Source organism: Drosophila ficusphila, unplaced genomic scaffold (genome assembly GCF_018152265.1).
Source record: "Drosophila ficusphila isolate 14025-0441.05 unplaced genomic scaffold, ASM1815226v1 contig_668, whole genome shotgun sequence".
NCBI classification, from domain to species: domain Eukaryota; kingdom Metazoa; phylum Arthropoda; class Insecta; order Diptera; family Drosophilidae; genus Drosophila; species Drosophila ficusphila.
The window spans coordinates 455666-526323 of record NW_025064601.1 but is presented as its reverse complement, the minus strand read 5'-3'; the positions used below and the strand labels follow the sequence as shown (position 1 = coordinate 526323).

The 70658-nt window shown below is 37.5% G+C and overlaps 2 protein-coding genes across 2 annotated transcripts; both read right to left on the bottom strand.

Moving 5' to 3' along the window:
* Window positions 1-8644: 8644 nt before the first annotated feature.
* On the bottom strand, window positions 8645-9013 carry LOC108101876. The gene has a single exon (XM_017206417.1). It carries the CDS (start codon window positions 9011-9013, stop codon window positions 8645-8647), a length of 369 nt encoding a protein of 122 aa, XP_017061906.1.
* Window positions 9014-39315: 30302 nt separating this feature from the next.
* On the bottom strand, window positions 39316-68146 carry LOC108092257. The gene is given in 10 exon segments (XM_017191770.2): window positions 39316-39685; window positions 49384-49516; window positions 49616-49723; window positions 49783-49873; window positions 62298-62466; window positions 62532-62644; window positions 62707-62865; window positions 62868-64848; window positions 64911-65256; window positions 67546-68146. Coding segments are annotated over 9 exon segments (3090 nt in total). The 5' UTR covers window positions 65223-65256; window positions 67546-68146; the 3' UTR covers window positions 39316-39661.
* Between the last annotated feature and the right edge of the window lie 2512 nt (window positions 68147-70658).

Genomic DNA, 70658 nt, shown 5'->3' with positions numbered 1-70658 from the left:
AAAATCATAGTCGTGTGATGAAAAACAAGAAAGGAAGCTAGCTTCGGCAAGCCGAAACTTATATACCCTTGCAGTCATTAAATATGTCAAACAAAATACATAAAGGCTAACAACATCGAATCTATGACGATTTTTCTATTATTTACCATATTGTTCATATGACAGCTATATGATATAGTCGTCCGATTTTGATAAAATTTAGAATGTAACTCAAGACTCATTAGAAAACTCTATATTCCAAAAATCATGATTGTCTGATGAATCACAACGAGGTTATAATTTTATTTCCGTTATTTCTATATAGATTTTTCGATCTTTCCTATGGCAGCTATATGATATAGTACTCCGATTTTTATGAAATTTTTTTCTCGATTTAAGAGTATTTCAAAAACTTGATGTTCCAAAAATCATGCTCGTGGCATTAAAAACAACGACATTATAATTTTTTTCCATTATTTATATATATATTTTTTGATCTCTCCTATGGCAGCTATATGATAGAGTTATCCGATTTTGATAAAATTTAATGCGAAATTCAAAAGCAGTTAGAAAACGCCACCTGGAAGAAATCAAGTCGATCTGATCAAAAACAACGGAGTGAGATTTTTTTTTTTCAATCTCTCGTATGGGAGCTATCCGATATAGTCGGCCGATCCGGCTCGTTCCGACTTATATACTGCGTGCAATAGCTACACACCTTTTGGGAAAGTTTCTGCAAGATAGCTTTAAAACTGAGAGACTTGTTTACATGGAAACAGACAGACGGACCGACGGACAGACGTACATACATATTTCGATTCTGATGGTGATGCTGATCAAGAATATATATACTTTATGGGGTCCAAGGTGTCTCCTTCATTGCGTTGCAAACTTCTGACTGAAATTATAATACCCTTTTGCTCTGCAAGTGTATAAAAAGCAACAACTATAGCTTTAGAAAAACACGATAACAGGTCTCATGTTGACGTTGTGCAATTTTTCGTTTTCAAGATAAAAAAAATTTAAGACATTTGCACGCGATACAGACAGAAATAGGAGATTTTAGTTCAGTTAATTTTAAAATATTATATACTGGTTGTTCTCAATAAAAATTTTAATATGACTACAAAATATTGTGAAGCTTTTATTTAATTTTAGTCACACATGCATAATTTGTAATTTGTAATTTTTAGACGTAAATAAGATGTATATACATAAATTTTGATGTATTAATAAAGTATTATATTTGTATTTACATTTTTTGTTGACAACATTAATATCAGACTTAAGTGCGAGAATACTGTTTTGAACATCTCTGTTCCAAATTTCCAAGACAGCCTTTATGCAATGATTTTCGCTCTTTGAAATCGCTTAAATTAAATAATATAAAAACAAGGAAGGAAGCTAGCTTCGGTGAACACAAGATTAAATAACCTTGCAGTTAGACCTATAGTCTATTAAGATTTTGTCGTCAGCAATAAAAGGTTTTATATGGGTATTTTTTAACTACGTACAAATTTCCATTCATTTTTTCTATGGTAGCTAAAGGAAATGATCCGATCCCTATCCACGATCGTAACCAATTTTTAAATGTATTGTAGGATATAGGAATGTTTAGCAACATCGAAGTTTTGATCATTTTTCTATCCATTTTACATTTTTATGATTTTTTCGTCGTTCAAGTTATGAAGTTATTGCAAGCAGTAATAAGTCTTCCCGGATCGGGAGGCTATATCGCAAGGCTCTCTTAGGAGAGACCGGGTAACAAATTTCTTTGCAAAGATTGAACTAACAATAGGAATATTCTTACTATGGATTTCAGATAGGTCTAGTCGTTTGCTTCATTTAAGTTTTAACAACAAGGGTATCTAAGCGTCGGCTCGTCTTAGCTTCCTTTCTTGTTTCTTACTTTTTACCTTCATTTGAAAACTAAGACTTTGTTGTCCTCATTGAAGAAGTGCATATATCATTTTGTATATGAACTAAAACAGAAAATTACTATTCAAATTTGTATTTGCCAAAACTATTCCTGTCCCACGGCGGATGTTTTTCATTGGATGGTTAAGCTTCTAGTTTCAAACATATGCATGAGAGGATATAACATGAATTCCGACTTGGGCATGAACACGGATGTGGATGAGGACTTGCAGTTCGCAGCGGGTCGTAAAAAGCGCAGAATGATCTTCGCCTGCTGTTTGCCGTTTGGATGGACCTTAATACAACAACATTTCATATTTTTTATGACACCTACTTTGGGATCCACTAAAGCGACGTCGAGCCGATCGGACGAGCGGGCGGCCCTGAAATGGAGGCGTTAACCAACTTTAATACATTTATTTGGGCCACAAAGCCGCACTGGCCAGGAATGGGGATAGCAATAGGTATACCGACTGAAACCGAGACTGCCACCTCGAACTGAGCATCTCAGGAACTCGGAGATCTCGGGAATTCGGGCGCAGGCGCAGCAGACGCTGCCATATCTGTCTAAAGTAATAATTATGTTTCACGTTGTTATCCTAATTTACGTGCCCCAGAACAAAACCCCAGTATGACGTACACTGCGATAAATAAAAATCACTTGCTTTCTGAAATAAAATGTATTTTTAAGTATCCCTTGGCTCATTACTAGGAAATGTTTCCTTTTGTGGAAGGATTGTTTTCTGGGCATGACTTCAACCGCAAATCCATGCAGAATTTATTAATAACTAACCTTCGGTTTTCAAGAGCAGCGCTAAATTGCTTCTTTTTTTTTTGAGTGTTTGAACCCGAGCCTCAGCCACAACCGTTGCCCGAGGCTCGAATTGAAGCCAAAGCTTAAGCGTTGGCCAAAACTGAGGCTCATCACCGTCGGCTGGTCGGTATTTTTCACTGGAAAAATATTAAACACAAAGCGAGATACTGAAAATTGATTTCTCACCTTCGTGCACGTTATACGGATGAAGGTGGAGGCAGGGGTCCGGAGGTGTTCGTCTTGTTTTTGTGGCTTATAATTAATTAAAACGTAGCTGCGCATGTACAAATACAGGTATTAACATCCGGATCTGGATGCAGCACTTCGTGATTTGCACGCCCGCCGCGATTCTTTTCGTTTCGTTTGACGGGCCGACTGTTCCCCTTCGCTTAACATTTCAATAATCCTAATCTTGGAGGGGCTTGAATGCGGTGTTTCACATTTCCATAGGTTGCTCAAGAAACCAGAAACCACCAGACAGCCTGTCGCAGAGCGAACTTCTCGTTTTCCTCAGAGCGTTTTGCAGCACTCGTAAATTAACATTTATCTGTGAATTTATTGCATCACCGAGAAAAGATTCCAATTCGCTCGAGAAGCAGGGAAGAAATGTCCATACCAAAACCCAGTCCCATCCCGGAACCCAAACTGACGCCCAGGCACCTGTTGGTCGGAAGGGGACTTTTAGAGGCCTTTAAAGTTATGATGGGAAGTTTTCTCGGCGATTTCAGCTCTTGGTTACTGTATTCGATATATATTATTTTGTTATACCCTTGCAGAGAAAAGTGTATTGTAATTTCCGTCAGAAGTTTGCAACGCAGTGAAGGAGACACCTCATACCCCATAAGGTATATATATTCTTTATCAGCATCACGATCAGAATCCAAATACGCCTGTACGTCTGTCCGTCTGTCCGTTTCCGCGCAAACTAGTCCCTCAGTTTTAAAGCTATCTTGCTGAATCGATATCATATAGCCGTCATATGAACAATAGTCGAAAATATGGAAAATTAATAAACAAATCGTCATAGCTTCGATGTTGTTTATATATTTTGTTCGACATATTTTATGTTTGCAAGGGTATATAATCTTCGGCTTGCCGAAGCTAGCTTCCTTTCTTGTTTGATTTCTAGATTTAAAAGGAGTTTGTAATTTGAAACATTTTGCGGTTGATTATTAATATAGCAAAAGTTAATGTAGCAACGAAAGGTATTTGGAATTTGTGCTTAGTTTTCTTGTTTAAGTTTTAAGAGTATCATAAAGTTAAAGAAAAACTTTGGTCCTTTTCTTTTATGAGTATAGGTCTATATGTTATGGGTCCAAGCCCACTTTTAGGCCAGTTTTTGTTTTGTTTCTAAACATGGTTTCATTGTCTTGTGCTTGGGCCTCGCTCACCTCTTTAGCTTCATCCCCTCCGGAAAGTCTTGCTCTCGTCGAACTCGTCTGAAGTGACATTTTACAACGAGTATGGCATAAAACAAATTGTGTGATATGATTTTTATAGACATCAAATCGATTATTTTATGATCATCGCTGCCGCTTTTTATGCGTTCGCTGCGGGGTTTATGTAATAGCCGGGCATCGGAGCTTAACAGGCTGGTGTTAACCCATTCGTGCCCAGATGACTGCGTTTTACGTAATTATGTAATTGGGTGTTAAGGCAAACAGTCAGCGAGAGTCTCATAATATTGATGCTGATTATGGACGACGATAAATGCCACGGGACCGTTTGGTAGGCCTCCCTATCGAACCATTGCGATCCGATCGAATCGCAAGACAAATGGGCCATATGCTGCCTATATGCGATCAATTCGCCGGCAAAGAGTCGCAGGAGTCAAAAACCCAGTCAATATCCGGTCGAGGCCGTAAACAGTGGCCCCGATGACATGTCCTCCGAAACACCATAACACATTTTGAAAAGCGGTTTCTGAGAAGCTCAGTGTTTGAATCAGCTTGTAAATGCACAGTAGATCGGCAGTCAGCTTTTAAATGGGCATTATTTGTAATTCATCTTCAAACATTAAGTTAAATGCCATTTTTTGTGCTAGATCAAAATTGCTTCTTTGTGTGATGTTAAGTATCTTAAGTTGACTTCAGTTGAATGTCTGCGTTTCACTGTCTTGTTTGGATTGCAACTAACGTTATTAAATCGTATTAAAGCTATCTTAGTATTTATGTAAAGGGGAAGTCCTTGTACAATTTTTAATTGTTACCAACTATCTATTTGTATGTGGCTTAGCAAAAGGCCCCCTAAATAATTGAAATCGTTAGAAGTAAATACGTGTTCGGCATAACTTTGGAAAATAAAAATGTATTTAAAAACGACTTAATCATTATCAAGCTTAAATTAAGTGAAAGGCTTGGCATCACACTAAAAAATTTGATTCATAAAACAAATCAGAAATGGCTCAGTATGCCAATTTATCATCAACGTCGGATATGCGTTGACCCAAAGCGATTTTGGCGATCTCATCCTGTCTAGTACACAGCTTGTCCCTGAGGACAGCCGCACCCATACGATGGAAGATGTTATCAATAGATTATTTATATCGTCGGGTCCTTTAAAAACGCCTTTGTCAAGATGATGTTGGGCTGCTTGTAAATTTTAAAATCTACTACGATTCTTTGGGAGGAATAAGAAATAAATGACGGAAAAATTAGAGTTTTGGAATACTTAACTTATCGACAAAGTTCCGCTACCAGAGTTACTTGACCCACTGTGCGATCGACCGAACCAACTTGGCCACCTGTTGTGCTCCATTTTCTATGTGCGCTGCATTTTTAATTTAATTTTTGCACTCTTCTTCACGTATGCAAGCTTAAATTATTTCGTGCGAGTCTCAACTTCGAACCCCATGCTCGTCCTCCTGCTCCTGGACGCCGGTGATTAATAAAGCCAACATCCAGACCCGACCAGGCTAGAAGCAGAAACACAACCGAGGCAGAAAATACAGCAACAGCTGGCTGCAACAGCCTGGCCAATTCCCATTGCCAATTTCATTCGTGAGAAGAGAAGCGGCAGTCAGGCCGAGACAGTGTGCAGTTGACATTTCTTTTGATAAACTAATGACTATTTGAGCCGCCTCGAGAGTTACACCTTTTATTGTCTTTTCGATTTTCTTACACACGTTTTATCAACAATGATCTCTTTTTGTAATCAAAAGCACTTTACAGTCCTAATGGAATTGGCAAATAATTTAATAGTGGAAATACTCGTTTCTCTTACTTGACCAAAAGAGTATAATGTACTAATTGATAGTATGAAACAGGTCATAAAGTATTTCGAATACTTTTGTTTCTTGTACTTTTACCACACCCACTATTAGGCCAGAAAGCTGCAAATATCTATGGCACCCACAGTTTTCGTATTACAACATATGATCCTACTGATGAATAAGTGAAGGAGACACCACAGATCCCAAGAAATATGCATATAAAGTACTCTCAGTATCTCGATTTCAAAGCTACATCGATAAAACTCTACCAAAAGTTGTGTAGTTACTGCGCGCAGTATATATGTAAGTCAAGACGAATCAAACAACACCATCTGGAAGAAATCAAGTCGATATGATCAAAAACAACGGAGTGATACTTTTTTTCAATCTCTCGTGTACCTGTACAAACCGTATAACATAACTATACATATATTACACTGTGCGACAAAATTTAACAAAATCTTTGTTTAAGTTACTTTTTTGATTGTTTTCGGTTAAGGTGCATAAATTATGCACAAAAATATTTATGCCACCTTTTAAGTTTATTTTTTTATGATAAATTTTATGAAATTATTATTATGAAAATAATTAACACAAAATATTATTTTTTTTTACTTCCAATAAACTATTATTTTTTTTGAAAGTGAATTTTTTTCCAGATTTTTTTGGCTTTTTCAGAGGTATCCTCGCGTAACAAATTCCATACGTAGTCGCCCAGAGTATAGAGCTGGGAGAAAAAAACTTTAAAGCATTGTTATAAAAGATAATAATAGATATTGAACTTGCATGAACGCTTATAACGGTGAAAAAATATTTTCCCAATATGTGATTATAAGGCTGTGAAATATGGGAAAACACGCGTTTTTGGGACATTTGAGTGTGCGTAAAAGCTGATTGGCCATTGATATTAACAAATCCACAAACTTATGTTCTTATTTTGATTAGTAGAAGTGAAAAATAAGAAAAAATCAACTTAAACATTTTTTTGTCGCACAGTGTTATAGGCTCAATAGGAGGGGCCGAAAAGCGTAGGGGAGGGTGGTCCCATACCGACCGGTCGTACCATACCGACCCCCCCATGTTTCTCAGAGATGGCGATGCTAGCCGAATTGTCGGTAACTTCAGTGAAAAGCTGTTATAACACAGACATTTTGGAGATAGATAGCCACTTTGACTTATTTTGTTTCACTGCAATTTTTCCGTTTGTTTTGTTTCAACGCCTGTGACATTTTTTTTTAGCTTTACTGAACTTGAGCTTAAATTTTTTTTCTCCGCATAAAAATCGGAGAGTAAATTTTTCTGATCGTTGATAGTCCTAGCTTTCACTCACATAATTAGAATTACATCGCTCTTTGCGTCTTTAGTTAATGCCGAGCAGTTAATCAGAAAAGGTCGTGGTGGTCCGAAACCGACCGCTAGGTGATGGTCCGAAACCGACCCCCATTTATTGGCAGCTTAATATGTCATAGCGTATTTTTGATGGAAAATATGAAAAAGTAAACAAGATTCAGTAAAGAAAAGTAACAGAAACAGCAAAAACATCAGAAGAAAGCGAAGAGACAGTCATCAACGAGCGGCTTTCGAAAAACAACGCGAAAACAACGCGAAAACTTACTATGAGAAAGAGGACAACTCAGACTTCATCAATTGACTACAGTGCCCTTTATTTCATACATTAATTTTTATTTTCTGGAAAGAACCTTCAATATATTTCTTAATAAACGTCAAAATCATTAAATTCTATTTTATGTTATTAAATTTTTCTGTTAAGAAATAGGGGGTCGGTTTCGGACCACTACTTTTGAGTACGACCAAAAAGTAGAGTTTTATATTTTCCTGAATATCTAACGCTTCAAAGCACCTACGCACTTACTAATCATTTAGATGTATAGTAAACTGATCCCTCTACATAGTAAATTTTTGAACTGAACTGAAAAATTGATTTTTCTCACCTTTATCGCTTTTGCCTTTTAGGGGGTCGGTATGGGACCACCCTCCCCTATATAAGTCGGGTGCCATCAGTTACCTATTACTTAGATATGGAACCAGATGTATGGGGCCTGAACTGGCTAAGGTTCCTGCACTGACTTAAGTGCCTGTCTTGGCTTAGGTGAGGGTATTCGCTTTGGTCTGGGTACCGGAAATAGAGAAATAGCGAAATAGAATATTAACGACTGGCGTCGAGTTAAATGTTATGAAAATATCAAAAAGCTATCTTAAGAACAATCGGTGAAATTAAAGAAAATTAATAAACATATCGCCGTAGCTTTAATTGTTAGGCATTCATGAATTTGGCTCAACATTTATTACGATAGTCAATACTAAAAAAACTTTTCTGTAACCTTTCAAAATTCATAATAATTAAAAAAATTAATAGAAAAATCAACCGAACTAGAAAAGTTATGAATAGTATACTTTATTTCTAACGTTGTTAGGATCAAACTAATAATAGGAAACAACCAGAAATAATCTTGTTACCAAAAATTTGTGATGAGTTTAATCGATTGCTGCGTTTAAATTTTAACTGCAACGGTGAACAAGTTTCGGCTCGCCGAAGCTAGCTTTCTTTTCGAAAATAGTTAAATAGTAAATAAAGCACTTTAAATTAGAAACAAATATTAAAGTGATCATTTTTAATTGGTTTTATTTTCTAATACAAAGTGCACATTTTTCAGAGGTGTTGACTCGACTATTCACAAGGACTACTTCTTCATGTTCGGATGTCATTGCTTGAGCAACGCGTTGGCACCCGCACCCTGCTGGAATTTCCTATGTATCCGGTGGTATGAGCAAGCCACCCGACATCCGCTAGTGCAGAACTCCTGGTCTGCGCACATTAGGGTAGCCAGACTCCTTTGGACGACCACGAGGACGTGGCAGTAGTCATGGCACATGTAGCACTCCGGTCGGGATCGGCAGAGGAGCGTGGGTGTGGCCACCGGCAGGGACTCGTGGTAGCAAAGCTCCCGGCACTCGGCGATCCTCTGAAGTTGTCCTTGGTCTCCGGGCTTGGAAACGGGTGCGCCCAGCGCATCGCCAGCGAGGAGGATGCTGAGGCACAGGATGGCCACGGGGATATTTGAAAATGCCATTTCTCTCGGGTGTCCGGCTTTCCTTCTTTCGACTTCCGAACTTATCTCTGCGGTCAAGTGTAGATCGCTTGAGGTTCCTAGGGCTTCTATTCGCCCCGCTTCAGCAGTATTGCGTTATATACGACTGCCGAAAATCGTTTCATTCACAGAAAGAACCGTTGCTACCTAAGTCTGGATTTTGCTGATCGGATCGGGGTTCAGGTAATTGACAACACGTGTTCGCAACAGATCGTTGAGGCATTCTCATGAATGACCGGCTCTGCTGGAAATCCCCTGGAATGTCCCGTCATTCATGGCGATACCTTAAAATGGCTTGAAATCACGGCTTCCTTCTGGCGCCATTCGAGAACAGTTCGTTTATTATTGCGTAATACGTTTCCAACTGATCTACGGATAGACTGACCGCTTCTCCACTTACCGTTATTGAAATAGTTGTTTGTAAGCCCGCACCTTAAGTCCTATTGATAACCGGACAACTATATCGTATACAGTGGCGGATTTAGGGGTTCAAACCCCTACCAAAAAACCAAACCGAACTCGACCAATTTTACCCAAAACTGGACCCAACAGGAAATCGAACCCAGCCAATTCCATGCACATCAATTGATCAAAAAGTAGGCTTACTCTTTCAAAAATAATTCGCATGTTTCATATGAGGTAACCTAACCTCTCAACCATAATAAAAATTTAATTTTTTAATTGAATGCTTTCTAAAGCGTAAATAGAGAAACGGTCATACTAAGAGGTAAATTTAACGGTTAACGTTCGATACACCAGGTTTAGTTTGACCATTCTTTTAAGGTTAGGTTGAACATCCATTTTATTCTTGATGTATTTAATTCTAGTCATACATAACTTCAAAATTACCTATTAGGGAACTCAACTTATGGACAGCAATTATAGAAATGAAATTGAAAATTACCGATTTCCGTTGTTTATTTTGACTAACTTCGACTGGTGAAAAATAACCAAGTAAAGTCCTCTTCATCTTGTCGGGTGAGAAATCCTCAACATCGAGATGATATATCGATTTTACTATCAAATAGATTTTATAATCCAAGGTATTGAATTCTTCACTGCGTGATACAATTTTCAATTTTAATTTCTCGTATCGCACTCTAGAGCAAGAACGAATAGCACAAAACAAGCACAGAGTTGTCAACAACGACCAAAAAAACAATACAAAAAGAAAGAACTAACTTAATTCGAAGAATAGGGACAATGCAGGTCTGCATTTGAAGAGCGGTAAAATTGAATTGAAACTATTCGTTTATAATAAAAAAATTTTGCAATAATTAGAAATCTATCTTATATATGAAGTGATACAAAGTTAATTCCCGAGATTAACATATAAATTCGACAGATTTACACTGAAAAATTTTTTTTAAATCGAAAACCCCTGCCAGATTAAAATCCTAGATCCGCCACTGATCGTATATATACATATAACGGGACAAAACGTTGTTCTTTATCGTGCAGATATGATTTATTGCAGATTTGGCTACGACTCTTGAATTTTTCAATTTCAATTTCATGACAATCAGATGTCAATATCATATAGAAAATATCGAAAAATCTATAAAAAATTGTTATAACAAATATTATAAAGTCGTTGTTTTTTTCCACTTAAGTACGATTTTTTGAAAATAGAGTTATGTAGCGACTCTTAAATTTGGAACCAAATTTCATGAAAAACCTACGACTATATTATAAAGCTGATATAAGAACAATCAGAGAAACTTTAAAAAAATAATCGGCTAGCTGATTTTCCTGTTAACATAAATGACAGGTATGTATTTCTTTTTATTTACAATCTGTCTTTTGACAATAAGTTAATTGTATAATTTATCATAAATTCCAGTGAACCAGGCTATTATATATTACATATGTACAGTTTGTTAGATTTGTCTATCGGGGAGATCGAGAACGTGGAATCATTTCAGCATTCTTTTTGTTAAATTGTTGTCTACTAGACCTAAGGCTAAATTATTTTCGTGGTTATGGAGTCTGTCGATGTATTTCTTACCAATTTTATTTCTTTCTTCTTTCATAATTGGAATATTGAGATCTTTGTGAATATTTGCGTTAGATTCGTGAAAAGGAGCAATGATAATTTGTCGCAAAGTTTTTGATTGGTAACGCTGAAGTATCTCAATATTTGAGTTGCTAGCAGTTCCCCAAAGCTGAATAGCGTAGGTCCAAACGGGCTTCAGTATGGATTTGTAGAGACGAATTTTATTTTCCAAACTGGTTTCTGATTTTCGACTTATTAGCCAGGACATTTTTAGTGTTTTGAGTCTAAGTTGTTGACATTTCGCTTTAATGTGATTTTTCCATGTTAATCTGCGGTCGAGATGCAAGCCGAGATACTTCACGCAGGCACTTTGTGGAATTGCTGAGCCGTTAAGTGTAACATTTGATTAGCTATTTGTTTGTACAGATTTGCGTAACTGCGTTACTAATATATTTAACTTTATAAATGTCTAAGTTCTTATTTTTGGGTTCAATGTCTAAGAAGAACAAATTCGATGGCTCTTTGGTTACACGACTTTTAATATTGCTAATGTTCCTAACAGTATGACCTTTGGACTCTACATCTTGTTTAATCAAGCTAATATCCGTTGAAAAATGCAGGTTCTTAATAACAACTCTGAATGCCCTCCCATGTTTAAGCTGGTATGTGTGAAATTTTAGAAAATTTGAAGTATGAGCCTTTACAAGTTTCCTATTTTCTTCGACAGACTTAACCATAACTCTCACTTGACCATCGCGTTGCACTTTATAGAAGAAAAGCTCTTTTTTAATTTTAGTTTCTAGATAACTTAGCATTCTTATATGTTATCGACCTCAGATAAGAATATCGGGGGCGGCTTATCCAGCGCTTCGTTTTCGGGCGTATTGATTGGAGTTTTTGCTGGGTGCAGGTTCGAGTGCAATTTTTTTCTTCAGTAGCAGAGAGGAGAATTGGTTTTGTCTCTTTATTGCCTTTGGCTTCGGTTTTACTTTCTGCCAGCTTCAAACCGTTGTGTCGTCTTCGTCGTCTCGCATGTTGACAATAACACTTTATTGATGTTTATCGACAACCACTGGATATCGGATTATTTAATAAAAATTGCACAATGAAAAATAAAAAAATTCCTTTTATGTACATAAGGTTATTTTATTTTGTTAAAGCTCGACAGATTTACTATATAAAGATCAATATCAATAACACTTAATAAAATTGATTGTGTTAGAGTCGCTAAGATGGTGACCAGATGGAAAAAATTAAATCGTTTGTTTTTACTTTATTTTTTCACAGTTAGAAAGAAAGTTACACAGTTACAAGAAAGAAAGTTAGAGAAGACGAAAATTATCAATTAAATTACGAAGTTCGAAAAAAATCAGTCGAATATACGCTACAGATTGTGAGAGAGTTTCGATTGCAGATTACCAATTGAAAACTAAACTGGAAGTTTAAGCCCAATTTAAACCTTAATAAAAAAATACCTGCTCTACACAAAGTTGGAATTAGGTCTAAATGAATCTTGCTGAAACTTTACAAAAAGTTGTGTAACGGCCCGGATCGAGCGACTATATCGGATAGCTCCCATACGAGAGAATGAAAAAAAAATTACCACGCAGTTGTTGTTGATCATATCGGCTTGATTTCTTCCAGATGGTGTTTTCTTTCGATTTTCGAAATAATTTTTTTTTGTTAAATATGAGACATGATAAAAAGATTTCAGTTTCCAATTACCAATCTCCAGTCGAAGTTCTTTAACAATCTCTAGGGTTTGGTCCTTGTGTCCAAATAAAAATGGACTTTGCTATCCTGGTTTTTTTACGGTACGAAAATCACATTACTCCGTAAAGAATTACCTCAGAGGAATTTATCAATTTCCTTTTTCGATATTTCCAAAAATTTTTGGGAGGCTTCATACTCTAGTAGGTTGGCGCCCCCTAGGTTGTATTCCTGTGATGACAGTTTCAGCCATCTATGTTAGAGATTGATAAGCGCATGTAAGAAATTTGTTACACGCTGTGCCACGCATGTAGAAAAAAGATTTACGTCCTTATTCATTTACTTATGTATTATTTATTTATCCATATTTCCGTCCAATGAAAGTAAATAAATATTTTTTACCCTCCATTGTAGATATATAACTGTAAACGGATCGGGCGACTATATCGGATAGCACCATAGGAGAGCTCGAAAAAAAAGCGGACAAAATTGTCACGCCAATGTTTTTGATCGACTTCATTTATTTCAGGTGGTGTTTTTAACTACTACTGAATTTCGACTAAAATTTTTATTCAAATCGGATAACTTTATAATAAAGCTACCAAAGAAGGATCGAAAAGTTTACATATATAGAATTAATGGACATGAAATAATAACGTTGTTATGTGCGGCCAAACAAAAATATTTAAAAACGAAATAAAATGTAAACAATGTACATATGTTTACCAACGGCCGCCGATAATAAGTCATCGATTATGCGTGAGTCCAGGCAGGGTTGCAACTTTTTTTTAAGCCTCGGGAACTGGTTCCCAAAGAGTTACTGACTCACAAGTGAACCAAAGGTGAATTTAAAAAACTTTGAGTGCTTTTTCTGGCGAAGAGAGGATTTAAAAAAAAGGGCAAGGAGAAGAAGTGGCAAAAATCAGTGGATTCGAGTTGCAGAAAATTTGATTTAATTAAGATTAATAATTCCTACCTAATATTCCGGAGCGAATATCCGGTCAGGAGAAAGAAAATTCAGGAGGAATAAAAGAAGACCAGCCACCAGGAAGGGACAACTTTTCGCGCCGAAAATTGGCCACCCATCCCTGGGTGGACACAGGTTTTTATTCCCAACTTATTACCGAACTCGCTAAGACTACAACAAAAAAAAAAAAAAAAGAAACTACACGCAAATTCCAAATCCATAACCTAACTTTTATAATTAATTATGTAACCCGCCCGAAGGAAATTGTTAAAATATTTATTTATTTAAAATCATAATTATTTATTTACTAGAAAATTAACTGAAGTCGGATTATGATGTTATTATTTATTTATCCATAATATTAGCCCTATTTATTTCCTATTTATTTATTATTTATTTATTATTTATTTATTTATTGTTTATTATGAATTATATATATATATGTCCTTGTGAAGCGTCCCGCGGTACCGTGGTTAGGTGTTAGGTGTAAAATATGTTAGTATTTAAGTATAAAAAGATATGAATTATAACGAATTAAGGAAAAACATGAGTGAGTAGAGTTTGCTATAGGGGGGTGAGATGAAGTGAGTATTTCCACAAATATAATAATAGGGAGGTGCAATATAAGATGCACCCATGGTTGGGCGGGCCTCAGAAGACTCTATTTATATCTTTTGAGTCCATATGTATCTGTCCCAAAATCCGTTGTTTTTAGTCCATGTCCAGATTGTAGGTTCAAAATTCCGTTTTGTTTATTTTTGTTGTGTCTGCCGTGTAAGTGTTCGCGATGGTTGTTCCCCTCCCTGGGATATCGATGGCTAGTCGGCAAGCTGCACTACACACCCAAAAAAAGGCAGGACATGACAACGTCGTTGTTTTTTATAACACGACCCTGATTTTTATACCCTTTCAGAGCAAAAGGGTATTATAATTTCAGTGAAGGAGACACCTCAGACCCCATAATGTATGTATACAAGGGCGTCGCCAGCCGATGGCGCAGGGCTTTACCTACTACAATTCATACCTTTCTCGTTCGTTAGAAAAGTAGGGTTATATTGTTGAAATTTTACCAAGGATCCCTAATTTTTTTCAAAATGAAATATAGCCTAAAAAACTTGTAAATGAGTTATAACATTTATTAGAAAAATAAAATAGAAAGGAGTTTGAAATCTCTGCCCCCCCCTTGGCGACGCCCTTGTATGTATATATATTATTGATCAGCATCACGACCAGAATCCAAATACGTCTGAACGTCTGTCCTCCTGTCGGTTTCTATGTAAACTAGTCTCTCAGTTTTAAAGTTATCTTGATGGCGTCATAATGAGCCAAACCGGCGCAGGACATGGTGAAATTGGAGGCCTTTTTGACTATAAGCTGCTTATCTCGAACGTTTAACTTTGTTTTTTGGAGCCCTTTATAATTTTTTTAATAGTTTTCATTATCTGCCAATAAATTGTGTACAACATTTCGCGATTTTTTTTATTTTCGTGGCGATTTGGCTCACATTAAGGCCTGAGTCCAAATATGCATCAATTTTCCCCCATAATTTTCCCATCTTTATCCTGGAGTGTCGATCCAAGGGCTATTTTAGTTTCATTTGATCAATAATAGCATCAGATTGAAAAAAAAACGTTTTAAACAAACTGCGCACTGTACACAAGTGATTACTGACAAGTGTCCTATCCAAATGAAACGATTTTCAGCATGCAAAAAACCATGCAGCAGTGCAAAAACTCAAATAAAAAAGTGGGGAAGGCAATACTGAAAAAATGTAACTGCATTTTAGAATCACAATAGAACAGAGATTATAACTTTAAAAAATTTAAGCTTTGAACGATTTTTGTCTTCGCTACGAGCGATTAACCATAAAAGTTGCTAGATGTCCTATCCAAACGAAACGAACTGTAGGTTGCAAGTCTATTTAAAAATGGAAAATATGGTTTGGAGTTGTTTTTTTATGTTTGAAAATTATAAATTAATAAATTGGGTCATTAAAATATGCTTACTCCAAAGTGTTGGATATTTTATGTGTGTAATAAATTGTTGGAATCAAATCTCCGAGTTGGGTAACCGAGTTTTCAAAACCATTTCTACACTGCTCTGTAGCACCTACATATACAGTCAGCACACTATTTATTCGGACGCTCACTATTGTAAAGTTTAACTGCATTTTTCACAGAACTTTCGTAATTTTAAAAACTTGTTTTTTACGTATTATGAAAACAGATATTTTCTGAAGCCATTAGAATAAAAAAATTATTTTTTTACAATGCTCTAACATCTAGTGAAAGAAATGCAAAATAATTGCCTGAAATACGGCCCAAAAATTATTCGTACACTTTTCATTTATTGACTTTTATTTCTGATTGCAACGTAATTCGATGATTTTTTTTATTTATGTATATTAGGAAACAGTTAAGAATAGTCATCAACGTTTTTTGAAGTGAAAACTTCTTTAGCGGCGCTGAGCAGGGTAAAAACATTCAAACTCGCGTCAGGGTCCCGTTATGCTGATCGAAAAAGCGTAAGAGCGTGGGAATGGGAGAGGAACTAGTATCTCCCACTCTTTCTACCGTGCCTGAGTCATGGTACAATTCCATGGTACAATTATACAAGCATGGTATAATAAGTACAAGGTAGTCTCGTCGGCTTTTTTTCCCCCTATCGACACTACAATTAGAGCGAGAGAGAGAGTGTTTTCCTATGGGTTCGGGTCGATAGGGGGAAAAAACCCGAACGATTTTGCAGCCGACGAGACTACCTTGTATAATTCTACCATGTATACAAGGTAGTCTCGTCGGCTGCCTAATCGTTCGGCTTTTTAGTCAGTGCGTTCGTGCTTGTTGAAGGATGAGCACGCGTGCGGACGAATTTTTTTCAGAGTATTAACCCTTGTGCAAAGATGTCGTTCTGCCCTTGGCTGCAAACTTTTTTTGTTTTTTAAACTATTAATAGCTACTAAGAAACATTAATTTAGATATTACAAAAAATTTACTTTAATATTGACATTTATTTTAAAATTAAGAACCTAAACAAAGAAATAACTATCCAAAAATAAAAACAACGTTTAATTTTAAATTCAAAACTATTAAAAATTAATTTATAAAAAACTTCAACTCCTATTACTATAAATGAGCAATTTAAGACCCATGCACCATCTAAGGGCTAAGCAAAAAGCTCTTTTGTCGTTTCACTCGCACTTACTACGCAGACTCCTCTCACTCGCATTTGTGGTGAGTAATGAATAAGAGAGTGCTTTTTGCCGACGAGACCATGATACAATTATACAAGGTAGTCCACTCGGCAAAATCCATAGTCCCCTATTTGAGCTTTGACAAGTAAATGTGAGTGAAACGGCTACATAGTACTTCAGTTTGACAAACAGGGACGCACTGAAAATAAGGGACCAAACCCGAAAGACTTCGGCAAGCCGATTGGACTACCTTGTATACATGGTAGAATTATGCAAGGTAGTCTCGTTCATGGTACAATTATACAAGGCATGGTATAATAAGTACAAGGTAGTCTCGTCGGCTTTTTTTCCCCTATCGACACTACAATTAGAGCGAGAGAGAGAGTGTTTTCATATGGGTTCGGGTCGATAGGGGAAAAAACCCGAACGATTTTGCAGCCAACGAGACTACCTTGTATAATTCTACCATGATACAAGGTAGTCTCGTCGGCTGCAAAATCGTTCGGGTTTTTTCCCCTATCGACCCGAACCCATAGGAAAACACTCTCTCTCGCTCTAATTGTAGTGTCGATAGGGGAAAAAAAGCCGACGAGACTACCTTCTACTTATTATACCATGCTTGTATAATTGTACCATGGTCTCGTCCATGATACAATTATACAAGGTAGTCTCGTCGGCTGCAAAATCGCTCGGGTTTTTTCCCCCTATGGTTCAGTGCGCTCGGGATTTCGAAGTGAGAGGTTGTCCGCGGACGATTTTTTCTCAAAACGTTAACCCTTGTGTGCTTGTAAAAAATACTTGTTGCAATTATTGCAGCAAGCACATACAAGGCGTAACATGTAATATTGCAGAAAAATATTTTGAAATGTGAACAATATGGGAGCGAGTCCTGAAGGGCAGCTTTGGGTAAAAACCAAAAATTTCGGAAAAATGAATACTCATGGTCATATCACAGTCCTTTTTAAACCCCGTGCACAGCATAAGGGTAAAACGACATCATCTTCTTCTGTTTCTTTCGCACTTACGGGAAAACACCCTCTCACTCGCACTCATTGTAGTGACCAATAGGGGGAAAAAAAGCCGACGAGACTACCTTGTACTTACACTTAAATAGGTTCGAATCAAAACTGTTTGTTTCTTACTTCAGTTATCATAAACCAATTGTATCAGTTGTAAAAATTTGCGATGATGATTCTGATAATAACGATGGTGTAAAAGTCGTCCAAATTATGGATGGAAGTTGATTTTTCTGAGATATAAAATTTAATGTAATATATAAATAACGATATAATATTATAAATAACAACATATAAATTGCCATATTTGTGTACGATAGCGCAATAAATAAACATTGTATTCTACCTCTCTCATAAATGATAGTACTTTTATACTTATAATTAAACACAACGTTAATATTGAAGATTTCACTTCTGCCGGCACTCCCGGAGTGCTACCGGTGTTTTTTTTTTTTTTTTTTTTGATTTTGGGGTTATTTTTGCTACGTTTATTAATAATGTTAGACGAAATAGGAGGTAGTCAAGATTTGTCTTTGTAGTTGCGAAAATTTATATTTAAAATGCATTTGGAGAATCGTATCTTTCGGGAAATTGATAGAATCATTGACAAATCACCTTCCACAATACATAGCGTGATAAAAAAAATTGCTGGACACATGAGATTTAGCTGCAGATCTCAGTAAAGCTGGTAGGCCCAAGATACTAACACCTAGTGAGGAGCGGAAAGACGTATCTACAGTCTTGCAAAATACAAAAACAACATCTACTAAAATTGGGAAGAATCTAGAGGAAGCTAAACAAAAAAAATTTTGCAAAAACCAACCGCAACTACCTGTACAAAGCTGGTTTACATGGCAGAGTTGCTCGCCGAAAGACCTTAATTTCAGCCATCTACAAAAAAAACGTTTTTAGTTCAAAAAACTGTATGTCAGCAAGTCGGATTCGTTTTGAAAGAACGTAGTTTTAAGTGACAAATCAAAATACAACAAATTTGGACACGTCGGTCCTTCCTAAGTTTGGAGAAAGGCCAATTAAGCTTTGAAAGAGAAAAACTTAAAACCAACTATTAAGCATGGAGGCGGTTTGTGAGTGTGTAACTTCGTGTGGAGTCGGCAAAATGGTCTTTATAAAAGATAAAATAAACAATACTATGTATAAGGATATTCTTAGCCAAAATTTTATTCCCAAAACTTAAAAAACCATAGAAATTATTATTTTAACAAGTTAACTACCCGAAGCATTCTTCCTATATGGTGCAAAAATGGCTTTTGCATCGCAGCAAACAGCTTAACAGATTTCCCTAATCTCCAAATTTAAACAAAATAGAACACGTATGGGACATACTTGAGAATAAAATAAGGAAGCACAGTATATCCTCAAAGGAATCCTTAAGAACCGCATTACAGGTGGAATGGGATAAAATAGGCGTTATAAAGACAGCCAATTTGGTCAAAAAAATCGGTCGACGTTTAAAAGCAATAATAAATGCTTTGGGAACACCCACCAATTAAAAAAAAAATTCACCTAAAAAATATGTTTTTATCCCGATTCTTTGAAGTGTACGAATAAATTTTGTGCGAGAAAAAAAGACTTTTTAGGTTATTTTGAAATATTACGTAGTATTAAAGCAAAAAATTTATTATATAGTTGTTAAAATTTATGCTTAGAATGTTGTTCTTCAATATGAAATATTAACTTTTGATATTCGTTATATATTAGTTATTGATGAAAAAGATTGGAAATCACGGGTGTCCAAATAAATTGTGTGCTGACTGTATTTCTAACAGCGTGTTTTTAAGCTTAAATTTGGCAGTATTGCACTGTTTTTTTTCGTCACGACGCAATATCCGGTTGAAAATTTTTTTTTTTTTTGCCGCTAAAAGCGAAAACGCACTAAGCGGAGGCCCTTTCATATAAGTATGTATGGGGACCAACCAAACCATCGAGTTTTCGTCGGACAACCCGGACGGACACTATAAGCGGAGTCGGTTTAACAGCATTCTACTGTATTTGTCACCCCAGAGGGTCAGTATGAATTCCTGGCCATGCCATTTGGGCTAAAAAATGCATCTTCTATTTTTCAACGTGCCATAGTGCAGGTTACTTTATGTTCCTTAATTCGCTTACGAAAAAATTCGCTGTGATCCAGGTGGGTACTTACCCACCTTCGACCCCTGGGGGATTTAGTCTATTCCAACGTAGTGGTCTACATAGACGACGTGCTAATTGTTGCAAATATAATACAAAGGAGGAAGCATATGAAAGGTTAGGCACAGTGCTAAGAGTTTTGTCTGAGGCAGTTTTTACATATAAAGAAGTGGGCTTTTCTTGGCACATGAATAGAGTACCTTGGATTCTATATTAAAGATGGTGAAATTAAACCAAATCCAAGTAAGATAGAAGCCCTTTCTGCTTTGCCACCACCATCTACTGCAATTCATATGTTTGGCATCCTACTTTAGACAATTTGTCCCGCGGTTTCCAGAGCAGATGAAGCCGACCTCTAAGTTGACCTCTAAGCTTAAAACGTTTGATTGGAAAGAAGAGCATGAGCAGATTCGACAGAAAATTATCAAAGTACTGACATCCGATCCTGTACTAACAATCTTTGACCCTGAACTCCAAATCGAACTGCATACAGATGCCAGCGCTGATGGTAAACGTAGAGTAGTTGAATATTATTGTATTTATTAAAAATTATAATACAATAAAGTATTATCCAAACCCGCAACAGATAAAATAAGCAGACACTTTTTAATGTTAAACCGCACGCACTCGTTGTCAAAGAAGAAGTAAAGCATCGTGTTCGCGTGTACAAGCAAAATGCTCAAAGTGTAGAAGGAAAGCGCAAGAAGATTCCGTTACTTCTTGCGATCTCCTCCTTCATCGCATTCACACATACAAGCATCAAATGAATGCATGTGCATCAATGTGACTTTTGCTTATATATGAATATTCATATTTTACAACACGCCACCTCAAAAGTTACATTGAGCAAAAAAATAAAAATTTGACATACGAAATTGTGCTTATCTTTTAATTTCTTGTTTCTTTCTTAATTTCTGGGGATTACAATTAGATCCAGCATTCGCTGCAAAGAGTTGGGGAAACCCAGTAAAACCCAACTAGATCTACATATACAAATAGCGAAAAATTAACATAAATTCAAATTCTGAACAAAAGAAAATTGTAAAAATATTAAAGCATTTCACTTAAGGTTATACATAAATATTACTTTGTAAAGTATGATAAAGATTATTTTAAATATAACAAAAACTCCATGAGCTCCATTTCTTTTGGTTCCAAATGAAAAAGGAATTTCTTCTGCGACGTTTCAAATTTTTCGATGTCAATTTAATCGGAAAGGCCCAGTTGGCTTCTCAGAGCGATGAATCTTGCAGATGGTAATGGCTTCGTCAATATGTCGGCTAGTTGGAGATCTGTGGGAATATACTTTACACAAATTAGTATCTTTTCAATTTGTTCCCTCGTAAAATGATATTTAATGTCTATGTGCTTTGTTCTCTTATGGCAAGTAGGATTATTGGCAATGCTGATACAACCTTGGTTGTCTTCAAAAATATCTATAGGACCATTTAATTCTAGATTAATCTCATTTATTAATGACTTGAGCCAAAGGGCTTCTCTAACACCTTCAAACAAGGCCATATATTCTGCTTCGGTAGATGAAGCAGCAACCGATTTTTGCTTCATGGTACTCCATGAAATTAAGCAGCTTTCAAACATTTTAAAAAGGTATCCAGTAGTACTTCTTCTGTCAGTTTCGTTCCCAGCCCAATCTGAATCTACATATCCTATAAGAATGTTATTAAAATTTATATTTTTCTTGAATCTGAGCTTTAGATCGACAGTTCCTTTTAAATATCTAAGAACTCTTTTAAGGCATTGCCATAGTTCCTTATTGTTGTTGTTTGTGTATCGACTTAAAATACTTATTGAAGTACTTAAGTCTGGGCGTGTGCACAACATAATGTACATCAAACAACCAATCAAGTTTCTACATGGTGCATCACATGATTCTTCCGATTGCAGAGCCTCATAGTCTAACTTGCTTTGGAGGGGAGTACTAACTGTATTGCAATCTTCCATATTAAATTTTCTCAATACATTTTGAATATATGCTGACTGACTGAGACATATCTGTCCGTCAGTTCTATCAATTTTTATACCAATAAAATGCCGAATTTCACGTAAATCAGTCATTTGAAATTTATCTTGAAGGTAAGATTTAAAATTGGACATTGTATCAGATTTGCTTGTAGCAATTACTACATCATCCACATATAACAAAATATACAGTCGACTCTCGTTAATTCGAAACTCGAGGGACTCTTGAAATATTTCGAATTATCGAGTGTTTGAAATATCAAATGGTTCGAAATTTCGAAATTTTCGAAAGAACTTTGTTATACTGGCTTGCTTTAAAGCACAATTCTGCTGCTCACACTGCTCAATAACTTTTTTTAAGAGATAAAGTGCCTGAAATACTTTTTCATCACTTTCGTTTTGTAGACATAAGCTTTGTAAGGTATCAAATGAGGATCTTGCTTCCTTAACTGACACCTCTGCCAAAGGTTCTTTATACTTTCTAGGGCTCATAGCTAACATTAACTTTTAATATGCATACCAACGAAAGAGTAACAGTAACTGAATAACTACACAAACCAATTCGTAAGAAGTGTGTCCGTCAAAAACTACATAATCAAAACAAAAACAAAGGCAAGTTTGAACTTGTCGCAAAATTTTTTCTCTGCAACTTTGAATTGTCGAGTGTTAGACGCTGATGAGTTCGAATTAACGCGTGGTTTTGTTAAATATCAATGATTTTTTCGTTCGAATTACCAAGTGTATGAAAATGTATTGATTTAGTTCGAAATATAAAGAGATTTCGTAGGGACCTCGTGATAACTTTGATTTATAGAGAGGTTCGAATTATCGCAGGTTTGAATTAACGAGAGTCGACTGTATATATTTCTTGAAATATCTCCCTTATTTAAAATATAAATACAACGGTCAACTCCTAGATTTTCAAATCCAACTTCTTTCAATACGCTTTCAAACACCTCGAACCAGCATCTAGCAGCTTGCTTAAGGCCATATATAGCTTTATTAAGTTTACACACTTTATTCCCATAGCATTGGGTCAAGCCTTTTGGAACAGTCATGTATATTTCATCGTTTAGAGTTCCATTTAAAAATGCGGTTTTGACATCCATGTGATGAATCATTAAATTATATTGATTTGAAAGTGCCAATAGAAATCTGAAACTTGAAATTCGTGCAACTGGTGCAAATGTCTCGTCATAATCAGTCATATACTCTTGAGTAAAACCCCGCGCTACAAGCCTTGCTTTATACTTTACTAAGTTACCAAACTCATCTTGTTTTATACTAAATACCCACTTGCAATCAACTATGTTTTTGTTATTTGGCCTTTGCACTAAGGACCAAGTATTGTTTTGAAAATGGGAGTTAAGTTCATCCTGTATAGCTTTCTCCCAGAAAGATCTGTCTTCACGAAACTTAATTTCATCAAATGTATTAGGAATATCATTTAAGCATGTTTGAGTATTCATAAGACATTTTTCTAAAAATCGATATGATAATTTTGGTTTACTTTTAATTCTTTCACTGCGTCTGATTTCTTCCTCATTTTTGTTTTTATTTTCATTTGATTTATCACCAGTTTCAACAACTGGATCGGCATTCTCGAGATCTGTGGATTTTTCATTGAGTTGTTCATTTACTTCAGAATCAACAGATTCAATATTTTCCACCGAAGGAAAAAACAACTCTTCTTTCTCTCTATTTAAAGAGTCATTATTTGGTTCAACAGTATTACCTTGAACCACAGAGTCTTCTCCATGTAAAACTCTAAATTTTAACATATTTATTTCATCCACCACAACATCTCTAGCTGTCATAAATTTCCTCGATTCCTCATTCCACAATTTATACCCATTTGGTTCATACCCGACAAGTATAGTTTTAATCGACTTTTCGTCAAACTTTCGCTTTCGAACTTTGTTTAGTGCATATACTGTCGAACCAAATATCTTTAAATATTTTAATACAGGCTTTTTGTTATGCCACATCTCAAATGGTGTTTTATTTATATTTTGCAATGCTCTACTTGGGGATCTGTTAATTAAGTATGTTGCTGTTAAAACAGCTTCACCCCAAAAATATTTATTGATTTTAGCACAATTAATCATAGAGCGAGCCTTTTCGGTGATTGTTCGAATCATCCGTTGTGATACACCATTTAATTGTGGAGTATGAGGAACCGTCAAATGATAGCTGATGCCTTTTTCGACACAGAACTCACGCATTTCATTAGAAAGATATTCCCTTCCATTATCGATATACAGATTTACCATTTTCAAGTTAAAATGAGCCTCACTCTTTGCAACAAAATCTTTGAAAACGAAAAATACATCCGACTTATATGTTACTAAGTATGTCACACAGTAGTGAGTATACTGATCAATAAAAACGACATAATAGTTTTTATTATCAACGGTAGGGGGTGTGATTGGACCACAGACGTCGGAATGGACAACAAATAGCGGTCGTGTTACATTTTCTTTATTTTTAAATTTTTCAAATTTTAATCTAGACTGCTTGCCATTTATACAAGCCTCGCATAATTCATGGGTTAACTCAACATTGTTTAAAAGCTTAATATCTTCAAAAAGGCCATTTCGTTTTATTTCTAGAAATTTTCCTACACTTATGTGTCCTAACCTTTCATGCCATAATCGATACTCAGCACTATTTGAAATCTTTGATGTAAATACTTTACTGTTCAAATTAAATTTTATAATCGGTACATTGTACTCACATATTCCATCAAATGCCAATTTACCATCTTTAGATACTTTAATGCCTCCAGGGTTAAACTCGATGGTCATCCCAGCATCCTGCATCTTCTTTACTGACAGCAAGTTGTGCGGAATGTCCTTACAGTACAGCACGTTTCGTAAGGTGATTTGGTTTTCAGAGCTGTTTAGGTTGACCACTCCTTTGGCTGTAGCGTGTATGTATTCTCCGCGTTTTGCAATCTCAATAGGGACATTTGATTGCAAACGCTCATACTCGGAGAACAGTGCGATGTCGTTTATGAGGTGATCCGACGCCCCTGAGTCTAGGATGAACTCAACCTCACTTGTGCTGGGACTTGTTGTTGCATTTCTCATCATGAAAGCGAAACTACGCTCTGGTCGGGCTGCTGCTGTTGTTGTTGATGCCATCTGAGCCTGCCTTTCCTGTCCACTGTTTTCATTAAAATTCTGGTTTCCCTGCCTTTTTAAGAAAAAACAATCTTTCTTCAGATGACCTAGCTTACCACAATGAAAGCACTTCGGTTTTGGCTTTAATTGGGGCTTGAACGGTTTCTTGCCAAACTTCTGTTGTATCTTATTCTTAAATTTGTTGTCTTTCATCTCCTTTTTACCTATAGCTTGCAGAACTTTAGCACTCGTATCCCTGCCCATGTTTTTAAGCTTGATCTCCTGATCAAGAAGACGTGTTTTAACAAAAGCTAATGTTAAGTTACTTTCGGATAGAGTCTCTATTGCAGTTATAACTCCATCATAACTGGTTGGAAGAGTTAAAAGTAAATGGGAAACTTTATCCATATCGTCTAGCTTTGCTCCTGACGCGATAAGTTCCGTAATGAGATCATCAAAAATATGGAAGTGATTGAGGAGCGAAGTATCACCTTTTAACTTCAAACCTAAAAGTTTCTTTCGCAGTGATAGTTGCGATGCTAAGCTCTTCCTTTCGTATATTCCATCTAAATTTGCAAAAATCTGTTTTGCTGTATTCTCACTGTTAGCAAAAACTAGAAATGAATCACTGAGATATTCGATAATTAAACTTTTTGCATTCCGTTCTGCCTTTTTAATTTCTTCGGTAACTTCTAACTGTGTTTCATCTACTACTTTTAATAAATCATGCTCTTCTAAGAGCGCTCTCACTCGAAACTTCCAGATTGAGTATTTTTCACCGTCAAACGGTTTTATGTTTCTCTTTCCCTTATCCATTGTTTCTTTCTTAGCCTCAACACAGCTTAGCAACACTTTCTTAGCAACACAACACAGCTCAGCAACACTTTCTTAGCAACACAACACAGTCCAGCAACACAGTCCAGCAACACACAGCCCAGCAACTTTTTCTAGGAAGCGTCGAATTTGTCGTGGCGTCTCACTTGCGGCAAATTCGAAGCGTGTTCTAGAAATTTCGCAGCGAATTTGTTGGCGTCCTCCTGGAAATACAGAAAAAGTTTATGCGGCGAATTCGTCGCGGCGTCATTTATTAAGAAATTAAGAAATATAATCTGTGCGATTATACATCAATAATGCATACAATTATACATAAAATGCGGTTTTGACATCCATGTGATGAATCATTAAATTATATTGATTTGAAAGTGCCAATAGAAATCTGAAACTTGAAATTCGTGCAACTGGTGCAAATGTCTCGTCATAATCAGTCATATACTCTTGAGTAAAACCCCGCGCTACAAGCCTTGCTTTATACTTTACTAAGTTACCAAACTCATCTTGTTTTATACTAAATACCCACTTGCAATCAACTATGTTTTTGTTATTTGGCCTTTGCACTAAGGACCAAGTATTGTTTTGAAAATGGGAGTTAAGTTCATCCTGTATAGCTTTCTCCCAGAAAGATCTGTCTTCACGAAACTTAATTTCATCAAATGTATTAGGAATATCATTTAAGCATGTTTGAGTATTCATAAGACATTTTTCTAAAAATCGATATGATAATTTTGGTTTACTTTTAATTCTTTCACTGCGTCTGATTTCTTCCTCATTTTTGTTTTTATTTTCATTTGATTTATCACCAGTTTCAACAACTGGATCGGCATTCTCGAGATCTGTGGATTTTTCATTGAGTTGTTCATTTACTTCAGAATCAACAGATTCAATATTTTCCACCGAAGGAAAAAACAACTCTTCTTTCTCTCTATTTAAAGAGTCATTATTTGGTTCAACAGTATTACCTTGAACCACAGAGTCTTCTCCATGTAAAACTCTAAATTTTAACATATTTATTTCATCCACCACAACATCTCTAGCTGTCATAAATTTCCTCGATTCCTCATTCCACAATTTATACCCATTTGGTTCATACCCGACAAGTATAGTTTTAATCGACTTTTCGTCAAACTTTCGCTTTCGAACTTTGTTTAGTGCATATACTGTCGAACCAAATATCTTTAAATATTTTAATACAGGCTTTTTGTTATGCCACATCTCAAATGGTGTTTTATTTATATTTTGCAATGCTCTACTTGGGGATCTGTTAATTAAGTATGTTGCTGTTAAAACAGCTTCACCCCAAAAATATTTATTGATTTTAGCACAATTAATCATAGAGCGAGCCTTTTCGGTGATTGTTCGAATCATCCGTTGTGATACACCATTTAATTGTGGAGTATGAGGAACCGTCAAATGATAGCTGATGCCTTTTTCGACACAGAACTCACGCATTTCATTAGAAAGATATTCCCTTCCATTATCGATATACAGATTTACCATTTTCAAGTTAAAATGAGCCTCACTCTTTGCAACAAAATCTTTGAAAACGAAAAATACATCCGACTTATATGTTACTAAGTATGTCACACAGTAGTGAGTATACTGATCAATAAAAACGACATAATAGTTTTTATTATCAACGGTAGGGGGTGTGATTGGACCACAGACGTCGGAATGGACAACAAATAGCGGTCGTGTTACATTTTCTTTATTTTTAAATTTTTCAAATTTTAATCTAGACTGCTTGCCATTTATACAAGCCTCGCATAATTCATGGGTTAACTCAACATTGTTTAAAAGCTTAATATCTTCAAAAAGGCCATTTCGTTTTATTTCTAGAAATTTTCCTACACTTATGTGTCCTAACCTTTCATGCCATAATCGATACTCAGCACTATTTGAAATCTTTGATGTAAATACTTTACTGTTCAAATTAAATTTTATAATCGGTACATTGTACTCACATATTCCATCAAATGCCAATTTACCATCTTTAGATACTTTAATGCCTCCAGGGTTAAACTCGATGGTCATCCCAGCATCCTGCATCTTCTTTACTGACAGCAAGTTGTGCGGAATGTCCTTACAGTACAGCACGTTTCGTAAGGTGATTTGGTTTTCAGAGCTGTTTAGGTTGACCACTCCTTTGGCTGTAGCGTGTATGTATTCTCCGCGTTTTGCAATCTCAATAGGGACATTTGATTGCAAACGCTCATACTCGGAGAACAGTGCGATGTCGTTTATGAGGTGATCCGACGCCCCTGAGTCTAGGATGAACTCAACCTCACTTGTGCTGGGACTTGTTGTTGCATTTCTCATCATGAAAGCGAAACTACGCTCTGGTCGGGCTGCTGCTGTTGTTGTTGATGCCATCTGAGCCTGCCTTTCCTGTCCACTGTTTTCATTAAAATTCTGGTTTCCCTGCCTTTTTAAGAAAAAACAATCTTTCTTCAGATGACCTAGCTTACCACAATGAAAGCACTTCGGTTTTGGCTTTAATTGGGGCTTGAACGGTTTCTTGCCAAACTTCTGTTGTATCTTATTCTTAAATTTGTTGTCTTTCATCTCCTTTTTACCTATAGCTTGCAGAACTTTAGCACTCGTATCCCTGCCCATGTTTTTAAGCTTGATCTCCTGATCAAGAAGACGTGTTTTAACAAAAGCTAATGTTAAGTTACTTTCGGATAGAGTCTCTATTGCAGTTATAACTCCATCATAACTGGTTGGAAGAGTTAAAAGTAAATGGGAAACTTTATCCATATCGTCTAGCTTTGCTCCTGACGCGATAAGTTCCGTAATGAGATCATCAAAAATATGGAAGTGATTGAGGAGCGAAGTATCACCTTTTAACTTCAAACCTAAAAGTTTCTTTCGCAGTGATAGTTGCGATGCTAAGCTCTTCCTTTCGTATATTCCATCTAAATTTGCAAAAATCTGTTTTGCTGTATTCTCACTGTTAGCAAAAACTAGAAATGAATCACTGAGATATTCGATAATTAAACTTTTTGCATTCCGTTCTGCCTTTTTAATTTCTTCGGTAACTTCTAACTGTGTTTCATCTACTACTTTTAATAAATCATGCTCTTCTAAGAGCGCTCTCACTCGAAACTTCCAGATTGAGTATTTTTCACCGTCAAACGGTTTTATGTTTCTCTTTCCCTTATCCATTGTTTCTTTCTTAGCCTCAACACAGCTTAGCAACACTTTCTTAGGAACACAACACAGCTCAGCAACACTTTCTTAGCAACACAACACAGTCCAGCAACACAGTCCAGCAACACACAGCCCAGCAACTTTTTCTAGGAAGCGTCGAATTTGTCGTGGCGTCTCTCTTGCGGCAAATTCGAAGCGTGTTCTAGAAATTTCGCAGCGAATTTGTTGGCGTCCTCCTGGAAATACAGAAAAGTTTATGCGGCGAATTCGTCGCGGCGTCATTTATTAAGAAATTAAGAAATATAATCTGTGCGATTATACATCAATAAATTAACACAACTCATTTAATTTATCTTTATTTCATTTGCATATTTGTCCTGAAAACGTGATACACATGTATACCCTGCAGTTCTGGCTGTTCACAAGTGAATTTCGGCAATTGCCAATCATGTGTGTAGGAAAGGGAAAGGGATATTCCTAAGTTTCCCTCTCTTCCTCACTCTTATAATACGATTTCGTTGCTTGCACCCGACGGCGGCCCGACTCCAAATTTGCCTTCTATTCTTTCGTTTTTCTTATTGCACTGTTGTCATTCTCCGTTAGAAACAAAAAATTGGTTACCGATGGAAAATACGGCTGAGGGGCGCTCGACTTATGTATACTCTTTTGATGTTAAAGTTCTTCAAATATTAAACATAATATATATATAAACTTATATATACATATAATATATTATATATATTCAACATTATATAAATTATTGAACCAACATAACCATAACACAACATTGATTGCAAATATAGATATAATATGACTCGCGTGTTATTTATGGTCGGTTATACCCAAAAAAGAAGGGTATACTAAAAGGGTGAAAAATAAAATTCAACTGCTCATTCTTTTGCGTTGTGCGTTGACAATAAGTTGTGAAATTACTTAAATTGCGCAACGGGCAGCGGAATCGTTGAAAAATCATGTAAGTGTCGTTAATATTACAAAAATATTATGTTTTTTACTACAAACTTATTTAAATCTTTTTAGGATTCAGCCTGTATGTACGATAAATTCGTTTGAAAGGTAAGTTTTCTTTAAATTAAAAAAGTAATACATATATAATATGTAATAATAAAAATATTTTTTGTACCATAGATGGACGCAAAACAGCCGTTGTCCTGCAAATATTCCACATAAATGGTAAACAAAAACTTTCTAATTTCATATTATTTATGTACTTATCTCTTATGTTACAAAATAAGATATTTTATAAAATAAAAAAAAAATATATATATATTTATTGTTTTTCATATGAATTTGGGGATGAAATTTTGAACATTGGCATATATGATTTCCCTAAGGGCGACCCTCGAGGAAAACCCCGCTTCCACTTCCGCTACGAATTCCTCTATGCCTTATACGAATTTTTTCCACACAAAATTCGTATAAGGCACCGAGGAATCGTTCGATGAAACGGCCGAAAAGTTCATCGAGAGCTGCACCTATGAAGAAAACTTGAATCCCATACAAAATTCCTCGCGCAATTCCTCGGTGCGGGCATACCTCCGTACCCCGGTTCCTCGGTGCTTCCTCGCGGATTTCATATAGGAAAAAGCTATTTTGGAACTGCAGGGTATATATGTCCACATGCACACACACAAATTTGTCAATCGTTTTTCACTTTTATTCACTTTTTTTAATTTTCACAATCAAAGAACTCTACTATTCATCTGTTGCTATTGTGTCTGGGCCCATAACCTATTGTATTTATTAAAAATTATAATACAATAAAGTATTATCCAAACCCGCAACAGATAAAATAAGCAGACACTTTTTAATGTTAAACCGCACGCACTCGTTGTCAAAGAAGAAGTAAAGCATCGTGTTCGCGTGTACAAGCAAAATGCTCAAAGTGTAGAAGGAAAGCGCAAGAAGATTCCGTTACTTCTTGCGATCTCCTCCTTCATCGCATTCACACATACAAGCATCAAATGAATGCATGTGCATCAATGTGACTTTTGCTTATATATGAATATTCATATTTTACAACAAATATTATAGCAAGTGCACGACAGCATCAGAAACTAAATATCACTGAGCTAGAAACTTTAGCTGTTTATAATGCAGTGAAACATTTCATACATCATTTATGCATCATTATTGAGTATAGAAAGGGTAATCATATGGCACACGTGGATTTTTTATCACGCAATCCAATTCCTGTGGTCTCAACTGTCATCCGTAAAGCAGCAGAGGTCCGTGTAGATCTAGCCGCAATAACGGACGGTTGACAGCCTAACAACAACGAGATGATAGCATAATTAAAATAATGGGCCAATTAAATAGTGAAGATAAAGAACCGGATGTAATGAAAACCTATGAGATTAGAACTGGACTATTATATCGCAAGATACAACGTAATGGCAAGACTCGTTGTCTACCAGTAATTCCTTAGGTGGTCAGTCATAAATCATGTACATGAGGCTATGATGCATTTAGGATGGCAGAAGGCTCTAGATAGATTGAAAACTGTATAACCTGCAAATTGTCCAAATCATCAGGAAAAGTACAAATGGATTGATATACCTTGGCATACTATCTACGTGGATATACATAAGTGTCAAGCTCAGTGGAAAGATTGACCAGAAGGAGTATATTATTGTCCAGATCGATGCAAGTTTGTCCACTTGTATCACACTCTTAGTCTAGACTCGGAAAATTGCATTAAAGCTGTAAAGTCAGGTATATCTTTCTTTGGAGTTCCCAATCGAATCATCGCAGATCAAGGCAGGAGCTTTGCAAGTAATAAATTCCGTGAATTTTGCTTAATGAACAAACTTATCAATCGACTTACACCTAATAGCCACAGGTGCAAGCCGTGCCAACGGACAGGTGGAGCGTGTAATGAGCACGCTAAAAGCTATGCTAACTGCTGTAGGAACTAGTGAGCGTTCTTGACAGGATGCATTGCAAGATATGCAGTTAGCCACGAATTGCTCTACAAATAGAACTACAAAATCTAGTGCTGTAGAGTTGCTAATAGGAAAAGAGGCTAGGCCTTTTGGTATGCTGCAAATAAATGAGAAAGGTAATATAATAGATAGAGAAAAGGTTAGAATAAAAGCTAAAGCAAATATGGAGAGTAATGCACGATACGATAAAGAAAAATTTGACAAAAATAAAGCGAAAGTCATTGCGTATAATGTAGGTGCTCATGTTTTATTGAAAGCTGAAGAGCGCCATCAAACAAAACTTGACCCCAAGTTTAAGGGTCAATTTCAAGTGGTCAAAGTATTAGATGAAGATCGGTATGTATTATAATCATTGGTTAATAAGCGAACGTATAAATATTCCCATGAGTCTCTGAGAGCGCTACCAAACAGACAGTTAATTAGCGAATTGACAGAAGAATTCCAAAGTGATGATGAACCCCAAGATGGGAAAGAGCGTGAAGACGGCACTAGTGAAGGTGCGTCTGTGCCCCAAGAGGGGGACCGCAGTATATGGCGGAGGTCTTGTTGACCTGGTGCATATGGTTGCACGGCGATAAAGATTGAAGTTGAATGGCAAAATTTAAGTTATGTAAACAATGAAATGTTTAAAATTAAAAATAGATCTGTATAAATTTGTGAAATCGAAAAATGAAAAGTTTATGTTAATTGATTAAGTTGGAATTGTCTGTGGAAAGCGACTCACTTAGCTTGTAAGTGCATAAGAGAATCAATGAATAAAATAAAATTAAGAGTTAGAACAAGAAAAATCAATACAGTCGATGTTTTTCTGATTTGTTTGGCAAATCTAGGGAATTCAACACACAGGGGCGTGTGATAGGTCAGGAAGGCCGTGTCGGAAAGAGATTCGAGGAAGTTCAGAGTTCATGCTAAAGTCATAGCAGCAGAGACGGTTGCAGTCTCTGCTGGTAAGTGATGTGCGCCAACGAGTGATGGAAAGAAATTCGGCGTAGTATAAGGATTCATGAGAAAAGCATAGCAGCAGAGACGGTGGCAGTCTCTGTGGCGAGTTGTCAGGTTGAAATTCGGGGAAGTACAAGAATTTATGCGTAAAGAAAATCAGCAGAAACGCTGGCGGTCTCTGCTGACGAGTGAAGTCCGTTGACGGGTTACCAAAAGTCCTGAGATTGAAAGAGATGACAATATACGTAGTCTGACAATATATAAGACGAGGATCGATGAGATCGAATTCAATATAATTTTGAAAACGAAAGTAAGCGGAACTTGCTGTGCTGCCCCATCAGTAATACACATTGTGTGAAAAATGGAAGAAATAACCCTGTTTCCGATATATATACATATATATGTATGTATATTCTTGATCAGCATCACGAGCAGAATCGGAATACATACAGTGGCTCACAGCTTATTTGACCCACCTTGTATATTTAAATTTAAGTGAGAATAACTTTTTAACTAAAGCAGATATTAAAAAAATTGAAACGCAGGTTTTTCGGCGGGTATTGTAGGAACAACAAAGAACTTAAATTGTATTAAAATAACAAAAGGTTTTATAATTATTCAACTAAAAATAAAAATACTGCAGTTTTCTATGTCACAGCTTATTTGACCCATTTCTTAAAATTATAAAAAATTAAAAAAATAACGAAAGATTATACATATTTTAATATTTTGTATGGCCCCTCTTCTGGTCTAAGACCATTTTAAGGCGTTTTTGCATAGACTCCACTAGCTTTTTGGTGGTTTCTGGGGGTATTTTGGCCCACTCCTCCATCAACGCAACTTTGAGATCGTTTTTGTTCGATATCTGCCTTTTGCGGATATTCGTATCTAATATTGACCACAGGTTTTCTATGACGTTTAAGTCTGGTGATTGTGCCGGTGGTTTCATCACGTGGGGGCAATTGTATATTAGCCAAGTTTGAACGATCCCCGAGGTATGCTTCGGATCGTTGTCTTGGTAAAACCGAAATGATTCCTTTATACCCAAATCCTCGGCGCTTTGGATCAAATTATCCTTCAGAATATTGAGGTAAACCATTTTGTCCATTGTTGATTCAATGAACTGTAACCTCCCAACACCTGCAGCCGACATACAGGCCCACACCATTACATGGCCACCGCCATGCTTTACCGTCGCCTTCAGGTGTTTGTCTTCAAGCTCTGTATTGGGCTTTCTCCACACATAGGTTTGTCCATCGGAACCAAAAATGTTAAATTTGGACTCATCAGCAAAAATTACATCGTTCCAGAATCCTATGTCCTTTTTAACGTGTTCCTTTGCGAACTTCAAGCGGGAGTCTCTATTTTTTTTATTTATGAACGGCTTCTTGCGAGCAACTCGGCCATTAAAGTCATGTTCTCTTAAAACACGTCGGACTGTTTCTGTGCTAAATTTTTTGCCGGTTATGTCCTGCATTTCAGTGGCCAATTTTGGCGCCGAAATCCTTGGATCTTTTTTGATTTTCCTAATAATTTGGCGTTCATCTGTTTCGGTGAAAATCTTATTTGGCGCTTTTCTGCCCTTGTCTTCCACGCGGTTTTCAAAAACAAATCTGTGGATGATTGCTTTGACAGTACCATCTGGTATGTTCAGAATTTTAGCGATTTCTCGCCGGGAAACACCGTTTTTATGGTGTTTAAGGACCAATTCACGTTGTTCGATGGTTGTGCGTTTTCCCATGGTTAATAGACGTGCTTTCTTGACAAAATCGAATCAAAAGTGAAAATTCTATTTGCAAATACATTGAGCAAAGAGTAACCAAAAAAAAGAACCGCTAAATTATACTTCTTGGAAGAGAAGCTAAGCATTAAATGCAATGGGTCAAATAAGCTGTGACATAGAAAACTGCAGTATTTTTATTTTTAGTTGAATAATTATAAAACCTTTTGTTATTTTAATAAAATTTAAGTTCTTTGTTGTTCCTACAATACCCGCCGAAAAACCTGCGTTTTAATTTTTTTAATATCTGCTTTAGTTAAAAAGTTATTCTCACTTAAATTTAAATATACAAGGTGGGTCAAATAAGCTGTGAGCCACTGTACGTCTGTACGTCTGTCCGTCTGTCCGTTTCCGCGCAAACTAGTCTCTCAGTTTTAAAGATATCTTGCTGAAACTTTACCAAAAGGTGGTTAGTTATTGCACGCAGTATATAAGTCAGAACGAGCCGGATCGGCCGACTATATCGGATAGCTCCCATACGAAAGAACGAAATAAAAAATTATCAGGCAGCTGTTTTTGATCGGATCGACTTGATTTCTTCCAGATGGCATTTTCTAACTGCTATTGAATTTCGGACTTAATTTTATGAAAACCAGATAACTCTGAGGTGTCTCCTTCACTGCGTTGCAAACTTCTGACTGAAATTATAATACCCTTTGCTCTGCAAGGGTATAAAAACCGCGTCAAGTTCGGTCGAATGTGAAAGTTTTGCTGACAGTTTTCTTCGATTGCAGGGGCGTGGTGCATCATGAGTTCTTCATCAATAAGGAATATTACCTGCAATTTATGCGCAATTTGCGCGAAGCCATCCGCCAGAAACGCCCGGATTTGTGGAAGAACAAAAATTGGCTTTTGCACCACGATAACGCCCCTGCTCACACATCGTTGCTTGAGCGCGACTTTTTGGCCAAAAACAACACACTAATGATGCCGCAGCCACCGTATTCCCAGGATCTGGCCCCCTGTGACTTTTTCTTGTTTCCTAAACTGAAGAGGCCCATGAAAGGACGACGTTACGCTACGCTTGACGAGATAAAGACGGCATCGAAGGAGGAGCTGAACAAGATAAAAACAAATGATTTTTTGAAGTGCTTCGAAGATTGGAAAAATCTTTCGCACAAGTGCATCGCATGGGGGTTACGTTGAAGGGGATAAAATATATATTCATGAATAAATAAATAATTTTTGAAAAAAACACAAAATTCGCGATACTTTTTGAACACACCTCATATATACTTTATGAGGTCTGCGGTGTCTCCTTCACTTCGTTGCAAACTTCTGACTGAAAACTTAATACCCATTGCTCTGCAAGGGTATAAAAAAAAACAATGGGTGATAATCGTAGAGTGAGTGGCAGCAGCTGAAAACAATGCGCTAAACTGTGCGAAAATATAGACCGGCTTATCCCATATCAGCGGAGATTCACCAACTGCTTATATGACAATGGCTGAGTGATGGATTTTCAGTAATAGCTGATTGCCGATACGAGAAGTTACAAAGTTAATCTAAGAAGCCGAATCGAGTAAAGCCCGGCAAGGCTCAAATACGCTCGAACGATTTTTGACGTATAAGTTAACACGCGCAGCCAAAAGTCAGGGAAATTGCAAGGTTGCGCACCGGATAAGGTGCACCACACGCGCAAGGTCGAAAAAGCTGACCACGCATTCCAGGGGCCAACGCCGTCTGCCCAACTCCGACACGCCTGCAGCGAGTGATCGTTACCTGGCAGAGCCTAAGTGCTGACAGGGCTTTTAGCCAACTGCGCTGTCGCTCAAAGTAGGCTTGGAGCTGCAGCCGTGGTAAAGTTTAGATTAGTTACGAATTACGCTCCGATCAACTTGTAACAAAACCAAATCCAAATTATCCCTTACTCCAAAGAGTTCGGGATCAATAAATTATAGTACAACTTAAACCAAACCCACTTTATTAACTTATATTATGAAGGTAGCAAGCAACACGTATTCAGTACAAGATGTGGACAGGGCTCCAGTTGGGTTTTTTGCCAAGGCTACAGAGACGTCCTATGAGCTAATGAAATAGGATTATGCGACCAGGCTGCTCCAGGTAATAGGACTCGATTCCATATGAGTGTAAATGTGTCTAGCAACAGTGCCGACAGTTGTCAGAGTTGCACTGCTGTAAGCTGAGTCCCTTTCGCTGGAAATTTTAGCAAAGGTGCAGCCTCTTTGCTTCTCTGTACGGCTGATGGCGGGTCGATCCTAAAAATTGCTATAATTTGAAAGAGAAAGTTCCTAAAACCCGCATAGTGTGCAGTATGACAATATTAATGATGATGCAAGAAGGGTGCTACGATTGAATTTATAAGCTACTTGTGCCACCTGCTTGCTAGGTGTCTGGTTAACCATAGAAAATTCCAAATTCTCAATTATTCGTCATCTTAGGTCTAAAAATGCAGAAAACTGAGTATGATGGTCCAGCTTTGAAGAGATGAAATGCATCAAAATGTCGTCGGAAATCTACTAAATAAACGCCATAGTAGTAAGGGCGAGCAAGTGCGAATTTGCCTTGTCGCATAGTTGACACAAACTTCTTACAGATCCCTTATCCAACCTGGCCTGAATAATGACCGAACGTGTGCTTGAAATTGTAAAAATGTATTATCAAATCTCAAAATTAATAGTTCCAAGGCCCTCTCATAATTCCTCTCAGTAGGCTCCAGTAAGCGAACGATGTCCAACTCTGAGCCGACAAACACGAACGAAGAAACCTTTTCAAATCCTCTTTTGTTCCCACAACCATGTTAAAAATGTCGTAAAAGTCCGGTCAATCGATGTATGCTTTTTGAGTTTCTCGAAACCGGACATTCATTTTTTATGTGCAAAAACGCTTTGTGAGGAGCTCGGAGATTTTTTGCAATTTTCTGCTCAACTCGGCTAGCCCCAAAACAAATAAGAAGTTTTTACATATTCCGACATGCCAAGGCGCAATCCGCACATTGCTCGGGCGCACTTTGAATGTTTTTCAATTAGGTATCACCCATATGTATGTATGTACATATGTGTGGCTCTAAGCACCGACGAGTGTAAGATTATTAAAACGATATTTAACACACGTTTACCATCACGTTGGGGTCACCAATGTTTTGAGCTGGCATTTATCTATGCCACCTTCTTGCGAATGATTAACAACAAAACACACTGCGGTGTCGGAATGTGAAATGATTACATTTTAGGGAAAAGGAGACAAAAGGATCCAAATAATGGGCTATTTTTTTATTGATGTAAATGCAAAGGATTGAGAGCGAGCGAATAAGCGCCAAGTGCAAGCAGAAATTAGTTTTGATTATGTTATGTTTCTAATGACTGCTCCTGACATTTAGGGTCCAAATATATTTTCCACGTTTCTGTATCATCAAAACTGGGGGTATCACAAAATTTTGCGGTATGTGGTCATAAAAATGTCCGTCGCACACAAACTAAATTAACTTGCGCAGAGATCACGACGGTCTAACGGATGAACAGATAGATAGATCTTCTTTTCAAAATAAATTTATTAAAACTTATCCGTTTTCGTGCTTACTTCGACTTACTTATTTGTTAGTTTGTAAGAATCACCAAAAGTGTACCAAAAACCACCAATGCAGAAAAAATCAGTGTTTAATTTCTATTATTAAAATTGTTCTTTATATTGCCTTTGTTGTTTTGCTCATTTGTTGTGGCCGTTTGTTCTCCCCTTCCCCGCTTTTATAGTCTGCATTGCCTTGTTTTTTATCATCATTCGTTTATATTAATTGATGGTTGTTTGTTTTATATTAAAGGAAGAGCAGAGTCTAAGACGGACTTTAATTTGGCATGGCTTGGATTGGAGAAGGTTCTGTTGCCGTATACTTCATTTAACGAAACAATAATAAATACAAATTAAAAACGAAATATATGAATAAGTGTACAAAAGAGCTGAGCTTAAAGCATTAATAACAAAACCGAAACAAAAATTATTAACAATTTAAATAAACCTAAATATAAGTTTGTTTCCCATTAATCTGTGTGTTTTGCATCGATTGCTATTCTCATTACCATCATTTGAGTACATAACATGTATTAAACTAATTTAAAAAAAAAATTATTATATATTCAATCGCCACCTGTGGGGATCTCTTTATTAAAAACCTTTGGGCACGGGCGTTGTGATGACTGAGTAGCTTTGAAATGGTTTTAGGTCGAATATGCATAACAAAACCTCGACTAATTGTTGAATAGGGTATTTCAAATCTATTAAATATAAAACTGACAATGGTCTTCCAATTAACATTCGACGACTTAATTAAATCACAGCTAAAAGGCAAGCATAAACATAATTGACCGATTACATAAAACATCAACGACCTTGTCTCTTTCTCTGTCTAATTCGTGCCCAAAGGGGAGGGGTTGGAGTGGGAATTGGAAATCTGGCTCTCAAAAATTTGTATGTACAATTCTTTTACTTGACTACGCATAATTCATTTATATAATCGTCATGCTCTGGGTTTTTGCGTTTCTTTAATTAAATAGTTAATATTTATAGTATAGCACCGAGTACAACAAAAATCGAAAAACAGAGTTGTTAATTTTGTTTTCTTGGTTTTCTTGGTTTTCTGATTTTTTTTTTTTTTTTTATAGCAAAACTAACAATTTCTTCGCTTTGCTTACTCATTTAACATTTTTTATTTGTTTGTTCTGGTTATACAGAACGTTAACGGTTGTTTGTTTGCTTTGTTTCTGTTGTTTACTATTTCATTAAATTCTACTATTTATTTAAGGTAATAATTTCTGTTGCTTTCGTTTACGTTTTCTTGTCAGAAGCGAATCGTCTCTCTTTTACTTGTCTTACATCGTTCCATCGCCAGATATCTATAATATATTAAAAAAAATTAAATTAGTAATTAATTTATAAAAAGCTGACTTAAATTTCTCAGCAACGATTGAAAAAATAATGAAACTCCGCTATATAGCCACATGTATGTATACATATATCCACAATACTTCCGGTAAATTTACTGTGATTTAGCTCTAAAATTAAGAAATTAGTTTACGTAGCTACAGACAGACGGACACGTCTAGACCGGCTGACCTAGAATAATATACTTTTTAAGGTCAAAAGTATCTCCTTGACTGCGTTGCAAACTTCAAACTGAAATTAAACCACTCTCTTCAAGAGTTTTCCAATTACTTTATGACATTATATTGACTTATTTTTTAAATGTAGTATTTCTTAACTTTTGTTTTGTTTTTTTTTTCGCGAAAGCATAGCATTATTCTCAATGTTCTGGAAGATATTACGGGAAATACTCATACAGTAGGACTAACATAAATAAGCCTTTTTCTTGACATTAAATCATTTCTACCTGCCGGATTTTTGTTTTACACTGAATTTGTTTGTGTTTAAAACTTTAAAGCGTTTTTCCCACAACTCACGTTTTCAAAGTCGGTACCCCTCATAACTTCAAAACTACTGCACCGGTCCTTTTGAAATTTTAAACACTATTTCTGTACATATTTTACGAGGTAACACTGTCGAGTTTTTTTTTTTTTTCATAATTTTGATTTCGCAATGACAAATTAACCGATTTTTTCCCAAAAAATAGTGTTTTTCACTTCAAAGTCTTCGAAAAAAAATTAAAAAATTTCAATTTTTAAAAAACCTTCACAGCGTTACCTGGGGCGAACTTTTATCTAACGAATGAACTTTCATTTTTTGATTTCATATGATCCAGCACCGAGTTATGAGGGGCACCGCAATTCAACTTTTTTTGGCGACACGTCCGGACAATTGCTACCATTGCCATATTTTTTAATATTTTTTTGTAAAAATTTGATAAATCATTCTTCTAATGTCATACTTTAATATACCGTTGGTTGAATAAATAAATTTTAACTGTGTCGTCAGGAAAAAAATCACAAAAACATGGCTTTTTTCGCATGATTTTGCCTTACCCCCCCTTAACTTACAACAAGAAGGAAAGCTAGCTTCGGCAAGCCGAAGCTTATATACCCTTGCAGTCATTAAATATGTCGAACAAAATGCATAAAGGCTAAACAACATCGAAGCTAAGACGATTTTTCTATTCATTTTCCATATTTTCGACTATAGATCATATGGCAGCTATATGATATAGTTGTCCGATTTTGATCAAATTTAATTCGAAATTCAAGAGTTGTTAGAAAACTTTATATTCCAAAAATTATTCTTATCTGATGAAAAACAACGATTTTATAATTTTATTTCTGTTATTTCTATATAGATTTTTTGATCTTTCCTATGGCAGCTATAAGATATAGTTGTCCGATTTTTATGAAACTTTTTCTCAATTTAAGGGTTGTTAAAAAATTTGATATTCAAAAAATCATGCTTGTGGGATAAAAAAAACAGCGAAGCTATCAACTTATTTCCATTAATTCTATATATATTTTTCGATCTCTCTTATGGTAGCTATACACTGCGTTTCACTTGAATAGCACAAAAATTTTTTTTAGTTACTTGTTCATATCTCAGCAATTGCTTGATCTAATGTAATGATTGTTGCTGTTTTTTTTTTTCGTCTCCTTATCTTCTTTCTTCCAACAAAAATTGGAAATCTGGAAATGTCCCGTTTAAATGTACCGTAATTTTCTTTTTAACTTGCTTTAACAGCTGGCACTTTTTTTGTTTCATTTGAATAGCACATTTTGGACTTAGTGTCATTTCAGCAGCCAAGCAGCTTGTATCATAAACTTTTTTTGATTAATTTGTGAATTTTAAACATAGTTTTATCATTTTGTGCCATTATGGGTCGTGGAACGTCATTAAGTCACAAAGAACAGACCCAAATACAAAGCTATTTTGATTGTAACCTTTCTGTAGCTAATATTGCGAAGAAAATTGGAAGAAGCAGAAAAGTTGTATACAATTTTATCAAAAACAAACAAAACTATGGAAAAAATATGAAAGGTCGCAAATGTAGTGTTCTTAGCGACACAGATAAGCGTGCGATTCTGCGGGAAGCCTCAAATTCTCATGACTCTGTGAGCAAGATAAGGGCCAAAGCAGGTGTTGACGCGAGCAAAACTACTGTTTGGCGAGTTATTTCGAAAGCTAAACATCTTAAACGTTTGAAACTTAAAAAAAAACCACCGCTTAACCCTAAACGAAAGGAAGCACCGTTGACCTTTTGCAGCGTCAATATGTCATGGCGTAACGAGTGGAAACGCGTAGTTTTTTCTGATGAAAAAAAGTTCAATTTGGAGGGGCCAGATGGCTACAATTATTATTTTCATGATCTGAGGAAAGAGACGCATCAATTGGAGCGTTTACATAGTCGAGTGGGCGGAGTTATGGTTTGGGGAGCCATATCCTACTATGGGACTTGTGAACTCCAATTCTTATCCTCAAACATGAACGCAAAAGCGTATATAAACGTCCTTGAAAAAGCTTTTCCACCATTGGAAAATTTTTTCAATCATTTGCCTTGGACATTCCAGCACGACAATGCCCCAATACATACTGCACGTGTTGTAAAATCTTTTTTAAAAGATAAAAATGTTGAAACTCTGAACTGGCCACCATACTCGCCGGATCTAAATATAATTGAAAATGTTTGGGGATGGCTGGCCAGAAAGGTTTATGAGTCTGGCAAACAATTTTCAACAAAAGAAGAACTAATTGACGCCATTCAGAGAGCCTGGGCTACAATATCCCTAGACTACATTAAAAGGCTATATGATTCGCTGCCCAAGAGGATCTTCAAGGTTATATTGAATAAGGGGGGCTCAATCCATTATTAAATTAACAAATATATATATATTAATACTCACTATTGAATAAAAACACGTTTCCTTATATTTAAGTTCGTTAATATACTTAAAAAAAAAAAATGTGCTATTCATGTGAAACAAAATTGTTGTGGAATTTTTGAAGTTTTGAAGTTTTTTTGTTAACATTTATTAATTGTTAATTTAATTTAAGTTTTGTTACTTTTCTTATCTTTATAAATGATTACACTATAAATAGAAACTTAAACATCAGCGAGTTTTCTTTTTGGTTAAAAGATTTCAAGGTTTGAAATTTCATATAAAAGTGTGCTATTCAAGTGAAACGCAGTGTATGTTATCCGATTTTGATCAAATTTAATCCGAAATTCAATAGTAGTTAGAAGCTATCTTGAAGAAATCAAGTCGATCTGATTAAAAAACAACGGCGTAAGATTTTTTTATTTCATTCTCTTGTATTGGAGCTATCTGATATAGTCAGACGATCCGGCCCGATCTGACTTATATACTGCGTGCAACAACTTTTGGGAAAGTTTCAGCAAGATAGCTTTAAAACTGAGAGACTAGTTTGCGTAGAAACAGACAGGAGGACAGACGGACAGAGGTACAGACGTTTTCCGATTCTGCTCGTGATGCTGATCAAGAATATATATACTTTATGGGGTCTGAGGTGTCTTCTTCACTGCGTTTCAAACTTCTGACTAAAATTATAATACCCTTTTGCTCTGAAAGGGTATAAAAATTTTAACGCATATTATTTTTTCTTTTAAACTGTGAAAATTTATTTTTTAAAATGTTTTGTTTTTGTTTTAAAAAAGACGCATATCATCTGAAATTTAAATAAATATTTAAAATATAAAAATAACACAAAACAAAAAAAAAATCGAACAATCAATGAGTCCTTCTAAATGAGTCTACCCTATAAAACATTTTCTGATATCAATAGATACAGAAGTAATATCAAGAGCTAAATAGTTTAAGCAAATTGCTTTACATCGTTTAGGTTGTTATTTCAAAGATTATTAAAATGTTAATTTACATTCTTTTACTCCACCCGGGAGCTTAGAGCCTCTACAATTTCTTGTAGAGGATTCATTATCATTAATTTTCGATCGTACCGGTGATAATCCAGTAGCGACTTATCCTAGCGGTGGGGTTGCCACCTGGCGCCATCTAGGAGTGACGAAAATTCTATTGTTGGGTCCATAGTAACGTGGACGACGTTACTAATGTTAATGTTAATGTTAATGTTAAGTGAGCGATAGAGCATAGAAGTGGTGGAGATTTGGAAAAAGAGACCGTTTCTTTTTCTCGGGGAGCCTGGGGCTCGACTCGAACCCGGGCCTTCCGGACCGGAGGCCAGCGCTCTACCTGCTGGGCCACCGTCCCCCCCCCCAAAAAAAATGTTAAATGTTAAAATGTTAACACTGTTAATATCAACCGCATGTTCCTCGAGAACTAGTGAGATGCTCAAGAGGGGGCTAAGCTGGGGCCACCAGGCGGGTCGCAGGTTGCGGATAGCGAACGGCCTTTTTATAAGGTTAGTGGCGAATAAGCACAAGCTAATAAGCAACCCCGGACAAACAGCGGGTACATCGGAGTCGGTGTACTGAGAAGACGGTTGTCTGGCCGTCTTCAAAATTGTAGCCTCCCACACCCCTCTTCCCTCACGACTACCTACCAACTTCCCTCCCCACACAATCTCACTCCGGTGCCGTACTAATGCGTCATCCGACCCGTGCCGATAGTCAACCTGGCTGGGGGCCCGGATTAACAAATAGCCCAGCCTCTCACGGAGGGTTCAGGAAAGTGGCGACCGCCTGTCCTAACCATGCCTTTCCCGGGTATGGCGGATCTCTGCCCGGGTGGACCATACTTTCTCCGCAACTCGTGGGATTCTATTATGAAAAAGAATATGAAAACCAAATTGCCGCAGGATATCCCTGCCTCAAGTGCCGCAAGACATTTTGAAAATAGACTCCTTGACGGAGTGCGACCCCAGGTGGGACCAGCCCCACCCAGGAGCGCAGCTTCCATCAGGAGTGCGTCACGGACGCAGAATGTGGGACAACCCCCACAGCGATCGACTGTTCCAGTTCGGGAACGTGGGCTACCGGCAGGACCAACCCGGCCGGGATCCACTTTAGGGTCGGATACCTCCTCATAGACTGCCTGGACCAGGACTCAGCGGACTGGCTGAGGGCTATGACGCCCCAGCTAAGAAAGTGGAAGGGCGTGCCCCTTGATACTAGGGTAGGAGACGACATTCCCGCGGCGTACATTGTCACAGTGTTCTGCCCTAGAAGTACAGAGAGAAACAATGAGGAGCTTCTTATGATGCTGGGACGCCAGAACAGAATGGAGATCGATGCCTGGAAGGTGATCTCTCGATGGAACGACGGAGGCGGGGCACTCCTCGTTATTGGTATCGACCAACTCACCCGAGATGAGATCGTCTCTAAAGGGCATCAGCTAAACTTTAGACTCGGGACCGTCTAGGTGAGTGGACTCAGGAAGGCGGCAAAGATGGCCGCAGCGGGGGAATGCCCGCCCGGCGCACCCGCTAAAGTAATGGCTGCACACCGCAGCACGCAGCTAGCCCAGGTGAACTTACACCGGGCCAAGGCGGCATCCGCCGTCCTGGCCAGGCTGTTCACCACCCAACATCTTGGGTTAGCTCTCATTAAGGAGCCATGGTGTAACCATTAAAGGCCTGTACACCAAGGACTCAAAGGTAATATGCGACCAACGGAGTATACACCCAAGAGCATGCATATTAATAAGGAAAGATTTCAATTACAATATCTTTTCAGAATATCTAAGTAGATACGACACCAGCGATAGCCATAGCGTCGGCTTACTTCGCTGGGGACGCAGCATGCCCACAACCGGAAATCATCGGACTCGTGGAGTGCTGCAGGAAGAAGAGAGATGCCCCTGATCATAGGATGTGATTCAAATGCACATCATGTGATATGGGGTAGCACCGATGTCAACAACAGAGGTGAGCAGCAGAAGATTTTATTATAAATAGTAACCTAGAAATCGGCAATGTCGGGTCCACACCGACATTCATTACTAGAGTAAGAGAGGAGGTCCTAGATATAACTCTGATGAGCAGGTCTCTAGGATCACTTATTAAGAACTGGCATGTGTCGCCAGAGGAATCAATGTCGGATCACCGGATCATTAGATTTGAATTAGACGTCCCTAGCGGTGTGGACGCCCCCAAAAGGAACCCCAAGAAAACTAACTGGGATTGGTTCAGGTCCTCTCTTGAGCTCAATCTCTCTAAGGAACCGTCAGGTATACCCAGACATTCCTTAGAATTAGATCAGGCAGTGGATAACCTCTGCAAGATGATAGCCAATGCTTTTGAGGACAGTTGCCCTCTTGGCAGACGGAAAGCAGAAAGAGACGCCAACCTGGAACGGCTCCGCATCTCCACCCACCGGCTCTTCTACAGAGCAAAAACGAGAGAGGATAACTGGGGACAATATAAGCAAAGCCTGACGCTCTACAACAAAGAGATCAGGAAGGCCAAATGGAAGAACTACAGAGACTTCTGTGAGGCAATCAGCACAGCCCAGGAAGGGGCAAGATTGCACAAGGCTATGGCCAAAGCTGCACCAGAAAGTAACCTAGCCCTGAGGAAATATAATAACACCTACACTTCCGACGACAGGGATAAACTAGCTTTACTCTTTGAAACACACTTCCCTGGGAGCTCACCCCTGGTGGAAGAAACGTCCACCGCAATGAAAGCAGTGTCCACTCCGAGACACCTCAGACCAAGCGCAGAGGACTGGGCAATTGCCAAGTCTCTAGTCTCTCCCGAGAGACTTAAATGGGCAATTTGGACCCTCCAACCATTTGAGTCACCTGGTCTGGATGGTATCTCTCCATCGTTCCTGCAGCAGGGACTGGACTTACTCCCAACCCGCTTAAGGAGACTGATGCTGAGCAGCCTAGCCATTGGATATATCCCAAATGCGTGGCGTAGAGCTAGAGTGATCTTCATCCCCAAACTAGGAAAGAAAGACATCACCAACCCCAAGTCCTTAAGACCTATCAGTTTAACTTCGTTTTGTCTTAAGCTCCAGACAGGCAATGGCAATAGCACAATGACCGTTGCCACAAGCAGAGGATGTCCGAAAGGTGGAGTTTTATCTCCTCTACTAGTAGATGAACTACTAAGGAAACTCGCCGATAGAGGAATACAAGGCTAGGGCTATGCCGATGACATAGTAATAGCAGGCCCGTATCCAGAAATTTGTTTCGGGGGTGCTCAAGGACAAAAATCAATAAAAAATGTGGACTTATTCGAATAAATTCAATAAATTAAATTAAATTTGGCTTAGTTTCAGTCTACTGATCTATACGTTCCTGTTAGGTCAGGTTTCTTCTACTGAAGACTTTTTAATGAAAAATCTTAAATAGAAAAAATTTTTGAATTTAAAGATTTCGGGGGTGCCCGGGCCCCCAGGCACCCCCTGGATACGTGCCTGAGTAATAGTATCCAGAGGAAAATTTGAAGAATCGCTTTGCGATATTGTACAACTCAAGATAACGCCTTACTGGTGCAGGGAAGTTGGGCTTAACCTCAACCCCGTAAAGACAGTCATTGTTCCTTTTACTAAGAAGTATAAGATACAGAAAATGAGACAAATCATGCAACTAGGTACTCCCGTAGCAATAAGCCGGGAAGTTAAGTACCTCGAAGATCCATTCGACAGGAGACTAACTTTTGCAACCGACATGCAAAAGACAGTGGACAACTTCCTCAGGGCTCTCTTCACCTGTCGGAAAATTGTCAGGCCAATACTCACATATGATTCAGTAGCCTGGGGTAAAAGAGCTAGGCTCATTACAAAGATTGGCGTGCATATGTATGACAGGTGGTGACCACTGCGGCACTGGAAGTTCTCATGGAACTCACTCCGCTCCACTGCGTAGTAGAGTTACCCCTATTAAGGGGTTATATAGGGGAATGTTGTCAGGGTTGGACCGTTGTCAGGGTTGGGCCATCTCAATATTTTGAATATTCGTTCTAGTACCATCTGTTAGTGGGTGTCTAGAAACTTCTATCGGTCACTCGAAACTCTCCACGTGACTACTTATTTCGGGATTTCATTTTTCTACGTGTCGTAGTTCTGTGAAAAAAAAGTGCTCGAAAAAGTTTTTTTAACCTGGCCGAAAAGGTGGAATAACGCAAGATTACAACATGTCATCCGCTAAGTGAGCATAAAAATACGTTATATAGTTGTTATATTACAAAATACTAAGATATAGTTTCATTGATAGATATAGTTTGGCTATATCACACCATAATAGATTAATACCGCGTGTAGTCAGGGTTGGGCCATTTGTGTAGTCAGGCTTGGGCCATCATAATTTTTACATTTTATTCGTGTATTTTCGATTTTTGTTGTAATATTTAAGTATTTTGTAGCAAAAATATGCAAAATAAAATAAATAGATATCCTTAAAAAAATATTTCGATGGATTGAAAGAAGATGAATCATTTTTATCTTTTTCTTTAGTGTTTCTCGCTACAAACGAAAAAACAACTCTGAATAATTTGATATTGACTGTAAAATCCCAAATAATTAAATAAATGAACAAAATAATGTCAGATTTACCTGAATTAAATTTTATTCCACCACGTTACGATATTGTCAACCATTTTCTGAAGGTGGCCCAACCCAAAACACTGAACTTGAAACTTTACACGCGAATATCTCGAAATGGTGTTTCTTGAAAAATGACTTTGCGGTGATAACGATTGGCGGAAAACTACTAAGCCGATTTACTTCAAATTTTTTTTTAATGTTCGTAATGAAATTGTCTTGTGCTTGAACGATCGACTTTTCACGCAAAAATTTTTTTTTCGCCGAAATGAATTTTTTAGTGAAATTTCTAGAGACCAAAAAGCTCATTTTTAGCATAAAACGTTCCCGTATGCATAAAAAAATAAAAAATGTTTAAATCGTTCGTTCAAGCACAAGATATTACTCTAAACTAAAGAAATTTTTTTACTTTTATGGTTTCAGTTGACCGGTTCGGCCAGGAGCGTTATCACCGCAAGGCTCTAAAAAAAAAAGCCTCTAAGGGAAACAGTCACCCCTTAAAAACTAATTGATATTTTTCCACGAAATTTTGCACAAACATAGTTAATAAAGTGTACTATCAAAAAAATAAAACACCCGTGTAATTAAATAATTGCTACATACCTAAAAAAAAATACGAACTTTCCTCTTTTTCTTCGACAAAGAAGGTATATAACCCCTTAAGAAACACTTCTTCTGGTAATGGCAGTGACCGCATCCTCAGCTCTAGGGATGCAGCAAAACTACTAGTCGAACTTCACCTGAGTTCACACCCCAGGGACGAAATGACAGTAGAATTCATCTTCGAAAAGAATTTCTCGGCTCATCTAAGCAACAAGAAAGAATGGACCACCATGAAGGAAGTACACTCCATGGCTAGTCACACCGTAGCGTGGTATAGGGACGGGTCCCTAACACACCAAGGCACTGGCCTTGGAGTAATAGGACCACGAATCAAGTACCATGAATTGTTAGGCCAATACACCAGCATATTCCAAGCTGAGGTGTGTGCCATAGGACGGGTGCATGGCATAACGCCCAGTGTCATAGCGCCCACGGGCTCAGATAGGGGGTACAATAGATCCAGTGGGCTCGAGGTAGCCAATTCACCCCCCCCCAACCCCCCGCCCCCTCCCTAATAATAATAAATAATAATATCAACCAATTTAATTTGCTAAATGTTTTCTAACCCACCTGCGAATGCGAACTGTCGCTCTCCACCTGCTCGGAATAGCAGTGCTTATAGTTAAGATAGTCTAGAAGTCTTCTCGGTAATGGCAATGACTGTATTAAATCCTTTCGTATAACCGCCTTAAGTATAACAAATCTGGAAAGAAAAAAGCAACAATAATTGGTCAACTGGTCGTGTAGCACGAATTCAATCACAGGGCCGGAAATGGAAACCGTGAAATCGCCAAAAACCCACCTGCACATGTGCTGTAAGCTTTGTACATGCTTAAACCTAGATACTGGATTGGTTAATTGCACACGCATTGGTCCGTGCTCCGGCCGACGATGCAGAAAGAATAGATATCTGGGGAGTATAATAAAATATCAATCAATGAAGTCGATTTTCTATCGGGCTGTACTAACCTGCCGCTTCGGGAGTGCTCGACAGCCTTCTCAATGAACTCGGTGATGGTTTGTGACTTGAACTTGGCATAGGAGCCGAAGGAGAAGGTTCCTTAAAAAAAAAAAAAACACAAAATGTTTAAATGTGTGCTGGAAGTTTATGCCACATTATGGCAGCTATATGATAGAGTTATCCGATTTTGATAAAATGTAATCCGAAATTCAATAGTAGTTAGAAAACCCCATCTGGAAGAAACAACGGCGTGAGAATTTTTCATTTCATTTTCTCTTATTGGAGCTATCCGATATAGTCGGCCGATCTGGCCCGTTCCGACTTATATACTGCGTGCAATTACTACACAACTTTTGGAAAAGTTTCAGCTGGGAGACTAGTTTACATAGAAGCAGACAGGAGGACAGACGGAAAGACGTACAGTCGTATTTCGATTCAGATCGTAATGCTGATCAAGAATATATATACCTTATGCGGTCTGAGATGTCTCCTTCACTTCAACTGTTGTTGCCACAGATCTTTGCTGCGTGTTGGCGTAAAAGTAACCTTGTAACTTTTCCTTATACTTCTTTAGCCGCGTATTCCCCTATATTATAGCTGAAATAATTTTAAAGGTATCGGCATTCAAACAGAAAGGTTAACCTTCGACCTTTTACATACTTCTTACCAAATACAAATATTTAGCTAGCGATTGCAGCAGTAACCTACGACTTTTAAAAATAAACATTCATACTTCTGCGACCATTGGCTAGTGCACCACCTGCTAACCAATCTGCCATGCGCCAAGGGAACGCTTGCTTGGAAGCTTCAGCGTTTATCCTGCCTTTTCAATATTGGAGAAATTCCTGCAGGACCGAAAAGTCGGCATCGATTTAATCGAAAGTCGATGTGACTGGTGACCGACGCAACAAGGTGTACGCTCTGCAAAAGGAAGGCCTACTATATACAATCGTCGATCGCTTAAAAGCAGGTCATCGTATCAGCACGGTCTACGCGCATTACCTTTGCAGTAGCTCTCGCAATAAATTACAGTGCAATCACCGCCATCCCACGCTGTTCCATTTCTACCAAATCTGGCGCCAACACTGTTCATAACGCGCAGGCTTACCAACAGAGTGCAGCTTTAAGCTCTTCTCTTTTAGCCCCCAGGCTTCTCAAGAGTCTCAACTCGCCATCACAACGACGATTTTGGCTATAGCCCTGGTCGAAATTGTCAACAGCAAACTAGTTATTTCTAACCGTCAGCTCATACCATAAAGCGGTAGTGTAAAGAACATTTTCTTTTTTGTTTAGCGCTGAAAACATTGTCGATCCTTCAGAAGTTCAAGACCGTTACAGACACGCATATAGCGTTGAATCGTTTGCATGCCTTGGTGCTGATCAAGAATATATATACTTTATGGGGTCTGAGGTGTCTCCTTCACTGCGTTGCAAACTTCTGACTCAAATTATAGTACCCTTTTGCTCTGAGGACTATATCGTATAGCAGTCATATGAACAATCGTCGAAAATATAGACGATTAATGAAAAATCGTCATAGCTTCGATGTTGTTAAGCCTTTATATATTTTGTTCGACGTATTTGATGACGGCAAGGGTATATAAGCTTCGGCTTGCCGAAGCTAGCTTCTTTTCTTGTTCGAATATAGAGTTTTCTAATGACTCGTGAGTTTCAAATTAAATTTCATCAAAATCGGACGACTAAATCATATAGCTGTCATATGAACAATAGTCGATGTTGTTTAGCCCTTATGTATTTTGTTCAACATATTTAATGACTGCAAGGGTATATCAGCTTCGGCTTGCCGAAGCCTCCCTTTCTTGTTTTCTTACAATATTTTTCTAATTCATCGTCGGCCAGATTTTAAGTCGATAACCAAACTATTTGAATCTAAATTTATTTTGAAATTTTTTGCTGCCATCAACTTTTTGGTATATTGATAAGTTATTTTCCCATAAGTTACTAACAGTTTTATACCCTTGCAGAGGATATTAAATTTTAAGTCAGAAGTTTGCAACGCAGTGAAGGAGACACCTCAGATCCCATAAAGCATATACATATTTTCTTGATCAGCAACACGATCTGAATCAAACTAGTCGTGTTCGTCTTTCCTTCTGTTCGTTTCTAAGTAAACTAGTCTCTCAGTTTTAAATCTATCTTGATGAAACTTCACTTTATGTAGTTATTGCACGCAGTACATAAGTCGGAACGGGCCGGATCGGGCGACTATATAGGATAGCTCCTATACGAGAGAATGAAATAAAAAATTCTCACGACGTTGTTTTTGATCAGATCGACTTTATTTCTTCCAGATGGCGTTTTCTAACTACTATTGAATTTCGGATTGAGTTTTGTCAAAATCGGATAACTCTATAATATAGCTGCCATAGGAAAGATCAAAAAATATACATATATGTATATAAATAATCAAAAAAAAAAAATTATAGCGTCCTTGTTTTTAATCCCACGAGCATGATTTTCGAAATATGGAGTTTTTTAATAATCCTTGAACCGAGAAAAAAATTTAATTAAAATCCGACAACGTTATCATATAGCTGCCACAGGAAAGATCGAAAGATCTATATAGAAGTAACGGAAATAAAATTAAAAGCATGATTTTTGGAATATAGAGATTTCTAACGACTCTTGAATTACGAACTAAATTTCATCAAAATCGGACATCTATATCATATAGCTGCCATACGAACAATAGTCAAAACAAGAAAGGAAGCTAGCTTCAGCAAGCCGAAGCTTATATACCCTTGCAGATCTCAAACATGTCGAACAAAATGCATAAAGCCTAACAACATCGAGGCTATAACGATTTTTCTATTCATTTTCCATATTTTCGACTATAGATCATATGGGAGCTATATGATATAGTTATAGTTTGAAGAGAAACAGACAGACGGACAGACGAACAGACGTATTCTGATTCTACTTGTGATGTTGATCAAGAATATATATACTTTATGGGGTCTGAGGTGTCTCCTTCACTGCGTTGCAAACTTCTAACTGAAATTATAATACCCTTTTGCTCTGCAAGGGTATAAATATGGAAAATTAATAGAAAAATCGTCATAGTTTCGATGTTGTTTAGCCCTTATGCATTTTGATCGACATATTTGATGACTGCAAGGGTATATAAGCTTCGGCTTTCCGAAGCTAGCTACCTTTCTTGTTTTTTAACAGATTTAGATGTGTATAATTGTCGAGTAGTTGTTCTTCTTGCGAGTGATTGGAAAGTATAGGGCTTTGGTCAGGGTCAGGGTTCATTTCACTGCAGAGCGTTTGCCACATTCTGAGGCCTGTTCCTCTCCTTCTAGAAGGGAATACTTTGTCAGGCATTTATTAATGTGGACCAGAGTGCGCACCAAAGATCAGTGTCAAAGACCCACTTCTTCACAAATTTGCTATTCCAGGGTTTATAGGGTGCATTGACGGCACCCCTATTAAGTTAATGAATCCGCTAGAATGTGAGCATCAACTCCTAAACCAAAAAGGATATTTAACCAGTAACAGCAAAAGGGAATAACTAACAATTAAGTTTGACTTATATTTTGGCGGTTTTCTCTTTGTGTACCTTCTTCTTTATATTTTAGACATTCACTAAAATAAAACTGTAAAAGATGAACACCCCTGCTAACCAGTGGAATCAGCAAGGTGAAAGACGCAGTATGGACTCCTCTATTTGCTTATGAATTTTCTTAAAAAGGAGTCCTTAAATAATTCAAAGATAACCATAACAAATAGAGTATTTTAAAGAGTAGCATAATACATATAAAACAAAAGAAACAAGAAAGGAAGCTAGCTTGGGCGAGCCAAAGCTTATATAGCCTTGCAGTCCTCAAATTTGTCGAACAAAGTACATAAAAGCTATACAACATCGAAGCTATCACGATTTTTCTGTTCATTTTCCATATTTTCGACTAAATATTAGTTTACTAGTTTACATAGAAGCAGACAGGAGGACGGACGTATTTCGATTCAGATCGTGATGCTGATTCAGAATATATACACTGGTCGGCATACCTATATATTTTCACAATAAAAAAAAGTGAAATATACTCGAAACTTGAACTTGCTTCTTTTAACTTTTGGTGTCAATGGAAAGGTAATTTAAATGCCGTTTGAATGATACCATACTTTTCTTAACTCATTCGATATTTATTGAAAATAACAATTTAAAAAAAAAATTAAAATAAATTTTTTTTTAACTTTTTCTTTTGTCTTGAAAACTAAAATTTTTGGATGGAAATTTCAGCCATAAGAAAAATTATTTCTGAAAAATTCTTTTTGCAGTTCCTATTATTTTTGTTTAAATAAACTTTTTGCATCCAAAAATTTTAGTTTTGAAGCCGAGGGAAAAAGTTTTTTTTTTTACATTTTTGTTTAAAATATCCCTTTTCAATAAATATCGAATGAGTTGAGAAAAGTATGGTATCATTCAAACGGCATTTGAATTACCTTTCCATTGATACCAAAAGATAAAAGAAGCAAGTTCAGGTTTCGAGTATATTTCACTTTTATTTTGACAAAATACTTATGGCCACCATTGTATGTATATCTATACGATAAGCCAAAAAAAAATAATCGATTTTTTTTCGCCACAAGGTGAAAACCTGCCTTAAAATGCTGTAACTCCGTTAGTTTGACACTAATTGACTCAAAATTTTTACGCAATATTCTCAACATATTTGTCTTTAAGAAAAAAATGCAAAAAAAATGGAAAAATAAAATTTATAAACCTTAGCCCCCCTAAAGACTTTGCATCTATTGCAAAACCTATAAGTGACATTCTAAAAGGAGAAAATTGCAAAGTAAGTGCAGAACAATCGAAGAAAATACCTGTTAACTTCGACGAAAATCAACGCCAAGTATTTGAAAAACATAGGAATGTTCTTACCTTTGAAAACGTAATGCAATTATAACCAAATTACAAAAAAGCGTTCGACTTGACGACAGATGCTTCGTCTTTTGGTTTGGGAGCAGTCTTGTCACAGGATGGAAGTCCCATAACCATAATATCGAGAACTTTAAAGGACAGGGAACTAAATTTTGCAACTAATGAAAGAGAGTTATCAGCAATAGTATGGGCCTTAAAAAGCCTCAGGAATTACCTATACGGCGTGAAAAATGTAAACATTTTTTCTGACCATCAGCCACTTACTTTCGCCGTTTTAGATCGCAATCCAAACGCAAAAATTAAGCGCTGGAAAGTTTTCATTGACGAGCACAACGTTCATATTTTTTAGGAAAAGAGAACTACGACGCTGACGCACTGTCCCGACACCACATCCACACGCTAGAAGAGGATGCTAAGTCAGATATTGCCACAATAAATAGCGAGCTAACACTCACCTACAATATTGAAAAAACAGACAAGCCGGTCAACTGCTTTCGGAACCAGATAATCATAGAAGAAATTGGAACTGCTTCAGTTAGAACGGTCATTATGTTTGGTGAAAGAACTCGACATCTCTTATATTTCTCGGATAGAGAAACACTTATACAGAGAGTATGCAATGTGGTCAAAAAAAAGACGTAATCAATACAATGTTATGCGAACTACCAGTACTGGCATTTATCCAGCATAAGTTAACCCTTTGAGGGGCAGTGGGAAGTATACTTCCCACCTGTTTCTTTGCCGTTTTTAATTAATCTCTTTCGCACTGCACTCGTTTTAGTAAAAATATATTATCATTTAGACTCTTAAATACTTATAAAAAGTTATGAAAAAAAATTTTCGTGAAATTGTTATTAATTAATTAGTTATAAAAATTCAAACTTGAAAAAACGGTTGTGTTTTTAAATAAATTCAGCTGTGTGCAAACTACAGTTCCAAAAATTATGAAAATTTTTTCTGACGAGCATATACATTGAACAAAAACATATGTTTTTTTCAGAATTTTCGGCAGGCTAGTTTTCATGAAAAATTTTTTTGAATAAGTTGAAAATAGTGTTATTTGACGAATCTTTCCGTTTGATTTCATTATTTGTTACGCGGCGAAATTCAAATATCAATGGTTGTACATAGGTTTTCGGGGTTGCTGATAACGATTTTGATATCAGTAGATTAATATCCAAAATTTCACCAATCCGATATCAGAATCGTAATCAGCGACCCCGAAAACCTATATACAACCATTAATACTGAAATTTCGCCAAAGAGAAAAATGTGCCCCTCAAAGGGTTAATAGAAACTTTCCCAACAACCACATTCCGTTACACGAACCGTAGGGTGACTGACATCCTAGACAACAAGAAAGGAAGCTAGCTTCGGCAAGCCGGAGCTTATATACCCTTGCAGTCATCAAATATGTCGAACAAAATGCATAAAGGCTAAACAACATCGAAGTTAAGTCGATTTTTCTATTAATTTTCCATATTTTTGACTATAGATCATATGGGAGCTATACGATATAGTTGTCCGATATTGATCAAATTAAATTTGTAATTCAAGAGTCGTAAGAAAACTCTATATTCCAAAAATCATACTTGTCTGATGAAAAACAACGATGTTATATTTTTATTTCCGTTATTTCTATACAGATTTTTCGATCTTTCCTATGGCAGCTATAAGATATAGTTGTCCGATTTTTATGAAACTTTTTTCTTAATATGAGAGTTGTTAAAAAACATAATATTCAAAAAATCATGCTCGTGGGATAAAAACAACGATGTTATCAATTTGTTTCCATTAATTCTATAATATTTTTCAATCTTTCCTATGGCAGCTATATGATAGAGTTATCCGATTTTGATCAAATATAATCCGAAATTCAATAACAGTTCGAAAACACCATCTAGAAGAAAATCAGTCGATCTGATGAAAAACAACGGCGTTAGAATTTTTTATTTCATTCCCTCGTATGGGAGCTATCCGATATAGTCGGCCGATCCGACTTATATGATATATAGCGCGCAATAACTACACAACTTTTGGGAAAGTTTCAGGAAGATAGCTCTAAAACTGAGACTCTAGTTTACATAGAAACAAACAGACGGACAGACGTACATACGTATTTCGATTCAGATCGTGATGCTGATCAAGAATATATATACTTTATGGGGTCTGAGGTGTCTTCTTCACTGCGTTGCAAACTTCTGACTGAAATTATAATACCCTTTGCTCTGCAAGGGTATAAAAATCAAAACAAGTAGTGAGGACACGGTTGAATTAATACTTCTCGCGGCTACAGAATACCATACCATTCACTCTGTAACAAATAAACGTCCTATCGACACAGTGGCGGATCCAGGATTTTGATAAGGGGGGGGCACAGTAGGCGATTTGGTCTCGCTAGCGGCATTTAATTAATAACTTCTAAACTAAAATAGATATCTTCAGTCGGTTTTTTTTCACCGATCAAAGAAAAATCATCAAATTTTTTAAGTTAAAAAAAAGGTTTTTTTTAATACTTTTTTATTTTTTTTTTTAATTAAAAAAAAAATATTTTTTAATTTTAAATTTGGATTTATTTTTATGTTTTTTAAACTTCAATTAATATATTCCATAAACAAACATAATTTAAAAATGGCTAGAATTTTATTCAGAATCATCGGAATCAGACGGCGGCATAGTAAAAATACTAAAATATACTAAAAAAGATCCCTTTTTGCTACTGACATTGTGCCTTAAAAGTACCATAGTTTGAAGGCTAGCAGGTACTAGCAGTTCATATTACACACATTGGACGCCACTGATTCACACTTTCGGCTAATAAAAGAGTTAGACTGAATCCACTTGAATCAGGTAAGTTCTTCTCCACGAAAGACAGGTGTACGCTAATCCGGGCTCGTTGTTAATACACTGAATTGTCACTACGTTTTATGAGCTACACATTTATAGACCGGTCACAAACATTAATTTTTTTTGTAATGCATACCTTGAAATTAATAAAAAAACCAAACTTTTAATAAATTCACTAAAAATAGTAATTTTTTTTTTCCTTGAGATATATGCATAATTACCACGTACAGTGGCTCTAAGCTTATTTCGTGCAAGAACAAAATAAAATTTCAAATCGACATTGCTGCCAAACTAGAAAAGATATCAAAAAAATTTAAACGCAGTAATTTAAAAAACTCTTTATTAACTATTATGACAAAAAAAAATTTACTAATCTACAAAAACAAAACAACTTTTCATATAAAAATAAAAAAAAACGAGGCACTTCTGACGTCGAAGCTTATTTCGTGCAAGCACTTTAATGTTCAATAACTTAACTATTTCTTAATTTTTAAACTTTTTTTACCTCCTATCCGTTTGTTAGGGGCTTTAAATTAATATAAAGATTTCAATATTTTTCTAGTTGTTTTAACGGGTATTTTAGCCCACTTCTGCAGTAAAAAAATCTTCAGGTCATTTTCGTTGGAAAATCCACTTTTTCGAATCTCCAAGTCCAAAATTTACAACAATTGTTCAATCAAATTTATTCAATTTATTCAATCAAATTTATTAATTTAATTGTTTCCCCCGCGCCGGGACTTCGGAGAGGGGCCCGGATTTTTGGCGAAAACTCAAATAAACTGTGTACAAAAAAGTGCTCCGCGATATTTTAAAAAAATCACTAAGATGTGGAGCCTTAGAAATGATCACTGTTGCCAGAATCGCTTCTATTTTGTTTAAATGATTTTTTTGTTTATGATCGTTACATTGGTTGCGTTCAGCAAAACATAATCATAATCGTTCAGAAATGTTATAACATATTCAGTACAAGCCCTCAACGATGGGAACTCCTTCAAAAGAAAATTCCCTCTTCCCTTCACAGTTTGTAAGATATGCGATGGTCTGCAAGACTTGACGCCGTTAAACCGTTCGCGAAACACCTTTCTGGAATACAAGAAGCACTTGACGAAGTGAAGGAACTCAATTTGACTGCAGAGACTCTCCGGGACATCAACGGTATTCAAAAATACATGAATTCGTTCGAATGTATCTTGATGTCGTCGAATTGGTTCAAAATTTTGGGTGCTGTTAATGAGAGAAACGTCGTCCTTCAAGCAAGAGGAGCTACTATAGACGTTGAAGTTGACAATCTAAAGGGTCTCCTTTCAGATTGGCAGTTCATACGAAATCGATGGGATCTCATTCTGAGTGAATGTAAACTTGTTGCAAGAGGGTGGAACATTCCTGAAACTTTACCAACAATTCGAAAAAGAAAACGTGCGAATGTATTTTTGAATGATGATGACGCAAGTCCAGAAACCGACATCACTTCTGAAGAAGAAAAATTCAAGACCAGCCATTTCTTCACCATCATCGATTTGGTCATTGCAGGAATGACAAAAAGATTCAAAGCAGTAAAAAATTTGAACGAAGTGTTTCTTTTTTATGGAAATTCACCACGTTGGACGAAGATACTCTTCAGACGTCTGCCGTAGAATTCACGAAGAAGTACGTAGCTGATGTTTCCGAAGAGTTGAAAGATGAAATCGTTTACCTCAAACATATATACACTACTGGCCAAAATAATAAGTACACCCGTGTACGGTTTCTTTAACTTCTCGTAAAACTTTTTTAATGATCATAAAGAAAAACTCAATTTTACTTATAGCTTTTATATATATATAAGATTATAAAAATAGTTAACATAGGCATTTTTCAATTCATTTATATAGTTTGTGGTTGATTATATCAAAAAAACATAAAAAAGGGTTGGTCAAAATAATAAGTACACCAATTCTACAAACTCAAGAACTCAAAACTTAACAACAATTTTTCAACATTTTCTTGATTTCCTTAATCTATAACTAGTATCCAGTATAGCCACCCATATTTTGTACAACTTTGGCGATTCGTTTTGGCATATTAGCAATACGCTTGCGACAAGTAGACAAGTAGACGACAAGTGGAATGTCATACCAGGTTTTTTGGACAAATGTCCACAATTCTTCGGAATTTTGAAAAGTATTTGTGCCGATACGACGTTTTAAGTGTTCCCATAGGTTCTCAATCGGATTGAAGTCCGGAGACTGGCTTGGCCAACTCATAAGATTTACTCCGTTTTCGGTAAACCAAGCCTTGACCAGCTTTGAGGTGTGTTTTGGGTCGTTGTCTTGTTGAAAGACCCATCTCAAAGGCATGTTTTCCTCAGAACATGGTAGCATAACGGCAGCGAGTATACTTTTATACCCAAATCGGGTCATAATATCAGTTATTCGATGTATCGGACCAACGCCATGCCAAGAAAAACAGCCCCAAACCATTATGCATCCGCCTCCGTGCTTAACGGTCTTCTTTGTGTACCGGGGGTCGAATTCTTTACATTTTGGGCATCGTACATAACGTCTAGAGTCGTTACCAAAAAGGTTTATTTTTGATTCGTCGCTCCATAACACATTGATCCATTTTTTAGAACCTTCTGGTCCAGGCCATGCCAAATGATTTTGTGCAAACTGGCGCCTCATCTGTAAATTTTTTTCCCAAAGTAAAGGAACTTTTCTAGCTTTATGTCCTGTTAGGCCGGCACTTTTAAGTCTGCTCCGAACCGTTCGAGATGATATTTCATTGCCGATTTCAGCGGCAATGGACTTGGAAGACATAAAGGGATCCTTTTCTGCCAGACTGACGATGCGGGTGTCCGTCGTTTGGGAAGATTTATTCTTCCTTCCTCGTTTTTCGGTAGGATCTTTCGATTTTAAGGCATTCTGAACAGAACACACTGAGCGTCCAAGGCTTGTCGCAATTTCTCGTAGACTTTTTCCTTCTTGTTGAAGATTCGAGGCAATCTTCTTTTCTTCCAGGGTACAATGCTTTTTTCGGCCCATCTAAAGAATTTTTTGTAACCCGAATATACTTAAAATGCAAGAAATCATTAAAAATCAACATCCCGTAGTCCAATTCTAAACTTAATCCTTTTAAATTTGTGAATAATGGATGTGTACTTATTATTTTGACCAGACCAAAAACGACTATCCAGAACAAATTTAGGCTTAGCACAGGATAAATGGGGTTCCCCATTTTCATTTTTGATTTAAATGTCTTACAACTCTATATCCTTTCAAAATATAATCAACTAGCAGCCCTGCATTCGATATCTTTCGAGGTATGACTCAAGAAATGATACCTATACCTATGTACTTATTATTTTGGCCAGTAGTGTATGTAGATAATTTTGAAAAAAACCTTCCTCCATTTGCATTGCTGAACGCTCTGTACTCAAAAAATCTTCAGAATCTTTTTCCAAATGTCTGTGTTGCTTTGAGAATTTTTTGTACTCTCCCTGTCAGTGTCGCTAGTGGAGAACGCTCCTTTAGTGTTTTATCGCGAGTTAAAAACTTTCACAGATCTTGTTCTACACAAGAGCGTCTAACTGGTCTGGCGATTTTATGTTTGGAGGCGGAGTTAGCAAGGCAGTTGGATTTCAGCGTAATAATCGATTCCTTTGCCTCTGCAAAAGCGCGAAAAGCGAATTTAAGTGGATAAAAACTAACCGTGATAGCGACGATAACTTGAAAATTAGTCCTTTTTTTATAACCGTCATGTTACGAGTCCTTGCCTTTTGTGTTCACGCCATTCTCGAATATTGTGTCCATTTCGCAACACTTTATTTTTGTCAGAAAATAAAATTTCACATTACACTCGAATTTTTATATTGATCTTTATTATTCGAGTAGTAGTAGAAATAAAATATATTTGAAACTTTCGTTATTTTCGAAAATATTTCTTATTATATGGGGGCCCGTGAGTTATACCCCCCCGGGCCCGAAATTCGCTCTCGACGGGCCTGCTCATAGCTACAGTAAATGTTCACCATAGGCACGCTAGAAGCATCAACTTATTAGGCACCGCATTAAAAATCGTAGCCGGTACCCCAGATTTCGATGACTTCGAGAAAATAAAATTCAAATAGGAGGATAAATATTAACACAAAGACCCAGGAACAAATAAATATCCTAACAAACACAGTAAACATTTTAGTAAAAAATGCAAAAGTAGGACAGATAAATAGAGAATATTTGTATGAAAAATTGCTATCAAGAAATAGAATAATTATTTCCGAACTCGAAGCCTTAATGTTGTCAGTTTCACTTGCGAAAATTGGAATAATCAACCCCCCGATTTTAGATTCAAATGATGGTTAAAAAAATGTAGTCAATGAACATTCTACAAATGTTACTGTTACTGATCTAATGGAAGTTGTTCAAATTAAAGTTTTATTAAATAATAATTTTTTACACTTTATATTAAAATATCCTACTATACTATATAGCTACCATAGAAATGAGAATATTTGAGGAAGATTCGTCAAAGCTTGAGAAGTCTTATTTAGTTCACTTTAAGGCTGACGTTACAATCTTGTTACAATAAATTTGTGATGAATATAGTGGTTATTGTATATTTAAGTTCCAACTACAAGGTTTAAAACTCCCGCTCGCCGAAGATACAAAGCATTCTTTATGGTTCCCAAGTGAATATTTTAGTTTTCCCTGCAGGGGTTTTTAAGCTTCGGCCGAACGAGGTAAGCTTTCATACAGGTCTTCTATTAATATCTTTATTCGGGCAAGACTAACTTACCTTGATCCTGCTCGATGCGCACGTGGCGCACACAGTTGTTCAGCTTGAAGCTCAGCGAGAAGATGTAGTGGTCGTCGGAGCTGTCGCGCACGATAAAGGAGCCGTCCGTCTCGCTGGAGAGGACCTTCTCAGCCGCCTCGCTGGACAGTGGCCCCCAGTACCAGCCGTACTAAAAAAAAAAAGGGTCGGGACGGTGTTAATTGATTTCGGTAAAAGGGTGGCCAGGAAACCTACGTCTTTGACTTTTTCGATGCTGGAGGTGAATTGTAATGTACGGGGCTCTTGGGCCACGTTCGTTTTGGAGTCCTCCAATTCCGATTTGGTGGCTTCAACGGCATAGGCTGCAGCTGTGAAGGAATAACAAGACTGGCGCTAAAGACGCATCCTCTAATTGGGCGGCAATACTCACCCTTCTTTGGTAATGGTGGCAGGGCGCGCGACTGAAACTTCTTGCGCAGATCCGCGCTCGGTTCGTCAGCGTCCGCCGTGATCGGCGCTCCACCTCCGCTCAGTTCACCAGCCAGCTGAGCCTGGGCCGCCGGAGCGCTAGTTATGACAGCAGCCGGTAAAAAAGGGGTGCCGGTGCAGCCGCATTCGCTGCCACACTGGCAAGGCTGCTCGGCTGATGTCCACCCGATCCTCGGCAGCGGCTGTGGTTGCTCCGCCGAAAGCGAAAAATGCTGCAAAAGCGCTGCTTTAGGTTCAGCGTAAACTGCGACTTTTTCTCTGAATGCAGGACGTGCTTGTTGTTCGGGGGTTGGTGCTGGTTTTGGTTCTGGTTGTGGATGTGGATATGGTGCTCAAGTGACGGCTTCTCTAGCTGCTGCTGCGATAGCTGGTTGTTATTGTTGTTGTTTAGCTTATCGTTGTCGAGGTTGTGCTTGCTCTGCTTGCTGAGATACTTGCCACCGCCACCGCCGACCCCTCCGTCACTGCTGGCCCCACCTGCCCCGCTGGTAGCACCCGGCGGAGCAGCACCAGCACGGGTGTTTCCCACACTGGTTCGCGTCCGCGCCGTAATCGTGGTGGTGTTGGTCGACACGCTCCAGATGGTCTCGTTGCTCGACTTGACCATTGGCCTCGGAGCGGACTTTCCGGTATCCGAGTAGAGCGTGTGGTAGAACTGCTTCACTTCGTCAAGAGTCATGTGCAGGGGCTCCGGCTCGCTGGCCTGGTCCCCGCCGACTCCCACGGGCGTGCGGTACTTGCCATGCTTGCCCTTCTCCCCGTCGCCGTCGCTGGTTTCCGTCCCAGCACCCGTTCCCGATACCGCTCCTGCGTAGCGCTGCTTCCGCTTGTTGTTTCGCTTATTGCGCCTGTTCGCTTTGTGGTAACTGGGAATCGGCTGCTTGTGCTGCTGCTGCTCCTCCATCAGCTGTTGTTGCTGCTGCTGTAGCTGCTGCTGCTCGATCATGTCAACGGGAAATGCGTAGATGTCCGAGTCGATGGGCACGTTGTAGAAGTCGGATATTTCGCGCGTAAAAAGGGCGTCGTGGGACATGGCCTGCGTGATGAAGATCGAATCATCCGGCTTGTTGGTCGACGAGACGTTCAGCGAATTGTGCGAGCTGCTTAGCCGGCTGTTGAGCGAGTTGCGCGAGTTAGGCCTTTGGCCGTGGGTGTAGCCGTAGCCCGGCTGGTGATGATGGTGGTGGTGATGGTGATGACTGCCGTGCCCTTGTCCATGCCCATGGCCATGCCCGTGCCCGTGATAGTGGCAGTGGCTTGTGTGGCCGAGTGGACTGTAGAGTGAGGCCTGCCGCCGCTGCAAGCTACTGTTGTCCACCGGTTGCCGCCGGACGCCGTAATACAGGTCGTAGTCGTGGATCTCCGACAGGCCTGCGCTGTTGAAGCGCTGCTGAGCTGCCGCGGCTTTAGCGCTCGCGATGCTGTCCTGTTCCGTGGGAATGGCTTTAAAGTAGCGCGTGTGGTCCTGGTAAAACGGACAGAGCGTCTGCTTGATCTTCACGATGGACACGGGTGGCGGCGGCGAGGGCAGCGGCGAGCAGCTACTGGCCTCCGACTGCTCATCCTCGAGCAGGTCGACGCTGTTGCCCAGCGAGCTGCTCACGATGTTGTTTGGCTCGTCGTAGATGTTGTCCGTGTGGTTATTCAAGATGGAATCGCTTGAGTAAAGGTGCTTGTTGAGTGCGTACGACTCCTTGAGGTTCATCTGACCGAGCGCCTGTCCATCAAGAGCATCCAGCTTGCACTCGGCCTTGGCAAGTAGCAGGACCAACTCCTGGCTGGTCGGCGGATGCGGTTCCTCCGGTAGTGCGGTCGTAACCAGGCCGTCCACTACGGCGGCGGCGTCGTCCTTAAGGTGATCGAACGACGACTGCGAGGAGGTCCAGCGCCGGAGACTGTTTACGATGTTCTTGGAGATCGAACGCACCAGCGTCGTCTGCGGTGAGTCTTGGAACTCGGGCGGCGGATCAATGGGCGCCAGCGGTCCTTTCTTCAAAGTGTTAAAGTTCTCGGCGCTCATGCCTCCCTCCGAACAGTTGTCCAGAGAGTCGAACTGGGACACTTCGCCGTCGCTCTCCACCATCTACAAGAATCGGTCACACGGGATTAGGGGAATCATCGTTACAGAGCTCCCGCAGGACTCACCTCGATCTCGAACTTGCACATGCCCAGACGGTATGAGTCGCCGCTGGAAATGGAACTGTTGGTGGTCAGCGGCACTCCGCTGTCGTCGCTCAGCGAGGCCGCAGCGTTCAGTTCGATGCTGTTCGCGCTCACCAGCTCGTGGAGCGGCGGCGGAATAATGCTAAAGCTGTCGCTACTACATATGCTGGACACGCACACGCCTCCGCCTGCGACTCCTGCCACGCCCCCTCCTCCTCCTCCACCGCCCACACTGCCATTTGAATTGGAGCTGCAGTTGGAATTGCTGTCCTTCAGCTTGAGGGCCGATTCCATTTTCGTGGCAAGTAACTCAAGTGGGAGGCAACAGCTGATAAAAGGAAAAAAATCCATAAATTAATGTTTATTTTTTTCGGTTCGGGAATAAGATGAATGAGAATATAAAAAAAAGCATTTGTTAGTTTATTAAAAATGTTTACAAATTTCTCTAAACATTTAAAAAACTAAACATGAAAGAAAGCTACAGTTTTTTCTTCAGTCTATTAAAATGTTGTTCCTTTTTTAGCCCGGTTCTTAGAACTTCAGCAATAAAGTGTACTACATAATACTTCTTTAATTATACATATTAACTTTCGATTAACTTTTTCTTTTTTTTTCTATGGCAGCTATATAATATAGTTGTCCGATCTTTATAAGATCAAATTTTTCAGATCTATTACTATACAAAATTCTTAAATTTCGAGTTAAATGCATATATTTTTTTCACTACATCGAAGATTTGAATAATTTTCTATTCCATTTTTTTGATTTGTCTGATTGTTCCTATGAACTGTATGATATATTTTTTCGATGCTAACAAAATTTAATAAAAAATCTTAATTCAAGTGTCGGCTTGATAATTGTTTTGCCTTAATTTAACCTAAAAGAGGGTAATATAATTCTGTCAGAAGCTTGCAACGCAGTTAAGGAAGGACCTCAAACCCCAAAAAGTATATTTATAAATTCTTGTACGTCTGTCAGTTTCTATGTAAACTAGTCTCTTAGCTTTAAAACTATCTCGCTGCGCTCGGGAAGCTAACTTCACACGAGTGTAATCTCGTTCTTACCGCACTAGATACATAAGGTACTATTTTTAACTACTATTGAGTTTCGAATTAAATTTTGTTCAAATCGGACAACTTAATCATGTAGCTGCCATAGGAAAAATTGAAAGTTCTTAATAGAATTATTGAAAATAAAATGATAAAGTCGCTGTTTTTTATATCATGACTATAATTTTTTGAGTATCAAGTTTTTTAACTAGCCATAAAAATCGGACAACTATATCATATAGCTGTAATTGGAAAGAACGAAAAATTTATATAGAATTACAGAAATAAAGTTTTGTAAAGACCCTTGAATTTCGAATTAAATTTCATAAAAATCGGACGACTGTCATAGGAACAATTGAGGAATATATCTAAAATTAATAGAAAAATCGTCATAGCTTCGATATTGTTTAGCCTTTATGGATTTTGCTCAATATCGACTATGTATATTGACTCAGGTGATGGTGATCAAGAGTATCTGTACTTTGGGGGTCTGAGGTGTGTCCCTCACTGCGTCGCACACTTTTGACTAAAATATAATATCCTTTGAAAGGATATACATATATACATTTGAAATACGAGTGAGAAATAAATAGATTTTTTTTTTTAATATAGACAACATAAATTTGATTTTATTAAGAGAAATTAAGACTCCAAAAGAAAGTTCAGTACCTGTTTTTTATGCTTTTAAATTTTTTTTATAAAACGATTTGAAATACGAATGAGAAACAAATAGATTTTTTTTTTTAATATAGACAACATAAATTTGATTTTATTAAGAGAAAATAAGAAAGTTCAGTACCTGTTTTTTATGCTTTTAAATTTTTTTGATAAAACGATTCGAATTTAATCAATTTAAGGATAGAAAATTACACCACAGACAATCAAGATGCCTACACCTCGTTGATCTTATAATAGAAATTAAAACAGTCTGCAAAGAACACAATTAAAACACAAACTACTTTTTGGAATCATAGTAATTGAAACTTTTTGAAGAATTCGCAATATGGTTATCCGATACCGTGCAGAAAAAGTGTAATATTTATGCAAAAACTTAGGCGCCTTCTATGCGAATTTTCTGTCTTTTTGAACTAAAAACTTTTGAAAATAATTCTAAGCATGACATCTTAGGATCAATTTTGGTTGATTGGATGACACACATCCCAACCTGTGACCTTTGGGTGCGGCGGCTGCAGCTTTCAACGAATGCAATTGAAGGTCAATGACAGTTGCGTGCGCCGTTTTTCGTCTCGTCCGCCCCTCGACACCCCGGCCGACATGTTTTCACCTAGGCTCGTGCTTGTGCGCAGAAATTGAAGCCAAAAAAAGCGGACAAGATTTTTCTTATTTTTTGGGCGTAGAAATTTTGACACGGATTTTCAAGAAAAGTATTGTTTTTAGAGGAGATTTGGTAAGAAACTTGTCAACAGGCTGCAGGGGCTTTATCAAAATGAAGGCGGCGGTATCTTTTCGATTTGAATTTTAAGTGCGTAAAAAGTACCGCTGTAGTACACACACACACATGAACGAAGAATAACCGGAAACGGCAGCCGCCCCCTAAATTCACCCACCGTCGTCGTGCGTCGTCGTTTTCGTAGTACGACGCTTCCTAGTATTCTTTAAACCATTTTGATAGGTGCCGCCAGCGCGAGGGAAAGAGAGAAGACCAGCGGGTACAGCAGCGATAACAAAAGTTCTTATTATAATTTTGTCACTTCGCATACACAACTCGCACACACGTCCACTGGGCGAGAGAGCCACGACACCTACGCACTCATTCAACACACACACGGGCTTAATTTAACACCTTTGTTAATTTAATTATTGCTCTCCTGGCCCTCGCGTACACATACACCAGCGCAGGCCAGACTCGCACACACACCGACACAGCCGTTTGCATTCATTACAAATACAATTCCAGTTGCAATCGCACTAGCCTCTTTCGACGGCTGGCTATCCTCCGTTTCGATTCGCGACTCCGATCCTGGTTCTAATTACGACTTCCGATCCGATTAGATTCCTATTCGATGATCTGCGCGCTCAGCACAGAGGGCACTTGATTGTTAACGGGATTAATTGCACGCATTGCAATTCCTGCACGGCCGCTGCTTTCAATTTCGATTTTCAGCCGTGTTACCAGATGGTGAAATGCCTTCCCCCCCGAATGCAAAGAGGCAACCATGAATTTGCACTAAAAAATCCAGCTTTTCCCCTAAACCAGCATCACCGTTCGAATTCCCTTCCTCCACCTAGCAAGCCATCGGTTGGCAACTCGGATTGCATGCTATGTGTGGAGGGTGACACGGATAATTTGGCGGCATTTTTAAATTACCATTTATTTTTTATGAACTATGTATATGTAATCGGATAATAATAAAAAAACACATTTAGGACTTCTTACGATTTCTAAATTGGACTAAAGTTTGAAATTTCAAGTAATGTTTGAGTTATTTTTTAAAATGTGTACATGTAACTTAAAAATCGTAATTTTTATACCCTTGCAGAGCAAAAGGGTATTATAATTTCAGTCAGAAGTTAGCAACGCATTAAAGGAGACAGCTCAGAACCTATAAAGTATATATGTATATTGTATATATTCACGATCTGAATCGAAATCGTCTGTCCGTCTGTCCATTTCTCTTCAAACTAGTCTCTCAGTTCTAAAGCTATCTAGCTTTACTAAAAGTTGTGTAGTTATTGCACGCAGAATATAAGTCGAAACGGGCCGGATTGGCCGACTATATCGGATAGCTCCTATACGAGAGAATGAAATAAAAAATTCTCACGACGTTGTTTTTGATCAGATCGACTTTATTTCTTCCAGATGGCGTTTTCTAACTACTATTGAATTTCGGATTGAGTTTTGCCAAAATCGGATAACTCTATAATATAGCTGCCATAGGAAAGATCGAAAAATATATATGTATATAAATAATCACTAAAAAAAAAAATTATAACATCCTTGTTTTTAATCCCACGAGCATGATTTTCGAAATATGGAGTTTTTTAATAATCCTTGAACCGAGAAAAAAATTTCATTAAAATCCGACAACGTTATCATATAGCTGCCACAGGAAAGATCGAAAGATCTATATAGAAATAACGGAAATAAAATTAAAAGCATGATTTTTGGAATATAGAGATTTCTAACGACTTTTGAATTACGAACTAAATTTCATCAAAATCGGACAACTATATCATATAGCTGCCATACGAACAATAGTCAAAACAAGAAAGGAAGCTAGCTTCAGCAAGCCGAAGCTTATATACCCTTGCAGATCTCAAACATGTCGAACAAAATGCATAAAGCCTAACAACATCGAGGCTATAACGATTTTTCTATTCATTTTCCATATTTTCGACTATAGATCATATGGGAGCTATATGATATAGTTATAGTTTGAAGAGAAACAGACAGACGGACAGACGAACAGACGTATTCTGATTCTACTTGTGATGTTGATCAAGAATATATATACTTTATGGGGTCTGAGGTGTCTCCTTCACTGCGTTGCAAACTTCTAACTGAAATTATAATACCCTTTTGCTCTGCAAGGGTATAAATATGGAAAATTAATAGAAAAATCGCCTGATGAAAAACAACGATTTTCACCCTAACTATGTATCACCACAAACAAACACAAGAGGAAAAACAATAGCCAAATTCGTAGAACAATCACAAATTACACTCCTAAACGATAAATCCACCACATAGATCTCTTCTTTTGATCTGCAACATTGACCTCTTTTGCAAATTGGAAGGTGTTCGACGACACTTGCGGAAGCGACCATTTCCCATTTCTTATCTCCTTTTTCCCTATAGAGCCACAACAACAATTCAGCAAGCCAATTTTTAAAATAAAAGAAGCTAATTGGGAAAAGTTCCACAACCTTACCACCAACATCAACAACACCTACCCTATATGTACACATGTCAACAAAGAAACCGCAAACATAAATAAAATAATCTTGCAAAGCGCCCACCTAAGTATCCCACAAACATCTCCCACTCGTCAAAAACAAAAAGTTCCTTGGTGGAACTAGGAACTAACAAAGCTACACCAAGCCAAGAAAAGCGCCTGGAAAACACTTAATAGAGACATAATTCAAACTAACATCATTAACTACCGCAGATTAAATGCACTCCTTAAAAGAGAAATTAAAATTAGAACAAGAAAATAAGCTAGCTTCGGCAAACCGAAACTTATATACCCTTGCAGTCATCAAATATGTCGAACAGAATACATAAAGGCTAAACAGCATTAAATCTATGACGATGTTCTATTCATTTTTCATATTTTCGATTTTGGTTCAAATGACGGCTATATGATATAGTCGTCCGATTTTGATCAAATTTAATTCGTAATTCAACAGTCGTTAGAAAACTCTATATTCCAAAAATCATGCTTTTCTGATAAAAAACAACGATGTTATAATTTTACTTCTATATAAATTTTTTGACCATTTTCTATGGGAGCTATAAGATATAGTTGTCCGAATTTTATGAAATTTTTTTTCTCAATTTAAGGGATAAAAAACAACGATGTTATCTATTAATTTCCATTAATTCTATATATATTTTTCGATTTCTCCTATGGCAGCTTCATGATAGAGTTATCCGATTTTGATAAAATTAATCCGAAATTCGACAGTAGTTAATAAACACCATCTGGAAGAAATCAAG

Excerpts from the sequence above, each read along its gene's own strand:
- LOC108101876 (XM_017206417.1), bottom strand. The coding sequence starts at position 9,013 with ATGGCATTTTCAAATATCCCCGTGGCCATCCTGTGCCTCAGCATCCTC.